The sequence below is a fragment of the Phaethon lepturus genome, unplaced genomic scaffold, assembly GCF_000687285.1.
Source record: "Phaethon lepturus isolate BGI_N335 unplaced genomic scaffold, ASM68728v1 scaffold9579, whole genome shotgun sequence".
NCBI classification, from domain to species: domain Eukaryota; kingdom Metazoa; phylum Chordata; class Aves; order Phaethontiformes; family Phaethontidae; genus Phaethon; species Phaethon lepturus.
In genome coordinates this window covers 12,265-74,186 of record NW_010565520.1, presented here as the reverse complement: position 1 = coordinate 74,186, position 61,922 = coordinate 12,265, and the positions used below count along the sequence as shown (strand labels likewise).

General features: G+C 44.8%; 2 protein-coding genes across 2 annotated transcripts; one reads left to right on the top strand and one right to left on the bottom strand.

Moving 5' to 3' along the window:
* Positions 1-3,925: 3,925 nt before the first annotated feature.
* On the top strand, positions 3,926-31,660 carry TXLNB (taxilin beta). Its single transcript, XM_010295209.1, has 9 exons — positions 3,926-4,301; positions 6,304-6,395; positions 10,161-10,331; positions 16,789-16,983; positions 18,635-18,754; positions 23,446-23,520; positions 28,593-28,685; positions 29,768-29,863; positions 30,848-31,660. Exons 1-9 carry the CDS (start codon positions 3,926-3,928, stop codon positions 31,658-31,660), a joined length of 2,031 nt encoding a protein of 676 aa, XP_010293511.1.
* A 21,022-nt stretch (positions 31,661-52,682) lies between these two features.
* Positions 52,683-59,933, bottom strand: HECA (headcase homolog (Drosophila); the record flags this gene model as incomplete). The annotated part of the gene is made up of 3 exons (XM_010295210.1): positions 52,683-52,847; positions 55,610-55,764; positions 58,893-59,933. Coding segments are annotated over 3 exons (1,361 nt in total), but the record flags the coding sequence as incomplete, so codon positions are not given.
* Positions 59,934-61,922: the final 1,989 nt, after the last annotated feature.

Sequence of the window (61,922 nt, the reverse complement as noted above, 5' to 3'; positions counted from 1 at the left end):
CAAAGCGCGGCGAAGGCAAATCGTGCCGTAAATGTGAAATGCTGAGGGGCAGGGTGGGAGGCAGACAAACTCACCTCGTTACCAAACTGAGCTTAGCAGCAGAGCTTTGCCTCTGAGGGCAGCTGTGGCCGTGCTGAGTGCTGGGCCCGGTTTCGTGCCCCCGGGGCCAAGCGCAGACTGCTGCTGCCCCGAGCACCAGCCTCGGGGTGGGACGGCGGCCATGGCCACAAATCCTCTGACAAGTCCTCTGGGGCAGCTGTCCGTCACCTCCTACCTGAGACTGGAGGTCACCTGTGCCCCGAGGAGCTCCGTTGCTCTCCTGGGTTACCCCGAGTATTTAACGGCGGAAAGCGGAGGGTGGAGAAGAGGGTCCCACCGTGGGGAGGCAGCAGCGCCCGCTGGCTCTCAGGGGTGTTTCCCACTGGAGGAGGGGAGGCTCAGAGTGACTATCTGTAGGCAGCAACCACAAGTGTCTGGGATCAAGCTTCCATCCAAAAACTCCAGGGCCATGGAAGATACTGGTATCTGGGTTTGTGGAACAGGGCCAGGATTTGGGAGTGCAGGAGGGAAATTGAAAGAGTGAACAAGATGCGATGCTCAGACTCAGTCAGATATATGGTCAGTCCTCCCCCTCACCGTAAAACAGGATAAGGCCGTGTTGGAAATTCAGGCGCCTGAAGGCAACAGTGACACTGGCAGGAGTCTCAAAAGTCAGGAGGTGGGTCGTCTAAAATTGGGCAAGCCTAAAATTCCTTGAGGAACCAGGGAATTTATCTTCTGGGCTCAGTCACCTAATTTTCAGGCTTTACTGTCTCTAAGATAGGGTATAATGTAAACACTGTTGGTCTTGCTGAGATTGGCACCGAAAGTCTTTTACAGCCTGATAAGGAAGAATTCCTGACGTATATCAAGGTTAAACGGGCTGGAGCACGAGGAGGACCGGGGCCAACTGCAGTAAAACCTCCCAGCATCAAAGGCTGTAAGTGGGCTGCTCCCAGCAGATGAGAGCTGCCCCGTCTCCCTAAATATAAACTCTGTGACGCTGGGGAAGCTGTTACACAAAACAAGGCGCAGAAGTCTTAACAAACGTTGTGTTCGTGCTGAAAGTAGTTTAGCCTGAAGGAGAATGGAATAAATCATTAAGATATTTACTTGTCTGTGTAAATGTGATTCCCAGTATGATCCATCAGGTGGGCACCCTTGGGTTAAAGGTTCATTGCTGGGTATTTCTGCGGGTCCTGCCTGCTCAGGCTGGTGGCCTGAACCTCAGCAGAATTGCCATGGTTTCAGAGACTGGTTATTACTAATCCCTTTCTAGCCAGGCATGTACGTTAGGGAAGGTTTCCTGTGAGGCCAGCTTTTAAACATCTTGTGTCCTTGATTCTAAACATCCAGTTTCTCTTGCATTCAACCCGAGTGTTTCCCTTATTACGGAGAAATGCCGTGCATAAATCGATTGCCGCTGTTGATTTAGAGCCTACTGCCTTTGCAGGCGTGCTTAGTAATTCACATCGGAGGGAACCGTTAGCTGGACGGTGCTGCTCCACGAGCGATGCAGCTGGGAGATGGGAGGCAGCCAAGGGAGAGAGTCGGGGTGCAGCGAGGACCATGTCGACTTGTGCCTTTTTACAAAGAGAGGTAGATAAGCAGAAGAGAAATTCGTATTTGGAAACGGAGCGTTTAGTGATCCTGTTCTTCTGTGATGAACGTATAACAAAAATGGCTAGTTTAAATGGGCGATGTACTTTGTGAGACTTCTGTCTAGACAAGAGCTGATGATCCTGGGTTTTGTGGCTGATGGATCACCAATTGCCAATTAGCTCAAATTAATGAGTACGATTGTAAACACTAGTCTGAACATGTCAGAAAAAAACACATATTTTGTAGATCTTCTAGCTTAACATTTACAATAATCTTACTGACCTTGAATTAATTGACAGTCAATTAACTCCAGTTAAAACAAGACCACAAACTGTAGTCTAACATTCATGCTGTCTAATTATTTACCTAAACTGCACGCGTAGATTCTACTCTTTCAATGTAAGCTAAACCCAATACGAAATCGAATCAGACAGACATAATTTTACAATCATTTTGCAGTGATATAACGACCACACCACCAGCAGGAAGGAAAGAATGGGATGCATTGGTCTGTCTCACAGGGTCCGTGGGTCCAGGTCCAACTGCCTTCCCAAGCGGTTCCTGCTGGGGAGTTGTACCTGTGGGAGGACTGCAGGGGCATGGATTTATCACTAACAGTTTTCAAGCACACCCTGAGCCCCACTCAAAGCTTTCAATTATAGGCTTACAATTAATTGCTTGAGAGATGATAAACCGCAATATTTTACTATCTTATCTGTAAGCTTGGTCAAAGAGCTAGACAATCAAATCTTGAAAAATGTTGCCTTAGTGATGGATATCACTGCACTTCCAAACATCAGTTTGACTGGGGAGAGCTTAATAACAAACACCGAGTAATGTATGACAGTAAATTACATTTCTCTTATCATATACTGCCTTCAGCCAAGTTAGTTTATTATTTTGAAAACTGTAGAAATTCAGGCACTACAGAAGATACACGTTACAGCCAACAGAACAGGGTACAAAATGCTTCCCAGTTAGCTCCATGTTTTCAAAGCAAGTTGTCTTTTAAAAATTAAGAAAGCAACCACCTCAGACACTGGAACAGAACTGAGAAAACAATCTTCTTCCTCTCTTTATTCCCCACGGGCTCCATTGTAAATCATATCATTAAAGGGAGGAACAAAAATCAGCCTGAAAACAGAAAGAGAAAGAACTCATGGCTATGAAGGGTACAGGGTCTGCAGTCAAGCAGAAGCTGGGGCTAGTTGCAGTGCGAGACCCAGCTGCGCGCCCCGCACATCGTGAGGGCAACGCAGCAGCGGCAGCGGCTCTGCCGGCGCTCTGGGGAGGAAGGAGCCTTCTCTACACTGAGTTTAGCAGCCACACGCAGTCAAAGATGATGTTTCTGCTGGCCCACACCTTGCAGGAGCTGGGGAGCACGTGCCCGGGACACCCTCGCTGGCACGGTCGTCGCCAGGTCCTGGGTAAGCCGGAGCAGCCTCCGGAGGAACACGGACACGTGGGAGGCTCTGGATCCGCCTGGCTGAGCGTAGTTGCTCAAAGGCATGGTAAAACAAAAGCTTCCCTTTGCAAATTGGGAACAAATTATGTGAAATTCGCCCCAGAAAACACCACGGACTATCAACCCATGTTACGCCTGGTCGGTTTTACTTCACTGTGATTTATTCTCTATTTGTACTTTGTCAAACAAGCTGTCAGCAGCATGCAGCAAGTACAAGAGTTTATCTTATTCTTTGCTGTTATTGTGACAGTACCAACCCAGGCCACTCATAGATCAAACACCATGCTGGGCTCTCCAAGAGCACAGTGCAATTTTCGGTGCACCGGTTTCATTTAAAATATTCCTTTTTCATGATTATTGACTTGAGATGTGCCAACAGGGGAGAAATAGGAAATTAAATTGATGCAGCTCTGAAGTGAAGGTGCCCATATTGGTAGCCAGCGTCACAGGTAAACAGATCAAGACAAGTAAACATGTTGCAAATAGTATGTTCAGGGAGGGAAATGGTATAAATGACTCGGGCATCATTTTGTGTGTTATTGCTGGCAACAGGAATAAAAGGGTTTTAAGTATTAGGTTTGGGCAGGCTTTTCCTCTTGGAAAGTATACAATTTGCTTTTCTCCCTGCAGGCAAATCGCCTTGGTTGTTTGTTTAAGTGCGACGTATTTATCAAGCCAGAGCTGACTGATGAGCTACCATCCCAAATTCCACACAAAATCATTGACGCGCTGGCTGAGCCTCGCGGGCGGTTAGAAGACCAGTTTTGTGTGCTGTTAAATTAACCCTCCATTTGTCTGCCGTCAGGTCCTGCACCAAGCATGGAGAATGACCAGTCTCCCACCTCACCCGGGCAGGACACCCAGGGGCAGAGCGGGGAGAAACCAGCCCCCACGGAGCAGCCGGGTGCCCGGCCCGAAGTAGCCGTGTGTGACATCTCGGAGGAGCTGAGCCGGCAGCTGGAGGACATTATTAAAACCTACGGGTCTGCCGCGAGCCTGATGGAGAAGGAAGGTGCCGCCACGGGAAGCGACAGGCCGGAAAAGGGAGAGCCAGGCAGCGTGGAGGATGCGGAGTACGAAGATGCGAGTGAGGAGAGCGAGAAAGAGAAGCTGGCTCCGGGGGACGCTGCCAGAGCGAGGGAGCCCAGCGGCAGCAAGGAGCAAAAGCTGGAGAAGAAAATCCTGAAAGGACTAGGCAAGTACTTATGTACTTACGCAGCCCTTCTGCGAACAGAAGTAAAACCTCCCCGGTCCTTGCTTTCCTCATGTTAAGCCTCTGCCATGGATGATAGGGACCTCCAGTTACCACTGAAAATTACGGTGACTGCTACAACTTTTCTCTAACATAATTATTTTCAGCAGTTACCCAACAGATACATGTAGCCTGTATCAGATATTAGTCCTTATAAAAAGACAAAAGCTTAGGATTATATCACACAATACTGATATACTATTGGGCCACCCAAACTAGTTAGCCAAATCTGTGAGGCTGACAACACACTGCAGAAAGTTGCTCCTTAGATGAAGGAAAATCCAGCCTCTCGTTTCTGCCTCAGTAAAATTTTTCTTCCTCGGGTATGACTTCTCAGTGGCCGTAACGGTGCTAACAGTGGTACGTGGCATGGGAATCTGCAGAACAAACCCCACTGTCATGCCCAGGTTGGTTTTCATCTAGCAGACCTGGGGACTCACCATGGACTATATGAAATAGGTCAATACGCTTATTTTCTCTGAGCACAGTGCTTATAGAGCACCCTGGCCACGGCAGGGCTCCGCTAGCTGAGCTAGAAAGAAGTCTCAGATAATTTTTGTAAAGTATGTCCTTTCTGCTGGGCAGCCACTAGAGAGCAATGTAGTTACATCCCAGTCTAGCAAACATGTCATTTATTTCCCTCCCTACACTTAACTCCTGCCAGTCTTCAAGCCTCTCTTTTGCATGAGAACCCAAACCCAGTCGTAGACTAAGCCTATAGAAAAACCACTGCAGGACGTTCTCACAGACAAGGGACTAAGCATTGGAGAGAGCAGGGAATTTTTTCCCTAAATCCCTTGAATGTTGAGGAGAAAGAAAGTCCTCAGTTTCTGTTGCCTTGGCTTTGGTGCAGTTATTGGTACCTCCCCAAGATCAGTACAAACACTACCAAAGCACAGTTCTCCAGCTGCACTTGCAAAATTTTTCACTCCAGGATTTTATTTTAGCTCTCTTCAACTTATTTATACTTAAACTTATTTATACTGGAGCTGTAGAGGGAATTTAGTGTGAAATAGTGGATTTTCCCCACAGGCAGTACTCCTGGACTGCACTAGACTCAAAGTAGAAAAAAAGTCCAGCCTCAGGCAGAAAGAAAATTTGCTCTTACAGCCTCGGGAAACAGGAGCGTTTGGAAAAGTACAGCCAAGCCCCGAGCACCACAGCCAAGCCCCGAGCACCACAGCCGTCCTTACCTCCAGGGTCACCAGGGACATTTTGTATTTGATGAACAAGCTGTGTTCAAGCTCCAGCTCATACTCTGGGCTGAAATGAATACCAAGATGTATCAGAAGAGAAGCAATACACAAATGGCTATGCAGTGATTTAGCTATGCATGCCCAGAGAGTTATTAGACTGTCTCTGGTATCCATAGTCTCTTCAGCGAGTCAGGGGAACTGATTTACACCACTATCATGCAGCCCAGACCTGGCGGGCAGCACCCGCCGCTCTCTGATTGTTTCCATCCGCAGCACAGTCTCCGTACCTAGCTTAATCTTCCCTACGTCTTGCACGGGTTGAGCAGCACAGGAGCTGAGTACACCAGCTTTGATCAGTTTTCACCTGCAAAGGGATCTGGTTTCTGAGCCTTCGGGGTCCAGGCTGTTTCCATCCTATTTCAGTCAAATGTGCCATATATGTGACCCAGTCATGTTACAAAAACATTAAATGGAAGTCAGGTTATACAGGACAAAGACATTTCATAGCCAGTGCTTTTGCTAGAGGACAGCACATTACTGAGGGCTGAAGTGGAAGAATATTCAAGGATGTTTGTTCTTGTGGGGAGAAAAAACCAACAGGAATTCATAGCAAAAATTATTCTTTTCCTTCCAAAATGCCTCATTTCTCCCTCAGTTTTCACAGATTCATGTATCAAACAACCAGTTTCATAACAGTACATCAGCTACAAACCACCTCTACCATCAAATCTCTGCTTCTTTCTTTTAAGGGAAGGAAGCCACCCTACTGATGCAAAGCTTGAACAAGCTGAATACTCCAGAGGAGAAGCTGGACCTGTTATTTAAGAAGTATGCTGAGCTGGTTAGTACATTGTTGGTTCTCTTCTATGCAAACTGTCCGTACGGGAAGGTATGAAAACCATGTGCCATGCAGCATGGTCAAACCTCCTGTAGTTGTAGTGTCTGTCCTGTTAAGTGAATCCCAAAGTAATTGTCAGGATTAAGTAATCAATTACGGGTCAGAAGGAAGAAAAAAGTAAAAAGTGGGGAAAACAAGCTGGACGTTGGGTTAAAAAGTTGATGAGGTGGAATATTTGTACTTAAAGGTGAATATACCCCACAGACCCACACTGGAGACTAGTGACTAGACTCCTACCTTTGCCTTCTGCCAGGAGTCTTGCATACCTTTGTATGCAGGTGTTGCTTTAAATTATATATCGGTGATTTAACCAAAATGAAGATAATACAAGGCTTAGTATAAAAAGTTAGGAAGCAGAAAATCAGAAAACAGGAAACTGAAGCCGATCGAGAGAGAAACCACAACATAGTGAAATGAAGAGTCAAAGCCCCTGCCACCATAATGTCACCCCTGTAATAATGCCAGCTGTCTGACTCTGTTTTTTCCTCACTTAGGATGGGTTATTGTCAGAGCAAGTATTTTCTTCTAAGTGGTTAAAGGGCTCTATGGCCATAAGCTGTGGAAATCTTACAAATGAAAAGGCTGCAGCATTTTACAGTTTGTGGAGTACTGAAAAAGGTGCCAAGCAGAACATTGACTTTATAATTGGTTTTATGCACAGATGTGTCCGTCCATGTCTCATCATAATGTGAAGTTCAGCTTTCCTTTTTTTTCATGTAAAATCCTATGATTTCATAAACCGGGCTCAGGCAGTTTATGGTTTAGCCCATGCTTAAAGGGACTTCATGCCCACAGATTAACTGAAACAGGTCTTCTTGTTCCTCTATAATGTACTTTCCACTGCATTCAAGCATTGCTGGAGCACTGTATACAACAGGGGCCATATTGCTAGTAACCCATCCAGGAGAAAGGCGCTAAAACAAAAATACCGAGCATTCGTTTTCGACATCCTGTGCAATGTCACTAAAATAACTCATTTAATAAATACAACTAAAAGCTTGTTGGAGCAAACCTTACACAGCTGAGGTGTGTAGTGTGATTAAGAGCTTGTCAGCAGTCAGCTGTAGCAGCTACCACTCCCTCTCCTCCCTCTTGTCCATCCCCATCACACACTTCAGGCCACTTGTTGCTTTTGCTGAGTTTGCTTTGCAGCCCGTTCAGCCCCCCGGTCCGACGAGCCATGGGGTGACACAAGCGCTCCTTGCAGCGTAGCGCAGGGGACGGTGCAGCTGGACGCCGGCAGTGGCTTCGGCTGCGTTGGACCCTACGCGGCAGCAGCGCTCGCCCGCGGCCGCCCAGCTGGCTGCTGTTGAACTGGTAGCGCGTGCCCTGGCACAGCCTGCGGGTACAGCAGGGGATGGAAGGCATCGGGGAAGAGCACGGGCTGGTGTGGAGGAAGCCATGCCTGCGGGGATGGGGGAGGAAGACGTCTGGGCACAAGCCGTGCCACGCTACTCGCCGTCAGAGAACGTTTTACTCACTAATACTGGTGTAGGCAGAGTGGCTGGGGTTAGTAAGGCAGACCGTGCCCATATTTTAGCTTTTGCCCACAAGCGGCTGTTGCAGAATTGCTTGTGACCGGTTTATTTTCAGAGGTCTTGAGGGTCACGCAAGTGCTGGGTGCAAGAACTATATGCTAATAAATAAATATGAGTATTGTCATTGTCTGCAGTGGGGTCAAGATAAAACTTTTTTCCTAAACTGAGAATTTATCTCTCTAGGTCAGCCTTCAAAAATCATAATTCCTTCTATTTGTAGTTCATATTAGCTAATATTTCATTAATTATTCTTAGAAGTTTGGCATTGGGAGCCCTTTTGTCATTCTTATTTACCAATGAGTTCCCTTCCTCAGCGCAAAAGTAACACCATGTCTTAGACATTCCCAAGAACTTTGAAATACAAGTTTCTAGTGCAAGCCCTTTTTACTGAAAAAAAAAAGAAAAAAGAAAAAAAATGCTTGGAAGACTTCTCATATCACGATTAAGACTTATTTTCTTCTAAGCCCCCTATCTCAAGCACAGCTTGAGTGAATCATCTAAAATTTGGATAAATCATTATCTGCTCAGCACAGGCTGTGCATGCAAAATGTGAAGCAAAAAGAACATTTTTTTATGTTTTTTAAAAAGGAAGGGGCCAAAATCAAGCTTGTAAAAGAAAACAAATCTGAGCCTTAATTACTGAGAGGTTATTTTTTCCCCACAATCCTAGAAAAATTACTTCAGCCAGTGCAGCTTGATTAGAGGCAAAAGCCCCTATTCTGATCTACTGGGGTAAAAAACATACAATACAGATGCAGAAAGTTGAGCATAAACTGTAAATATACTTCAAGCTGGTGCCTGCATTGTTTTGTGATATGCCTAGCTGTGGTGATTTGATTGATAATACACAGAGCTCTGTACTGTAAGCACAAATTACAGAACATCTGCAGAAAACAGATCCTTGGGCAGAGAAAGTGTAAAATATGATGCCTGTTGACTGTCTTGTTTGAGCTGCACATCATTCACCTGCACTTAGAAACTTTCCCAGTCATACTGGGGTTAATAGTTAATACTAGTGGTACCGTACTATTAGATAATGTAATCTTAGTAGCAACTATTACTATTAAGGTTTGCACATTGCAGCTCATGTGCTGCTGTTTTTCAATGGGAAAACATCAGAACTTCAGAAAGGTCTGGCAATGTATGCACGCCGTAATACAGCGAGGGGGGCTGCTGGGCCTTGGAACAGGAGGAGAAATCTTTAAAAGCTTCAGAGGTGAAATGCTGCTTTGATGTATCTGTTACGGTGTTAACTTGCACTGCAGGAAGTTTTTTCCAAACAGCCAGTAACAGGCACGTGTCAGAAGAAATACCCGGTCTGTGTGGGGACGGCTATTAGCAATGCTGTTGCTGCCCCTCATCCCCCCTCCAAATATACCCTCCTCCCTCCCAGCCCTCTAGGGAAGGCAGGAGCCACGCACCCACAGGAACAGCAGCTTCCCATGAGCGTCAGGGACTGTCCATATCTTCTTCAGTAATTAGATAGATCCAAAGAGCCCGAAAGAGGTTTGCAGTGGGTTCTGCAAACCACCCCCGTTGATGACGGGACCTCCAGAAAGACAACTGACGGATGGTCCCATGTGTGCCCGTGGGCGAGAGGAGCTTGACAAGAGGAGGTGCCCACACGTCGTTTTGGGGAACTCCTCCCTGAAGACCATCCTCCTCCATCAGCAGTAAAGCCTTCACACAGACGGCATCCCTGGTCTCCAGCGCCTCTTCTGCTGTTGTTTTTTACAGCAGGTTCCTGTGTGTATCTGGGAAGCCGCTTCTTTTTTAGGAAGCCACAAAACAGAATGAGCAACTGTTGCGTTATCTCATGATCTGGAGAAATCTCACCGCATAAAGCACTACCGGCTGCTCCAGTTCCTCACGTTGAAACAAAAATAAAACCTCACATATTGCCTTCAAAGAAATTCAGACCAAAGAAGGAAGGGCTGAAATGGTGTGATGAGAGTATTAAAAATTATGTTCACTCACCCACAGTACAGCACACTCGGGACCGTTGCAGCAAGCAGGCTTGGGACTCTCTCCAGGTGGCTTGCTCCTCTTCCACCAGCAATGATAAATATAAAATGCTTGCTAAGAGTTTAAGAAAGTGTGAAGCAAAAGAGTTCATTTCCTTTTCTTTCCTTTCCTCTTCATTTTGTTTCAACCCCCATTCCCCACCCAGCTTGAAGAACATCGCACTGAGCAGAAAAAGCTCAAGTACCTGCAGAAGAGGCAGGCCCAGATCACCAAGGAGAAGGACCAGTTGCAGAGTGAGCACAGCCGAGCCATCCTTGCCCGCAGCAAGCTCGAGAGCCTGTGCCGGGAGCTCCAGAGGCACAACAAAAACCTCAAGGTGAGTGGTGGCATTATCAAGGTACCTGGCAGTTTGGGGGAAGAAGACGCTGGTGCCTTCCCATCTTGCCCTAGCACCAAATCAAAGGCACGTTTGCATCTGCATGTGCAATATATCATTATATATATGCTCTAGCCTTGAGGCCCGTTTACACCAAGACCCTTTTACTCCTTGTTTGGAAAAATCCGAGCACTTTTGGACTTTGAGTTTGCGCACGTTATCTGTAAGCCCTCCTTGCGTTATCAGGGAGCTCAGCGCAGAGAAACCCAGTGGTGCGAACAGACCAGGTCCTGAGGCTGCAGGTGCGAATGTACCTGCATGGACAGAATCGTAGGAACACCAGCTTTGTTCCAGGGGACTCGCAGAAGGTGGCCAGATGTTTTCATTTCAGCGCCAATTTGAGCGCTTGGCCATTTTCATGTGATCTGTGAGGGTTAGTCAATCACGACATTTGCCTCAAGACGTCAAGCTGCAAGATAGGAAAGATGCCGACACTGTGGAAGTTGTTCGGCTTGCAAGCATCAGTTCAAAAAGGAAATTTGCAGGAGCGTTGAAAGGCTGGGATCCATATGCCATGTCTGCCTATTGCTTGGTGCATCATGCCATTTAAATGTGAAATTTATAATATGATTGTGCTTCTTGAAAAATTTTAGGTTCAAGAAGCACATTTCTGTTGTGATCTTCCTTTTTTTCTGAGTACATGTTAGTAATGGTGGTGTTATTATTATACAAAAAGCTTCTGCTTTGATCTATTAAAAATCCTTCTTTATGGGGATATAGTTCTGTATAGAATTACACATATGAATTCTCAGCAGCAAGAATTTCACTTGATATAACCTCTATTAACTGTAACGGATTTTTGTTCATTTCCACCAGCTCAGGAGCGGGCCTTCAGGGTCTAGCTCTGACTTTCATTGTACGTTGGTAAGAATATAGTTGGGAGGGGGAATGGCCATGTGTACACTCAGACTGTGCAGTAGTAGAAGGACAAAAGCAGTTTAAGAGATAGTTAGGAAAACTAGAAGCAAATCTCTGTGTGTTCAGTTGTAGTAGCAGAAAACTGGTAGTGCCAATGAAATTTGTGCCTGTCATTTGTACAAGACCTGAGCTACACCTTGATATTGATCCACACTGATTTACCAGACCGTCTTCGGGCAAAATCTTTCAACAGAATTACAAGCCAATTTTAAAGTGATTTAAGAGTACAGTGTACAGTGGTTTACATAGACTTAACTGAGATTGCTAAAACAAACAAATCATATCAGGAGAACAAATCAGCAGAAACTAGGGTATAGAGAAAAACTAATTATATTTGGAAACCATATTTGGAACAGGTTTTGTCGAATTCCTCTTATGATTTCCCAGCTATCATAAGCTTATTAAACTCACTACTAGAGCACGATTTTTCCTTTCTCTTTGCATATAAATAGTTCATTACACATTCTACATTTAGGAAAGTCTCTTTCCACTTGTTGGACTGTTTTACTTTGGGACTAAGTCCCCTAAATAAACCTATCCATTTCAGACTCAGTTCTGATTTTTATCCTGTACCTATGCCAGGTGAGCCAGGAAAGGTACCTGAGCTGATCTTGTAGTAGAAACAAGTGTTCACATTTTGGCCACACCTTTCCAAAAATTTGGAGACCTTTCAAGAAACCCAGAATACTAGCTTTCCTCTGGTTCCTGTGCTTTCAGTGTAAAAACAACAAGGTTAAATAAGCCAGTAAGACAAAATATACTTGCAGAATGAATGAGGATTAAATTACTAAACAAAGGCATTCAATATTTTTACACAGTTTTGTCTCTCTAAGAATTTTAACGTAATTCTTGGAATATTTGCCTTTAAGCTTTAGCTCCTGGACATCTGTGAATCTCCAGAATGTCATCTGTTTATTTAAATGAATGTGATTTTCTTTCGCTTATGACTCTGCTGAGAGAGCCCAAAACAGGAGAATCCATCAAATGTTATTTCTAAAATCTCCTGCTTAAGTAATTTTTATTTTGGTTTTGGCAGGACAGAGAAGCTGATTCATAATTTTTTAGCACTTGGGATTAGCACTTCTGATTATGTTCCAGAGCATGGAAAATAAAAACGGTAGAAGATTGTGTCATTTCAATGGCACAGGAGAAAACTGGCCTGTCCAGATCACGAACCTCCTCTGACTTGCCATGTGGTACATTATATGCACATCACGTCATGCAAATGTCATCTTCACTCATCTGGTGTGTGGAATTCCCATTAACTGGAGATCGGTGCAGCCAAGTGGTGATGAATATGTAATGCGGAGCTGCGCTCAAAATCCACAGTACAGATCAGAGAAGAAAAGTCTCTGGTTAGTATTGGATACTGGCCTCAAAACCCGACTTACTGTCCAGCTATCCAGATTATTTCCTTGCAGTTACACTTCACAGCAGAAAACAGATGTTTAATTATCCCTTCAAGAAAAGCAGAATAAATGTTCATGACATAGCAGGATGCGTTCCCACTGCAATAGAGAGTAGCTCTGCTAAGACCAACAGCAACTCATTTCTCCACATTGTTCATGTTCTGCCAGTTATCTGGCAATCTGGCAAATCAGTTTTCCCCTGTGGCTACTCCTCATCTTGTAGTGACATGAGCATCTCAGGTCCCTTGTCCTCCCTGCTGCCGGGCATTAAGCAGCGACTTTCATGCAAATGTCACAACAGTCAACAGCTTTGGTTACGGGCTCAGCTGCAAACTGCAGATCTGAGGCTCAGACCATACTGCCTGGGAATGAAGAGAACGGTTCATCCTCACTCATATCATCTCGGATGATATGACTTCAGCAGACCTCATTCTTCTCGAGTTGCCCCAGAGGGGCATGAGGACCAGAGACAATCCTGCCCTTCTATTTGCAAATTATCCCACATTCTGGTGGTAAATCCCAAACTGCAAAATATCCTTGCCTTAATTTTACAAGGTTTTTATTCAATGCATTCTTACATTTTTAGCAGTAAAACTAAAGAGTGATAGTAGTACTGGAGTAGGACACAAGAATGTACCTTTGATAGGGTGGGTATGGAGCACAAAGATTAAGAAAGGGCAGAGGAAAAGGAACAATAGTTTATGGCTGGACTTTGTCTTCCACAACTGGAAATCTAAAAAGAATTTACAATGCTTAATTTTTCTCACTAAAACTGAGCACTTAATTTAAAGCTATTAAAAGAATAAGCACAGAGTGAAGCAACTGACAAGGCCAACCGTGGTTTGTGTGTTATGAATTCACCATGATGATGCTGAGAAGTCACCACCCCAAGCACCCTCTGCTCTGCTCCCTACAACTCAGGAGCTCTGGACTCCCCACAGCTACTTCAGCTGCAACAGCAGCAACACAAAACAGAAGTCAATGTCAAGCCTCCAATCTGGGAGAAAACTTAAGGATCTTACTTCGCACTATGGGGGCTTGAAATGGGAAGGACTAAGGGACCTGTTAGAAAAAAGTGCATTCTCTCAGGTTAAGGGGACAGGTATAACAAAGACTTGGGGCTGTAGCTTTGTGCTAATAAAACATGGGTGATGCCGATGATTTGAGGTTTGCCAGGCTGCCCCTGCCCAGGTAGGGTGGGTGAAGGGGAGCCGACACTGCAGCCCCCGAGCAGAGCTGGCAGGGACCGGTGGCACCGTGAGCACCGAGCCCCCTCCCGGGCTCCAGTGCAGGTGCAGCCTCAGCCGTAGGCTTTTCCAGCTAGTAAAGGCTCAGGTTTAAAGCAGACAACTCCAAAGACCCATCACTATCCCCACGGTATTGTCAGGAGCACCTAGAGATTGAAACCGTAATACCGTAGGGCCCGGGCGCCAGCCTACCCTCAGCGGGGCGCTGGCAGCACTGCAGCCGGCTCCGCGGCACGGCACCGGGGCACAGCGGGGTTTTGCTCCTCGGCACAGGGAAGGGGCAATGCCTGCGGGTCCCTGCACAGAGCCGTAGCCGAACGGCCGCCCTCCTGCTCACACAGCTCCTCGCACGATACCGAGGATTTAACAAATCACTGCCATTTTATGAGGCACTCTGAGGGGCTCTCTGGGACGCACCCCAGCGCCCCAGGCAAATAGCCTCCTCAAATATCTTTTTCTCCGAAGCACAAGAGGTCAAGAGAAATACCATGCCCTGCAACTAAATCCTTCCTGGCTCAGTGTCTTTAACCATGAATCTTTGTATCATCTGTGCTCTGTATAATTATTCTACCTCAGCAGAGAGGATGAGCAGGAAATAAGATCCTCTGAGTAACATATGCATGATTTGGTTGGGGTTTTTTTTTTTCACATTTGCATGATTGCTACTCTCAGGATGTCTCACCTTGTAACAGAACTGCGTGGTGTGACTTACACACAATTCACCAATTTTTTGTTTTATATTCAGCTAGTTTTATTACTCCAGAGAGCTTTAAATCACAGCAGTGATGTGCTGTAACACCATTTGGTCCACTGAAACAATAAAGTATTTTTGAGGAGGGACGTTCTGAAGCCGTAGAAATAGGACTCCAGACAGGCAAGTTCAATTTCTCACTCTTGACTTCTTGAAGTGAAAGCACCTCGTCACTCTTCTCCCTGCTCACGGCTGCACCTATACAATGGAGAACAAAAAGGCATGAGCAGTTTTTTAACTAGTATAGTAGAGGTAAAACGGAGTTCTGGCTTGATCAAAACTATCTAGGAATTCAAGTTAAATTTGCCAAAGTTTCAAACAAAAATAAAAAGGACGACATTGTAAACATCCCCTTTCAAAAGAAAAGGAAATGTTTCATTTTGGGAATGCTAAAGCAGTTGATTTAAAACAACTTCTGAGTAGCATTTTTAACTCTACTTTGGAACAGCATTTCTTTTCAAAATTGTCCTGAAAAGAGTTAAACAGAAAGTAACTACAAACAGAACACAGCTCAATTTCTGGTCAAGCAAAATGCTTCAGGCTAATCCAAAATCACTCTCACCAATTTAAAAAAAAAATAGTTAGAGAGCTTCTCTTTAGTCTTGCTGCAAATTTTTCACGTGTCCAATTTCCAACCCAGGTGCTGAACCAGGACCCCCTGAAGTCATTCGTCCAGCTCGGTCTGAAATTCTTTCTTCCTCGTCAGAACGAGAGTCTTTCTGGGCTCACACACTGTTTTACTCTGTTTGTGGGTACACACACGTGTTCTTGTGTAAACTGCCGAGCACAGCAGGCCTTCGTGGTGATTTCCGTGCTCTACGGCGTTATTAGCACCAATGGCTCCAATACTTTCCTCCCGTCATCCAAGGCATTGTCATCTTTGTCACTCCCCAGTCAGCGAAAGGACAAACATCTCCCACCTTGAACAGCAGTTGTCCAAGATCAGGCTTCTGTTGTTCATGCTAAGTAGAAATTGGATCATTTGGTCCTCATCTTACTTTAAGAGTAAGGCCTGAATCAACACCTTTTATGTCACATTTATGATAAAATTATGCCTCATTAGAGTCAGCTAAGGCTTTATTCAAGGATATTTATAGAAAATAGCCATATGCAGTGTTAGCAGAGATTTTTATGTAAATGATCATGCCGGTTGAAACCTTATTAGAGTATGCCATTTCCATGCTGTGGAGTGGGTTCTTAACGTCTTTCTGGCATAATTTGTAACTACAACAGATATGGTCCAAGCCACTGTACATCAGGATTACATTTCCCAGAAGGGCAGACTGCCCTGGAAGGAAATGAGTAAGGAATAAAAATAGTCCGTATTTCTGGATCCAAAGCAATGAATCCAGATTCTTTCTGCATTATCTTTTACATAAATAAATCCAAACCAGAATTTCAATAACTGGTAAAAAAAAAATTCCATCAATCTTTCTCCAGGCAAAATTGTGATTCTCTGCTTTGATTCCATAAGAAACAGCCCACAAGCTTTCCTTGATTCCTCTACCTAATAAATTAGTGCAAATGTTGGTGTCAGTCAAAAAGTTAGGGAAGGAATTGGGAGGGATTCTATGGAAAGTAATGGATTTCTCTTAAAAATAAAAATCCCAGAGACCATAAATTTGATATGAGGATTCCTAGTTAAAAAGAGGCATTTTAAAGGGTGATTTTTTAATTCAATCAAAACGAATTTCCATAAAAGAGCTTTTGACTACTTTCACTGAATATCTTCTTCCAAAGCAAAAGCTGCGCTGCAGTATCATGAATCAAGACATGCATGTATGTCCCCTTTTCCAGGCTTGCTTTGATCTGAAACTCTGCTCTACATCTATCTTTATAAATGCAAATTCTTAGTTCCCTAATTTTTTCAAGGCCACTGTGTAATTTGCTCTGTAAATTTAGAATCATGCCTAATGCTGGAGCAGATGAAAGCAAGAAAATCGCCAAAGAGGAATGCAAACACGTATAATCCTTCCAAGGGGAGCCTTATGCTGCTCCGAAACGGTACCTTTCTGGAACCGCTTATCACGCGTCTTACCTACACGGCTGCGTTCTCTCCCATTTGGCAACAGGAGGAAACCATTCAGCGGGCACGGGAGGAAGATGAGAAGAGGAAAGAAATAACTAATCATTTCCAGGGCACGCTGAGTGAAATCCAGGCTCAGATCGAGCAGCAAAGCGAAAGGAACATGAAGCTCTGCCAGGAGAACACGGAGCTGGCAGAGAAGCTGAAAAGCATCATTGACCAGTACGAGCTGCGGGAAGAGGTGAGAGCAACGCCCCGGTGCCAGCGGGGGAAGCGGAACCCATCGGCCCGCCTGTCCTCCCCGCTGGTTCTCGTTCGGGTGTCTCATGGAGGTACCGAGGGCAGCCCCCACCGCAGGCTCTGCGTGGCGAACTCCACGGGCAAGGGGTTGCGGGGGCCAGCACCCCACCGGCAGCACCACCGGCAGCCTGGCCTCTGCGGGGAGAGGGGCCGAGGCGCCTGCACAGCAAGGTGTGCCAGCTGCCTGCTAAGCTGCCCCCCGGCCCCCTCACAGCTCCCCCAAATCCCCGGGGAGCCCCCCCAGCACCCCTTTCCTTCTTCCCCCCAAACAGTCCCCACTGAGCACCTCCCAGCTCCCATCTTTTGTGGACAGCCTGCTCTGCTGGTGATGCCAAAGACGCTTTTGTTCCCCCCAGACACAGGTTGCTGAGAAGGGCTCTGGAGTAAATGCTTTGACCCTTCCCAGAAGCGGAAAATGAAGACAACAGATAAAGGAGGCCCTTTGCATTGGAATAGATTCTTCTTTGCAGGCACAATGCTCACCATAAGATCTAGCAGTCGATAGACAGATGGGAAATTATTCTTCCAGTAAACATTAGAGTTGGTCAGAAAATTTTGACACAAAAACCTCCCTCCAGGAGGTTTCCCAAAATACCTTTTTTTTTTTACTTGGATGACAAATACTAACAAATATCACAATGGGTCTTTTTATTGTTTCTAAATACATTTACTGTGAGTCTCAGTGCAACCAGACAACATTATCATACTGAATAAAAGATAAATAATCTGTCCTTACAATCTGGAATGCCCGATTCAATACATGCATTTCCAGATCTGTTGCATCATGTGTGAAGTCTCATGCTGAATGAAGGAAATGTACATTCCTGTCTTGTGGTTTCTATGAGAAGACAATGTAAAGCGGAGGCATGCGCTCAGAATATTTGCTCCTGTGAATTTTATCTAAATGAAGTGAGAGTGAAGAGGGCTCTCAGCAACATTTACCTCCTGAAGGTCACCATGGAGCCAGATGTTTTCCAGGCCAGAGGAGGCCTCTGGTTCATCTGGTCTGATCTCCTCCCCATCCCTACTCGTGCACTTTCACCCAGGCCCTCCAAGCCCACGTTACGCATGTGAGGCCAGAGCAAAGGGGATGTACGGAGCTTGTAATTAGAGAGAGGAGGGCATGAGCTGTGCACATGCTCCCAAGGACTGCAGTGTACCTTTACGCATTTATCCACACAGTGGCTTGGATCTGCTGGCCACTCCAGCTCCAAAAAAAGTGTGTCCCTGCATATTTATTATTGATGAGCAAGTATTTGCTCTGCAGTTATATTGAATTATACTGATGACTTCATATGTAGACCATAGAACCAGCAAAGATACTAAGGTGCTTTTTAAAAAACTTTTTTTTGCTATAATAAATCAAAACAGATAATGTAAGCAGATAATGTAATCCCTTCCCATGCAAATTCTGGCACAGTTTCTTCTTATCAGCACTGTAGGTTTTTAGTAATTGCAATAGGTTGGGAGTCCTTCTGTTTTGCAATATTTTTGTCTTATGGGTGTTCCACTAGATAGCTGTACATGCATGAGTGTGAAGGTCTGTGTACACAATCAAACCTGTGCATTCAGCAGAATTTATTTTCTTACAGCACCTTGATAAAATATTTAAGCACAGAGAACTTCAACAGAAACTGGTGGATGCCAAGTTGGAGCAGTCCCAGGAAATGATGAAGGAAGCCGAGGAGCGACATCAGAAAGAAAAGGAATACGTACCTATCCTTCTAATCTGTCTGTCTTTTACCTAAGTTTAGGCAAATCTGAGCCCTGCATGCTATTTCACTAATATATTGGTTCTTCAGTCCGAGGTGGGATACAGTAGCAGAGGCATTCGTATTGCTGCCGTCAGTGCTCGATGTACAGGAACAGCCCCTGAAAGGCTGCTTTCACCGGCATTTACAGCTTTTGAGCCAAACTGCAGAGCGGTAGGCTAGAGCAGACCGCTCCAGCTAGCTCACTGTTACTACACAGTCGATTCATCATGACGTTGGGTCAGGTGAGGCCATTAGTTTCCAAACAGCTCTGATATTTGATACTTCATCTCCTCACATGATAAATGAGCACATTTGAACTATCAACCAAGAGAGGAGAAGAAGAACGTGGGGTTAAAGTGAGATGGCTGGAGGCCGGTAACCCCCCAGGCTGAGAGCCTCCCCAGATGTCCGCCCGACCTGGCGGAGGGGACACCTCGAGCGGGGGACAGCAAAGAGCAGGAGAGATGTCCCCCGCAGGCACAGCTGGCGTGGGAGGAGGGCAGTCCTCCCTGGTCTCACACATTTTGCAACTCAGTCAGATCAAAATTAATTTTCTCAGCCTGCCTGGTATTTTCACAGCACTCCTAACATCTACAAAGGATGGGAGTTTGACACTAACATCTAGTCCCTCTTCTCAGCAGAGGCAGCAGCTGAGACGGCTCAAGGTGAGCGACAGGCTCTCATGGGCTGGAAGAAAGCTTTGGTTTTCACCAGTCCTCCAGCTAACTCAGGAGCAGCATGAGAAAGCTCTTAAGAGAGGATATTTACCCCCCTCCCCATAGCTAGAAACAGGTACATTAGCACAGGCGTGGCCAAAGGATCATAAAATATGGATGAATATGAGGGGCTCTAAGCCCTGTGAGTGGAGCACAAGGGAAACACAGCAAACACCTCTTACCAGAAATTGCCCATAAGAGCATTTGTCCTCCTTCCCTGTACCAGTCTTGCGGCGGGGACACCCACGGCTGCTCAGCTTTACTCCCAGCTCAAGCCTGAGGGGGAAGAGGAGCCGGGGCTTCTCCACGTGCACATCTGCATGTCACTGCATGGCAATCTGTGGTCCAGCTGAGTTACTCCCTTTCACTGCAAGGCCTGTGCAAAGCCAAAAGCCAAAATTTCATTCATGACAGTTGATTCTTGGCAGATTCAAACCCCAGGAAACATTTCCAAGAAATCCCTTACAATGACAAAGCAAATTTGGGCTTACTTTACTGCAGTCACTGTGAGATTTGCTACTGAGTAGCAGATTTCAGATACTGGGGGTTTTTCAGATTTTCAGATACTGGATTTTTCAGATACACCAAAGAGAAGAAAAAGATGTGAAAGATAGGGCATTGGCTCTATGGAAAATTGACCTATGCAAATATATATCAGTGACCTTTCCTGCTGTGTCTTACAGAACGTGAGTTTTGGGGCTGCCTGTTGCCTGTGACTGGCCCTGTTTCTAGCCAAACCTTCTTTGCATATTTTATCCAGAACTGATACGCACAGTTTTATTATTTTCATTTCTTTTAAAGCAGTGAAAGTCATCCCCATCTACGTTCGGGAGTGGGAGATTTTCTTTGTGTCTTTGCTGTATGTATGACTAGCACCTATGAAATAACATGTTCGAAAGCAAGCCACAAAGCCTTTAGGTAGTGGGTGTATAATGATATGCACCATGTAAAAGAACATTTTTCACACCGTCCAAGCTAATGCTTAAAAACCCTGCCTTTGAGGTAGGCTGGTGATGCATGGCTAACATTACCTCAGAGCAAGGTAGATTTAACTGAGGAGCTTAAGTGACCGGCTAAAAGCCAGGCAACAAGTCAAGGCACAATTAGTGCGTCGTGATACACCACAGGTAGCCCAGCACCCAGCGAGCTGGCCTACACTTGTCTCCCACCTCAGTCGTATTGCTGAGTGCTTAGTCCCAGCGGGAGTAATGTGTGTGCATGTATGTATGAAATCAAGGTGGCTCTGATGGAGTCCTCTCCTTTAGCTGTATCTTTCTCCAGCTCAGTAATGTGCAAAGTCAGAGCCTTACTGCATTTCAGCATCCTGTCATTCCAGGGAAAGGCTTTCAGAACTACATGCCAGTTCTCTCCATATTATTTTTTTACATCCCTGTGGATGAATTTTGCTGCAGGATTTTGAAAATGTCATTAAAATAATTTGTTTTAATATTCTTTTATCTATTTGATTACTCTTTGAAGACTCACTTTGATGTCTTCCTATGCAGTTGTTGCATGTAGGAATCTTTGCCCCTGACCAAAATTTCTTTACCTCAGACAAGGAGAGATGTCCCCTGCTGCAGCCTCTGTACACCACATCTCAATAGGCTGGTCATCTCGCTGCTTGCACAATTCACTCTACACATGCAACTGAGAATGTGGTTCCCTATGTAAGGAGCAACGGTTCATCCTGTGTGGCCTTCCCAAAGGGTCAACTTTATCTAAGGATGCAATTTAACTATCATCCCATAACTGGTCAGCGCTACTTGGACTTCTTCCCCATACCATACATTTTTACCACTTGTAATACCAACTTTGAAGTGCAATTAATTGCAGTTTAAAGCCTCTGTGGCTTTCAAGTATATGACTGGAAGGTATTGATCAGATTTCTACATAATTGGAATTTGCAGAGTCTGGCAGCAAAAAGAGAAGCTAAATTTTTATTAAGCCAGTTCCTAGATCCATGTCATTAAATGGGAATGTATCTTCTTGGGGACTGGCTTTTTTAGTCCTGAGTGTGATGTGACCGTCTGGGCCTCCAGCAGCTATCACAGCTCTAATAATATAGTATAACATCATCACACTTCACTGAAGTGCTGCTTTGTAAACACCACATGCAATATTTATTCATTTCTTTATACTTCAGCCTCCTTGTTAACACTTCATAGCCTATTAATAAAAGTATCAGTTCTCCTGATTCATTTTCTCCCAGCTTGGTGTTTGCAGATGACCTCAGGCTGCATAAGAGTGTGTGCTAATTTGAGCAAGCCTCTCTGTGGCTTGCTTCCATTACAGAAGAGTTTATTAACTCCTGGATTTTTACCAGCTGCAGAAGCTATGTGGGTCAGTAGGAGAGAAGAAGGTTTTCATTAACAGGCAAAAGAAGCAACTTTCCTTTGCCTTCTCTGTCCATCCCTTGTGCTGTGGCAGAAGACATGCCGCGGGAGGTGGGCCATTTTCGTTATCCCAGGCACACTGGATACAAAGGTAACCCTAGCTGAGATTTAAGCAATACGGACAAAAGCCCAGTTCTTGGAATTAATGACTGGCCTAGAGACTGGGTAGCTAAAGGTTTTCAAAGCACTTTTCATTAAATCATTCAAACAAGACACCCTATAATTCCTTAAAAAACAAAACAAAACAAAACAAAACAAAAAACCACATTAAAAAAACAAAAACAAAAACCCAAAGAAGTAGATATCAAAGAAACGTGAAACTTAAAAATCCAGGTTTCATCCTTTAAAAAAAAACATTATTATTGTGTGTGTAAAACATACCCTCTTCCAAGAAAACAAATGCATGAACTTACGTTCATTTAACCTAGGCCTACACATACCATCTCTTTTTACTGGCTATGACACAATCTATTTGGAATTTTAGTCAATAAAATCTAAATTCAAGTATTTTACTTATCTTCATTGAACCAAACATCACATTAAATTCTGAAAATAAATGTTGAGAGGCAGGTATAAAACAGAATGTGATATTTCTTCATACAATGCATACTTGAGCTGTAAAACATTCTGATTTAGGAAATTGTAAAAATTCAATGGGACCAAATCAAAAAGCCAAACTGATGGAAAAAATATTTTTCTAGAGCTAATATATATATATGTATATGTATCTACATGGACACCAAGTGTAATTCAGATAGGCTTTGTGCCACAAACAGCTAGAGACAGGGAGGGAATTCATTATGTCATTCAGTCAGCGTTTGTAGGGTACATCCTCAGCTCTTTTGCCACATGGTATTCAAGTAGTTTACATGTGTTATTTCCAACAAAATAGTTAGAATATAAGTTTTTACTAGCAATCAAATACATTTTCTGCATGTGGTTATACTCACCTTTCACGTTCAATATGAGAGTAGGATCTATAGACTTACATAGTACTTTTATTTTCAATATATTTTCAGAGCCCAACTGTGCTATTTTAAACAGTACAATTTAATCCAACAGAAGAAAGTCCTGTGGTAAACTAACTTGTTTATATCTTTTTTCTCAAACTATCATTATCATTCTTTTTTTACAATACGTTTGGCCTAACCAGTAGGCTCACTGGAGCTCTCTCACTGGAGAGCAGGAATCTGGCCGGAGCTGTGCTGAAATGAAAGTGCCAGAAAGTATCATAACCACGTTCTAAAAGTCTGGTGAAGATATGGTTAAATACCACACTTTTTAGAGCCCACTGTACTGCACACTTCATTCCAAGTAGGTTATAAACTCCTGTTCAAATATGCCTTTGCCACCCAAATGCCCTGTCCCTGGCTAACACTAAATACTCTGTCTTGCCTAACTCCTCTAATTGCATTCATCTGAAAGTTAGACCACTCCTTATCAAGGTAGCCGTGGCAAAAGCATAGGTAGCTAGAGGATGAGGATTTCCAACTGATAAACTAGGGACCTAACGATTTTCTCTCTGTTGCCCAAAACACAGCTCCTGAACCAAGCTGCAGAATGGAAGCTCCAGGCCAAAATGTTAAAGGAGCAAGAGACTGTCCTGCAGGCACAGGTGACGTAGGAGAGGTGATTGCATGGTGTGCCTTTGTTTCCCAGTTTTTAACCCATGAGGCACGTTCCAGGTAAAGTATCCAAACTACTTTCTATATATTCCTTCTAGCCTCATTCTACACCCCATAGACTATTGCAAAGGAAACAGGCTATTTTCAAGCCAACTGTAAGGTAATGCCCGTACTGCAGATCATAGTGTGGCATGTAGTTCATTTAGCCTCAGAGAAGAGAAGGCTCTGGGGAGACCTTATCATGTGTTGCCTTTCAATACTTACAGGGAAAGATGGAGACAGCCTTTTTACCAGGGCCTGTAGTTACAGGAGCAGGGGTAATGGTTTTACACTAAAAGAGGGTAGATTCAGATTAGATATAAGGAAGAAACTTTTTACTATGAGGATGGTGAGACACTGGAACAAGTTGCCCAGAGAAGTTGTGGATGCTCTATCACTGGAAATATTCAAGGCCATGTTGAACAGGCCTTTGAGCAGCCTGATCTAATGGAAGATGTCCCTGCCCAAGGCAGGGGGATTGTACTAGATGATCTTTAAAGGTCCCTTCTGACACAAACCATTCTGTGATTCTACGATTTATGAGTGTTTACAGTACTCAGCCACACAGCAATGTATGTGCCTTGGCTTGATTATTCACCATAGCTAACCTTCAGGCAGGTTTCTAATCCAGCGAAGCACTGAAGTACATAGATGTTGTGAGACATGTTTTACCAAACTGGACCTGATGTGCTCAGGTGCTTTTCTGGACTGGGGTGAGAAGGCAGAGCTTTCATTCACTTCAGCAGGAATTCTGCCTGCTAAAGGCTTATACAAAGGGTCCTCTAGGATTTCAGTATTCAGTTAGAATTTGAAACTTTCAATAAAATAAAATTAGTTGCCAAAATTACACTAAGAGTCAGGTTGGAGTGAAAGGCAGATACTACACTTTGAGAGAAATGCAGTAAGCGACCTTGAATACGAGTGGGAAGACTACGTGACATGCTGGACGTCCACATCAAAAAGAGACAGCATCTGTAGATTTTCCTAGACTTACAGAAACAGTCATGCAGATTTATCTTCTTAGACCTGTCTGTGGGAAAGGTCCCCGCCCAGCAGAGCTTGCAGGGGGGATATCAGTCCTGCAGCCCCTCGGCAGCTGCCCAGCTCCTCACCCATCAGCAGGCCCCCTCCTTGCTCACAGTTTACAGTACTGGTAAGTTGTTCCAGCTCTGCCCTTGTAGATGGACTAATTCCTACCTGTTGAGCATTCAAGAGAGGCTAGTGTTAAACTGATAACCTGGAAACACGCTGTTCTTCACGTGTTTTTCCAAAGGCTAAGATAAGCAGGTAGCACATCGAAGAATATCCCATAAAGTGCTGCTGACACCAGTTTGACAGGTTCTGCAACCAAATCCCAAAGGCTTCCAGCTGAGTCCATCCCAACTGTAAACCTGCTCCCAATTCTCTCAGAGTGATTTTAATTAAACTTTTATGTTCAACCAGAAAGAGTCTTGTAGTCAGGCAGGCCTCTGTAGCCAGTTTAATGAAACCGAAGGTATTGATAAAAGGTAGAATATATTAAGCATACATTTGAAACGGTAAAATTGTTTGTAGAAAAATCCAGTCAAACAAGTCCGCAAAAGCATTGATAACACATGTGCCCTTTGCAGACTTCCTTAGACAAAAATTGATTCACTTGCTGAAATGAAACATGCAGTTAGGTGTTCTGCTCAAGTGTGAGAGCTGTCACTTACACAGCAGCCTGGAATTACTGGGAGGAGGATGATGATGATGATTATTATTATTTCCAGTATGGTAGCACTGAAGGGACTCCCTCATGGACCAGATGCCATCATGCAAGGTGCTGTGCAAGCACAGAAGAGAAAGAGCATAAAGAGCTCCTTGATGCAAACAGCACAAAGCAGATATTAACAGAGGAACAGCTGCATGGAAATGATGAGAAGGCATTGGTCAATGAGATGAGGAGAAGCCATAATATAGCCCTCGCCGCCCGCTATAGCGGGTGAGGTACCACTCCATTTTAGAGGAGGTGATGAACACACAGTGCTTCCTTGAGCTGTAAGGAACCAGGGGACATCAGCTTTGTGCCAGCCTGTCTCTGGGCTGAGGCAGCCTGAGACAGCCAAACCTGGGATCCGGCACCAGCTCAGGGAACACAGCCAAACCACAGTGGTGCTTCCCATGCTGCATGCCCTCCCCAGGCATGTTGCTCAGGCTGGCTTTTTTAGCTTCATGCTTTGAGCTGAGGCCTTTAATTTTTCTGTAGCCGGCGCAGTGCAGGCTATGGCAACGAGAAGAGCGTAACAGAGGCAAAGGGGCGTCCTCGCTGCAGCCCCCTCACGGCAGGCCATGCTGAGCTGCCCCGAAGCCTTTTGCACTTCCAAGCCCCCACCTGGCAGCAGGGCTGCCTCCGCTCCCCCTGCCCACGCCGTTAGGGGAGCGGGACGGGTGGTGGGCAGCAGCGAGGGGGTCCTCGTCTCCCCAGCCGAGGAGCACGAGTGCCTGCTCCTGGCGAGAGACAGCGCTCACAGGCTGTTCCCAGCCGCTATGAAAACATTCATCTATTATTCAGATTTAAATTGCAGAAGCTATTCCTGGTGCTACGGTACTGCCTAGGGCCCCAGCCGAGATCAGAGCTTGCCCTGTTCAAACATGAAAGGTTTTTAATCTTATTAAACAATAGGCAAAAGTTGGAAGGGAAAAGCAGAGACGGAGAATCTTAGGTGAGTTTTTTTAAGACAATGGCTCTGGGCTAGGAGCCCCAGTTTGCTGGTTGCCACCCCTGCTCCCTCACCTGGCTTTGGGGTGTGCAGGCATTTCTCCTTAGAGCCACGATGTATATTCCAAATGTCTCACTTGGTATCAGCATCCCACTCAGGCTGCTGAAACAAATCCCTCCGCGTTTCTGTTTGTGCGTAAGTCACAGCCTAGGATAAATACACACGTGCAAGCTTCAGGCCAGCTAGCTCCGATACTGGCACCACAGAGCTCTGCGGGGATTAACCTCCCATGCCTTCACCCAGCTCGGCGGGGAAGGGCTGCATCCAGCGCCGCACTCATGGCCACCGGGACACTAACTACCTAGCTTAACCCGAGCTCGGGCACATCCACCCTACACGGCAATTGTGGCCACGGCATTTTCTAAGGATCATCATAACAACTAACCGGAATGACTATGAATCAGAATATAACCATATTAAACCCACCTCACTATTAGCAACATTTTCTAAATCTTCTTTTCCTCAGTAACTGAAGAGCAGTGTCGGGGAGGGTGCATATCAGCTGGCACCTCATGAAATAGCTCCCAGCTAACCATCCCGTCAGCTCCCCGCCGGCGCGGGGAGGGCAGCCAGCCCCCAGCCAGAGGGATGAATAGCTCAGGCTGCTCTTGCACCTCCCGATGCCCTGCGTCCCCCCCTCCTCAGCCACGGCGTGTTACGCCGATCGCACTTTTTCTAATGAGAGCTGTCAGCTGGACAGATGAAATGTCTGACCACCAAAACACTGCTGGGGATGCTCTGGTGCCAGAAGGAAGTGGCTGAGTTGGAGCTGGTCTTCTTGCCCAAAGAGCAGATAACGGTGCTTTATCTATGTAGCCTCCTCCTTTGAAAGTGCTTCTCCCACTCAGAAAAACAGAAAAAGTAGAAACCAAGAGACTCTTACAGAAACACTCAGATCTTTAGAACAATTTTCTTCAAAGATGTCCACATATAAAAATATGTCCTACTGACAAAGTACAGCCACAGATGAATTTTCATGTGGCTACCAGGTACAAACTGATAGCAAAATATGGAGCCCTAATCTTAAATGTGGGCACATTGCAACAGATCTTTCTTCTGCTCTGCTTCATGATGTGAAGTGAAGCTGGCAGAAAAGGCTGGCAGGGGATTATTTCCTCTGCCTTTGCTGACCTTGCCCGCAGCTGCAGTCCACACGCAGGCTACAAAACAGAGCTGACAAGGTGCCCTCTCAGCTTGCTGAAGGAATCCAGTGCAGGATCACGGCGGTGTGAAGCGAAGGGTGGGCTTTGCTCAGTGGTGGGGCTACCCCGCACACCAGATAAAACAGGAAGGGAGCAGCGATGCTGCTCTTCAGTGGCGGAGTCCGGTGAAGCAGATTGCGTGCAGCCCCCGGCCACAGCCTGAGCCACCGAGCAGGGATTGGAAAGAAGGAAGAGAGAAAACGGTGGCTGCAGTGTGATGTGGGATGCCTCTCCCCAGATCACTGGGATGTCAGAAGCAGCGTAGCCAGGGCAGCACCCAGCTGCCAGCCTGTTGGGTGATCAAGAAGGCAGGTAAGCAGCTGGACAGCCAGGCTGTGCCGAGCTCCTCTGCTAAAGCCTGCCAGAGCTTACACCCTCAGGTTGAAGTTGGAGTTTGGCAACGTCTGCATGGCGAAGCAAGGCTTAGAGCTCAGGCACAGCTCTGACCACGCTGGCTTTCACCTTCAGTTAATCCCACTGCCTGGTCCTGCACAGCATCAGTGGTGGGATCAGCTAAGGTTAGTCCCTGCCCATGGAGATGGCCCAGGGATCGCATTATCCTTTTCCATTGTAGTTCATCCCAGGAGTCCTTTCCTGTAGGTGTCAGCCACAATGGTATACAGAAAAGAAGTATACAGGGCTTGTGAGGAAAGGCTGGAAATCTTTGTAGGCTTTAACAGGTCCTCTTGAAGTCTCCACGGAGTTACCTAGGGAAATGTTTTCAGAAGTCTCCACTTCTAGGGAATTCTTTTGCTTCTGGGCACCCTGTGTAGAGACATCATAGCTGCAACATTCAGGAGAATACGGCACCCATAATTCCCAGGTCTTTGTAAAATGACTGGCCTGGATCTTTCTATTCTTTCTCAGGTTTCCTTTCTGCAACAGAGGAATCATAATAGTTTGCAACCTTAAAAAGATGCAGAGAGTTTCAGTTCCCTGATATTTGTGCTTCATGATCTCCAAACAGAGCTCATTTCCATGTCCAAACACAACACTTGTTTTATTATCTTCTACCAAAGAAGAAGTTCACCATCCTGGAGACTGAAATTACTGTGGTTATTTTTTTCCCTGTTAATGCAGATCACTCTCTACTCTGAAAGGTTTGAAGAATTTCAGAAAACATTGACCAAAAGCAATGAAGTGTTTGCCACGTTCAAACAAGAGATGGAGAAAGTAAGTAGCGGTTCTGTACTTGAGACTCTCCTTTTAGATTTTGGTATTTCTCACTGCAATAATTTTATCTGGGATGGGGACATTTCTGCACATTTTGGAGAACAATCTCCTCAACATCCAAATAAGATCTGGGGCACACTCATCCACAACTGACAGCAGCTTAGACTTCAGCACTGCAAGCTGAACATTTCACTCTCCCTTTCAGCTAAAACTGAAATTGTCTTGAAGAACAAACTTTTTTTTACCTAAAACCTAATTTGGTGGTTGGGTACAGACCCCTTGGAGATCTGTCCGGAGCTGCATTTGTCAGCCCATGTCTCCATGAATGCCCAGAGCCTTCTGGGTCACTGACACTGGTATGGAAAGGTTGACACAGGCTACAGGTCTTCCCACTGGAGTGTGTGGACAGAGCTGAAGCCCACCGACACCTTCCCACCATTAAGCCCAAGTGACTGTTTACTTGCAGTTGGTGTATTTATTTCCTGTAATGAATGGGAATCAAAAAACAAACACACCCACTTTCATAATAAACAATGGTCTGCTCTGCCAGAAGGGCCCCAAATCCTGGTGCTCTGATCCAGGCAATATCTAACGATTTTCACAGAGTTCAGCCTGCAGAAAACCAAAGGGAAAGATGATGCTATATAGCTAGCAGTGTGTGTTGGAGGTAGTATAGAGCTGACTAATCCAGAGGGTTCTTGCTTGATGGTGCTGGCTCAGAAGATACAAGCGCTTCTTTAACCTCCCAGCAATACAACACTGTGGTCTTTGTACAGAGAGAAACAGAATAATGTCACCTTTTCCTTGCCTTTTGTTTTTTGTGACAGCTTGTACTCTGGGAGTTGGCTATACTTTTAGACGCATCACCAACTTTAGGACTACAGACTGGAGGCTGAAAGCTATATGGCCGCTACTTAAAACTAAATCCACCCCCTAACATAAATTATTACTTAGCACAGCCACTACACCTGCTGGTAGTACTGTTACGAGTACAGCCAAAGACCTAAACAAAAGGGCTGCTCTAATTTAATCTGCAGCATGGAATTCCTGTTGTGATTCAGCTTTTTGTCCCATTTCTATAGATGACAAAGAAAATGAAGAAGTTGGAAAAGGATACTGCTACATGGAAATCCAGGTTTGAGAACTGTAACAGAGCGTTGCTGGACATGATTGAAGAGGTGAGTGGTCTTTTTCTTCTCAGGATCCACCTCTTCCCACACATAATGCCTTTAACTAGGAGATGAGATGACCTGAAACCACCAAAATGCAATGAAACAATTGTTCTTGAATCTAAGGGTCTTTTTTCAAGCTACCGTGATAATTATATGACTTTTAAAAAAAAAGAGACAAAAATCCTGACTGCTAGGGCTTTTAGATTGTGCAGAGACATTCATTACGTCCACGAGAAACTGAATTATGTAACTGTGAATTTTAAGTGCTCTAAAAATGTGTGATTGTTAATAGTTCACTTCATGCTACTTTCTTTCTGCATAAGAGCATCCACCCAGGGAATTAATGTGCTCTAGCTAATGAACTTTAAATTCATGCCTTTTGTTAACTTCCTGTGTAGGCAAACTCTAAGAGCCAAAAGCAAGTACTTGTGGTTCTCCATAGTTTTAAACATGCTGTCACAGGGGCACTGCAGAGGAAATTCATAAGCATGTTGGAACTGCCTGAAGTTTCACCCCAAACGTACACTGAACTTGTGTAGAAGTAATAAAGTTTTCCAATTTAGGCTGCTCTGACAGAATCTAGAAGCAAAATAACCAAAAAATATAATACAGTTTGCTTTCCCCCAAAATTCACACCCATGCCCACCAGAGGTCCAGGTAGGCTTTTGGACGCTTACCTGTACGGACATCCACTAAGTTTTTACAGCTCCACAGACCATCAACAGGTATTCCTGCAAATATTTTTGAGTGAAATTGATCTGAACCTCTATGGAGAATGCTAATACACTACAGTAACAGGGGTGAATTTCCTCTTGCAGCTACAGTACAAAAGACCACAGTTATTGTAGGGCAGTTGGTGAAAGCCAGCCACCTGGCAGAGTCCTGTGAGGGCTGCCTAGATCTCAAATTGCTTCCTAATTGCCAGTTCCACCAATGAATTGCATGCACCCAAACTCAGTCCGCACCTTTGTCTGATGTCTTTGACCACAGAAAGCCATGAGGTCCAAGGAATATGAGTGCTTCGTGCTGAAAATCCAGAGGCTAGAGAACCTTTGCCGGGCTCTTCAGGAAGAGAGGAATGAATTGTACAAAAAAATAAAGCAAGCGCAGTTCCCTGAAGAGGTGAATGGAAATGGCATCTTAGAAGAAGACGACGACGCTGATACGAGCCCTTCCTCCTCCGAGCAGGCGAGCATTGAGCTGCGCGCTACCGACGAGAGCATGCTGAAGGAGCTGGCTGAAGCTTTCAGGGTGTCCCACAAGGCAGGTGAGTCCCTCCCAAGCAGCAGCAGCGATCCAGAGACCTGCGGCACTCAAACGTGTAATGCTGCCCTGGTGCCGGAGCTCCCCTCTCCTCTCACCCCACGGTCAGAGGACAGGAATCGCCGTGAGCAGCCCAGCATGAGCACACCAACGCCCACCGAACACATGCCAGCACCCACTGGGAGCCCGCCAGCGCCCACTGAAAACATAGCAACACCCGCCAAGAATGTGCCAAAGCCCACCAAAAGCATGCCCGCGTTCCCAGAAAGGGTGCCAATGCCCACAGAAAGTGCACCGATACCTCCTGAGAGCGTGCCAGCACCCACTGCGAATACACCAAAAGCCATTCAAAGCATGCCAGCAACCCCCGACACCGTGCCAACACCCACACAAAACATGCCCACTCCCCTTGGGAATACGTCAGTACCCACGAAAAGTGCACCAGAAGCTGCAGAATGTGTGGATGACCCAGCGGAGAGGTCTGACCAAGGTCAGTCTGCAGAGCAAACAGGGGACACAGACATGGAAGCAGTGGATTGAAGACACTAGTGTGTCCGGGCTTGTCTTCTACAAACCACAGCTCTACTTTGTCCTCTAAATTGATGCCTTTTTTTTTTTCAAGAAAGAAAAAGTGGGTGCTAAAACACACTCACATACCTATAGGCAAATGTAATGCACTTCTCTTTCCTACCACTGTCCAGTAATAATGGGTCTGCAAATTTTGCTGTCCTTCATCTGCTTGAAGCATAATATTTTCTTAATGACAGGAAAATACAACGAAATTACAGGATCTTTTTCCCCAGGCATAATGAGTCATCTCATTCTGCAAAATAATTCTAAAGTGTTGAAGTTTCATGTTTCAAAAATCATTGCATACATACATTTAAAGATAATTAATTGTGTCTGTTTGTTATGACGTTGCATAAAAGATGGCCTACTCGGACACTAAGTGATTTTAATAAATGAGGTGAAAGGAATCTGTAATTATAAAGTAAAATAGTGAGACCATCAATGCGGTCACCCATATCCAAGGAGAGGTGCAATAACAAAAGGTGAAATTTTGTACAAGTAAACTACCACTCAGCACTGATCACCCACAAGCTCTTAGCCTCACCTTGAATTGGTCTTTTCTGCTTAGTGCTCTAAAAAAGGTTTTGTTTTTAACAGAACTACAGGGGAGGGGAGAAGATCTTTTCTAGATTTCTCTTAAAATCACTGAAAACAACAGCAATTTCCAAATTGATGGCAATTCCCAGGGTAGAGGTCCCAATCCTCTTTCTGCATCCAATAGAAACCTGCTAGTTTGTTGTACTATTTGGGATCCCGAGCCCAACAGAGGGGCTCATGGCTGTTTCCAGCTCACAAATGAGGTCAGAAGTTCAGAAGTTGGTTGCAGTTGTTGGCTTCTAGTCCAGGAGCAGAAAGCAAAGTGGAGCTACACTAGAAGATACCAAGATGTATTCCAGAAGACACACCTGAGATCATGCTTCCCGATCGTCCCATCTCTTCCAGTCACAGCCACGTGAACCTCTTCACCACAGCTTCCTCCTGGTCCTGCTGCATGTGCTGGTGCTCCCAGGAGAAGGGCGAGCACACTTGCCTGTCACCCTGTTTGTTGGAGTGGAGCACAAGTAAACAGCCCAGAAGCAAAGAGAGACTAGGAAAGCAGGAATCCCTCTCACAGACACCTTTGGGGACTGGCTACATTCTCATCCCCTCCCTTGCCTAACCGGCTCTACCCGTCTGCTTGCCAACACGCCACTGATTAATAATGGAGCCACCTTGTCAGAAACTGGTTGATTCTGGCACCAAGAACAAAGACAAAGAAGGAAGGGGGCAAGAGAGGGTACTTACCCAGACAGATGTACGGTCTCAAGCAAGGAAAGTAAGAAAGCTTTTTGAAAGAAGGTTAAAAAAATCCTGCTGGCACATTTCTTGTTTCTCATGCCCTTCCTCCGAATTCAGTCTAGGCCTTTTGGAGTCTGAGCTGGGTAGCTTAAGAATTTGAAAAAGGCCATTAAGCAAGATGTCCAGAGACTGGAAAGGGAAATGCTACAATCAAACAAACCCATGTTTATAGGCAAATCCCAAGAAGCCCCTGAAGACAGTGCGACTCATTCAAGCCAAAGTTGAAATACAGGTGAACCAAGAGAAAAGATGTCATCTTTGGCAGACCACAGGAGACTGGTGACTCTGTGGTCACAGAGTCCTTCCAGCATGTCCCCCTCCAGCAGGGTTTGACTCTTTGCTTGCTGTCAACATGGTCCATGCCCTGTTTGCATATGTCTGTGTCTGCACTGCTTGGCCCAGCCTTCTCGAGAGCTAACCGTTGGAGTATACAGAGCGTGATTTGCAAAAGCTTGTTTTGATATGGCCTTACGAGTAGCTATTATGGCTACAGTTTTCACATGTGGATGCTTTACGTTATGCACCAAGACCGATGGGATTTATTTCATGTCTTTAATCATCTGACAGTAGATCATTCAAGTTGTCTTAGTTACCCTAAGCTCCTTTTATAAGCAGTGGAGAAGAATAGGCATCTTTTGAAGACAAGTCATCTCATGGTACGACTGGCATTCAAGATGGAAGAAATTACTTTCTCTCTGAAGATGCCGTTTCTCTTCACTCATTCTACAGCCAGCCCAAGACAACCAGCTTAAATTTAAAATGTCTATTATTAGGATCATCAAATATTCAAAGCCCTAAGTGAATGGCCATCTCTGAAAACCAAGCCGCTTATATGCCTGTGAAAATGTTAACCTATAACAAATCCTTAACCTAAGATAAAATTTATACTCACCTGATTTACTTTTTTTAGTTTCCATTGACTTAAGTCTGTAGAAATCTAGTTTCCATTAGAATTACAAGTTTTGTTTGTTAGGGTGACTTTTAAAATTAATGCAATTTATATACCGATTAATGCTTTTTTTCCTTTCTTGGTCTTGTTTAACTCTGTTGCCATTTTAGTAATTACCTGCATGAAACCAACTTATTTTTCTTCAAGTAGGCCCTTAGAATGCCTTTAATTGTTGTTGTTTTCTTATACATGCAAATATTCAATTACATAATAATAATAATGATCAACATGGCCTTGCAACTTTGACTTGGTTCCATTTTGCATAATCATTATGGTCACATCTTTAATTATATAATTGTTGCCTCATACCTTCCAACTTCAGCAAGCAGGGACACAAGGCTCCTACAGATAAAAACTTCCTACATAGTCATGATTGACTCTTACAGCATCATCCCTCATGAATAATTACACAACCTTCTGGGAAAATCACTCCCACTCTATTCCACCTTCCTCATTTTCACCCTTTTAATTCTTAGTTCTAAAACTGCACTCACATACTTGCAATTCCTGCTACTCTGGGAGCTTCTACCCACGTACCTGTTGCTTCTCTTCTTCCATACCATCTACCCAACTGCATTTTATCCAGTGGTTTCCTTGTTCTCAGTGCATACATACAACACTGAAAGCACAGGAGAGTGACCCTCCCAGCTTTTAGTTCCAGGATTTGGCCTCACAAGTTTGCAAGAGATGGGAAAAAAAATTGTAGGGAATGGATGGAGCATTTATAGTCACACTGTGGGATGGTTTGTGTGTAATCTCATGGCCTATAGAGCTGTGGGAGGCTGAAGTACCCTCAGTAGAGGCAGAAAATCTATAAAATTTAGCCATGCACCTGTTCATCATCCATTGCGTCAGATGGGCAGTTTAAACCACCATCACAGATTTCTGGGTGTTAACCTACTTTCTCTCATTCTTCTTCAAAATTAATTGCTGGCCTCCTCTTGCTCTTTTCTCGTACTGGTACCCAATGCAAAAGCTGCCTCTGCAGGGTAGCAGTGTCCTCGCCCAAAGTCTTTGGGATTGCAGCCTGCACATCAGCTCTGCTGCACGTCCCTCGGGTACCTCCGCACTCAAGACACAGAAACGCAGCACACTCCTGTGATCATTCGGAGGCAGCACGTAGCAGTGGGGCATGCATCTTCCCTGCTGCTCATCCACAGCATCATTCTGCTACTGATATCGCCAGTGTCATCAGTCCTGGTGTGTGCTGTGGTTGCCTCCTTTGGTCTCACTTTTATTTCACACTGGGCACAGATTTAGGGGAGGAAATGTGGTGGTAGTACCTATGTCACCCTTACTAAAACCACCCATTGCTGCACTGCTTCCGAACCAGCAACAGCCTTTATTTGCAAAAGTTGTGAGGAAACAAGAAAAATATTTTCCCTTTCTGTGTGTCTGACCTTCGTCACCTCAAAAATTTGAACATGTAAAACACAACATTTTTCAATAACCCAGAGTTTATCCAAATGTGAGGGGATTTTCATGATGACAGCTAAAATTGCATCCATGATGCTAACACGACCTTCTCACCTAATTTCTGATCCCTGTGGCAGACCACAGTAATGATAAATCCTGTTGATGAGAGATTAGTACAAAAGAGCTGATCTGTTTCAGCTTATCTTTTCCCAGAATAATGAACAGAAGTAGACACAGGCACAGAATATAAAATCCAGATGACAGAACTGCCTCAATAGTGCAAGTGACCCAAAACAGGGACGTACGATAAAATAGAGGGAAATTTTCATTATAGGCTTCACTATTAACGCCATCTTTAAATTCACTTCGTCAATCAGGTTGAAGTCAACCACACATGCATCCATCTCCAGATTCACACCGCCCTTCTCTCTTTGCAGTGAACATCATTGTGCTCATCAGTATTGAACTTAGACATTTCTTTTTACTTTATAAAGAAATTGCAACAGGACTCATTCCTCTCCTGGGTCCACACACTACCCCTGCGTTGCTGTTCATACTAAATTCCAACCGTGACCTTGCTTAGCCAAGGGGCACGCATAAGGCACGGAGATAACCCTGCCCGCGAGTCAGCCTGGGGGCTGAGGCACCGCAACGCAGCGTCTGCCAGCTGGACAAGGGAGTCAGGAGGACAGGGAAGGGCAGACATGGAAAATGAGTGTTTGCTGCACTGGTGGCCACCCCTTCCCCTGAATTTTTTGCACTAACATGGTGCAATATTTTTTTCTCTGCTTAGAAAAGACTTCTCCCATCCCTTTCAAAGCTGCAGGAGATGATGGTTGTGGCTGTGGCAGGTCAGTGCTGGGCCAGCGCTCAAACCCCGGGGAAACCCAGAAACGTCAAGATCCACAGTCGCCACTGACTCACAGCTTCACACGACTGACAGCGCAGGTCGCCCTGCAGCCCTGGCCACTCATCACACTTGACCCAACACGACGAGTCAAGCGGTAGTTGCTCTTGGGCCATGGATGGCTGAACAAACCACGGGCCAGCTCCCCCCTCGCAGGCCCGGCAAGGAGCAGCAGAGGATCTTCTACTTTGGCCCTGGCCATGGGAGAGGGGTGGCAAAGAAAGATGCCAGGGTGTATGCCATATGTGAGCAATTTTCTACATTAGCAAAGTAGCTTCCACAGTCCCTCTTATATTTGGAGATGGTCTGAAAGAAAGGGCGTATGAAGAGCCAAAAGAGGTAACGGCTCAGAAACAAGCCCAGAATCGTGTATTTTACAATGTCTACATCATATGGGTATGGACAAGGGCCTAAAGGGAATGCTCTCTTTGCCCTTACTCAAGGGAGACACATAATATAAGCATGCCCAGACAGAGCAACCAAAGTTGGGCATCCAGGCTAAGGCAGTCCTGGATTTACCCTGAGGATGCAACAAAGGCACGCACATGCACCCATTCCTGTCGCCTGACGAGGCATGTGCTCTGTGTCCCGTAAGAGTGTCCCGTAAGAGGGAACAGCCACAGCTGCATGCGGCCCTGACGGGAAGACTGGGAAAAGCTTTACATTTCCCTGTGTTTGGATCCTGGCTTTTTTTTTGCTTCATGCATCTCTGATTAGAGGTTACTTTCTCTGTTTATCCCATGGAAAATACTTTTATGCTTAAAAGAAAAAAAGGGAGAGGCTTAAGTACCAGTCTGTCTCTGACAACGTTAGTAGCATTCAGCTTTGAGGTGCAGATGAAACACTTGCAATCCAGCCTGAGAGAAAGGCAGCCTTAGCAAAACATTCTATATTTAGCACAAAAGTGTTTCTAAAGGTGGGTAAAATGTCATGCCTTGTGGCCAAGAGCCATGAGACAAAGAATAGATGAAGAAAATATCTCATGTTCGCTGATCAAAAAACCAAGTTCTGTAATAGTAGAATATTCCTTTTCGGGGGGGGGTGGGGAAGGACGCTGTCTTATTTGCATGAATCATTTTATACACTGATTATAAAAATACACCACAGACTGTGCCTTCAGAGGATCACAAAATGCTTTTCAAGCTACAAGTGCCAAGGAGTTACTTCACTTTGGGCTGAAGGCTTTCACTAGGTATAAACCTTCAGAGCAGAATCCAACCACTGAATGTCTGGTAATAGAAAGAAACCTTTTCAATGACCAGTTTGTTCCCTAATTGCCTATTTTTTGTACCTTGCCCTGATAATTCTGGCACTGCCATCAGCAGAAAATAAAGGTCTAGCTCTTTGCAGGTGTAAATCAAAGTAGCTCCTTTGGAGCCAGCTGAGCTCCACGCATTGATGTCCAATGAGAATCCCATCCAAGAGGGTGAATTACTGGGCCATTAGCAAGTCCTCTGTTCCTATGAAGTGAACATTTTACCCAGCCGATACTTCAGGGGCCCTGAGAGAGACAGAATGGATTTACTCAATCAGAATTTGGCCAACACATTGCATGTAATGAAGCTATTTTTAGGAAAAGTGCCAAAAAAGCAATCTTTACTGACCACAAGTGGCCACGGTCTCCGGTTTGCAGCGCATCCAAGCACCAAGTGCTGCAGTGCTCCAGCTCACATCCTCTCCTCAGAAAGGATGAAAAGCAAAGCACCATTTCTTCAACCACTTCACCCACATCCTGCAGCTCTTTCTCACACTTCTCCTACCCAATGACGGGTCTAAACCTGTTCTGCTTGCTGCAGCTTGCTGCACAGACTTCGTTAAAAATAGAACAAAATATGATTAGATTCAGGTTTCATTTCACACAAGATCTAGGTCAGGGCTGACAACACTGTTTGAGCTGTGGCAACAGCTCTCTGTCTCCACAATGGGGGAGGTCCTGCTCCTCTCACCGGCTTACGGCTCTGCAGACCCTCCTCTGTGCCGGCCGCGGCGCTTGCCAGACCCTGATGACCTGATCTAATTCACGAGCCCAACAGAAAAGTAATCCAACTAAGGAAAAAAGGATTATTTTCCAGCATGTTAGCGTGCTGATGGATAAAGTGGGAACAGTCCTTCTGGCAGCAGCAAGCTACCAGGTCAGCTCTGGTGTACCGAAATCCTGCTCGCTTGCTACTTGATCACAGAGGTACCTGAAGTGTGATCTTCCTATTGCCACAGCCAGAGACGGGGCACAGATTAGGTGGACGACCGCTGTGAGCAGCAGGGTAATTTTTATGCTTTTAAAGATCAGCTACCACCAAAAGGAGTCCTCCTCCTCGCACCTTGTGCTGGGTGTCACAGCCTCATCTCCTGTTTGGGTGCTGGCACACCTCTGACCCAGCTGTGGGCTGGTTTGGGGTTTAACCTGGCAGAAAACCAACCTTGCAAGGGAGAAAAAAATATTTTTCTGCTGGTGTAGCTCCCCAAACTGGCTTACTACAGGGTTGGGGTGCTAGTGCTTCACTAGCACTTCACTAGGTTGGGGAAGCTAGTGCTTCGCTCAGGGCAGAAGCTGAGGGGAGCCGAGAGCTTTTGAGCATCCATGTGCCCCCTCCGCGCGCCAGTAACAGTCAGGCCACGAAGAGCTCCTCTGGCAGACCACTCTCGTATCACATCACTTCCAGTTTGCAAAGCTGGGCAGTTTTTTGGGTTTTTTTTTTTTTGCATTACCTCAAATGGCAGGCTGTGGCAGCGTCTGCTTTTGCAGCCGAGAGGGAAAAGGTGCGCTACATGGCACCGCAGACCGCTAAAAGAAAGGGTTACTGTCTAGGCACCGGGGGCCTGGAGAGCCTCTGGGGTCCCATCAGGACATGCGAGCACAGCAAGGCGTGCTGTGCACACGGGGCCGGGCACCTTACCAAAATAACAGGGCTGAGAGAGCCGGCTTGTGTGACTCAGGGCCACGGGCCATGGCAGACCTCACCCGGACAGCGAAGCTTTCAAGGTCCCTCCTAGCTTTATTGTTTCATGGTCTGCCAGGTGTCAGCAACGTTGAAGTTGGGCACCGTGATGCTCAGCCCTCTTTTCCATCCATCCCTTTGGAGGGTGTTACAAACAACAACAACAACAAAAGCAATAGCTTTTTAAAAATCAGCATTTGCTGAGATCTGTCGGTTTTCTGGAATCTCTGTTTTCTCAGTTTAGGTGGCCGCGGTGCCCCACGGCTGACACCAGCAAGCTTCAGCCTACACACTGCCAGCTAGTTCAGCTTCTGAAAAACGAAGCCGCAAGCTGAACACGTCCAGTGCCACAGCAATCGTACACAGAAAAAACCTCAAGCAAGTCCCACGGGAGAGTCAAGTCATGCTAGTCATCATGTTCCTCAGCTATCTCTTCCTGGATCTTTCCATCAGTTTCCACACAATTAAAAATAAAATGCCGGCTCTAGCAGGAGCACGACTTACAGCTTCTTTCCCCGTCCCCTCATTCGAGGCATCGCTCCCACCCACGCACTGCACCCACCGCCCTCGCCGGTGTGCTGCTGCACGGCTGCACCTGAACTGGGTCACTCAAACAATCCAAATTAAAAATATCTCCCCACCACCACTACCAAGAAGAGCTAATTTTAACTCAGATCATTGCAGTGATCCAGTTGGGGTTTTTTGTGACAGTATCTCATAAAAATATGACCTGAATTCTGGTCACAATAACTGCTAATTGAACTTCACCCACCCTCTGCTCATGAAGGAATCCACACAGCAAAGAGAAAAATACACACAGCTGCATGATGAGAACCCTTTAATTTTATTTGGATGTTAACTCTGGAGCATAATGTTGTTCTCAGAGTTAATGGTAGCCTTTCCATTGACTATTTTAGCAGACATCTCCTGGACTGAACAGAGAATTTGAACAGTTGTATTTTAAATCTCAGTCTGACCCTCTACACAAAAGACGGGGAAGACACAATACCCAACACACGACGATAATGACCAGCTCCAGCGTTTGGAACTGTGTGTTACATCTTCTGTTCACAAAGAATATGAAAGCTCTCCCGCTTCCATACGGACACCCTGGGTTCTCACATATGAGAACAGCTGATGTGCTGATCAGCAGCAAGGTGATTGCTCACACTTCAAGGATCATTTCTGTGCTCCCAGCCATTCTGGTAGATGCTAACTGGCAAATGCCCTCAGCTATATGAATGTACTGCGTTTCTTTCTTTCTTCGCTTATTGTACTAAAAAATTTTATTAAATCAATGTCTGTAGACCACAGCATCTCAGAACACAAAAGACTCATCTTTCTGTTACACCGGAGGCTGAATGTAACATAAAGAAAATGAGGCATTTGTTTTGAAGAAATTAAAAAAACCCTGTGTGGTCCATGTCATTTTTATTACAAGCAGCCTTTTTTTATGGGTTGGTAATGCAGTGTCACCTCCTGAAGTTCAGAGTCACATCTAACTACATCAACTTAAGTCAGTTTTGGTTTTAAGTTCGTGCTTCTAGACCGTTGCTAGACTGACGGACCACTGCACAAAACCACACTTTCAACTGGTGCTATTCTGTACAGCTAGAAAGTCAGTTCAGAAAAGCCTTGATGACAGAAATAGCAGCTTGACATAGGGTCGCGAAGAGATGGACCTGCCACCACGAGATATGTCTTAGCAGCAGTTCTCTTCATCTACCAAGGTCAACCCACTCCACCTATCTTTTTCTGCATCGTAAAATACACCCACAACACTTTAAAATGTAGATTAAAATAACTGCAGTTTACAAGCATGGTCCACACCAGCTATGTTTAGCTGGCTCCCCAGAAAGGAGATTGAACTTCTCCTTCTATACAAGATCACATTTACCTTGTGTGTGCAGAACAGTGGCTGCCAGTAACCCCGCCGGGCCTTCCACATCTTCAGTTTATGACGTCTGCCATTACCTATTTCTGTATCTCTATTACACACATGCCAATAGAGATTCTTCATGGAACACAGCTTCATCCACAGTTACCAGTGAATTAACACACACCATACTAACAACTTAGTTATATATTAAGGTAACATATCATAGGATGTAGCATGTTCCATTACAGCTATAAAGCACATAGACCTGCAGAGCTGTAGTCAGACATTTTAGTGGTGTAAGCTTTGTAACACCACAGCTGCAGGGACACACTGCAACATCTCTGCTCCGCTTGGTGCTCTTCTACCCCAGGGAGGAGCTGGGATCCTCACTGTGCCCTGGAGAACCCCATCAGCGCTGGTAGATGGTAGAGGGAGGCAGACAATGTGGACGCCAGGTTATGCGCTTGAAACCCCTGCAATCTTTGCATTATAATCCCTGCTCTTGCAACCCTGTGTCTCAGAGAAACAAATGATCTTTCTGCCTCAGCTTCCTGCATGTAAAATTGGGGTAGTGAACTTGGTTGAGAGTTACTTTTGAGTGCAGACTTGTGTATAAACATTTAATTCTCAGTAAGATTAATTGCTTTCATTTAATTTAAAATGTCATTAAAAATTATAACAACAGAATATTTTATGTCGGTAGAGACCTCTAGAGATCACCTCCCCTTCCTAAGGGAAGCAAGACCAATTTTGAAGTTACATCAGGTTGCTCAGGCCTTGTCAGTTTTCCAAGGACAGAGATTGCACATCTCTGGGTACTTGTGCCCATGTTTGATTACCTTCACAGTGAAATATTTTTCCTTCTATCTCACCTTCCTTGGTGCAGCCTGTGCCTTTGGTCTCTCACCTTGCCACTGTGCACCATTGTCTTCTCCATAGCCTCCCATCATTACTTGAAGACAACAGTTCATTCCCCCAAGCCTTCTCCAGGCTGAACCAAACCCAGCTCCCTCAGTGTTTCTTCTGCTGAGATGACACGGGACACCCTTATGTCATGACAAAAGAACCCACGTACATGCTTAACTGAAGAAGTGAGCTTTCCTCTTCCGCTCTCTCTCTAGCCGTTGCTGTCTGAGCAACGCAGCCACCACCACCCCCCATTCACCTCTCCAGTCTTACCAGTACCTCACCATGAACTCCAGCACAGCTTAACTTCTCACCAATTTTGCCAGCATATGAGCTCATGTGATCATTTCCTAATCCTGCCTGGTGAAAATGCATCAGGTAGCTTTAGATTTAGTTAGGAAAATGCTTGAGCAAACCAGATGATCTTGACCTGTCTTTGCTCAGGGGATGACTACGTGGGCAGCTGTGCCAGCAGTACAGAGAGCAACTGTTGGCAAATGGGTGGGTTTGTCCAGGTCCGCTGTGAAGGCAAAATCTTCACCCCCCTGCACTTGCAGCTCCAGCAGGATGTGTGACACAGCATCAGTCATTTGGGCTCTACCTCCCATAAGCTCAGGTTCCTACGCTTGATAAAGTTCTCCTGAGGCTTTGGCAAATCTTTCCAAGTCCTCAGCAGAGTAGTAATTGTGAACCATAACATGTACACAGGTGTATGAACTTTCCGCATGTTCTGTTCCTACTTGCCAGGCAAAACGTTACAAGGATTAATAAGAAGAAAAATGCAGCACCACGAGAACTCGGTTAAAACACACCCATCTGTGTTACATTCAACCACAGAAAACAAAACAAGCATGTCTTTTCTAATCCTTAAAGGTTAAGAAGCTTAAGTCAGTCTTGTAAAGACATTTTGTCTTGTCATACCAGCCTGCTACTGAGAAGCTGCTCTAAGAAATATACCCTACAGGTCATCTCCCAGGCGTACTCCAACCAGCAAAGTCTCAACAATAAACGTGCAATGACTACTTTGAAGTCTGTTGGATATGTTATTTTTGTTTTAAAACCTTCTGCTGAAACAATTTAGCTAAGAGTCACAGTCACAGCTGATGATTAACTAAACTACTAAGACTTGTGAGGGGTCTACTCCTCGGTTTCAAAAGCCAGGGGCAAGGTTAAGACACTATGATGAATTTCACATGGTTTGTGCCCTTGCACTGCTGACTCCAGGAGTCAAAAGCCTGCCTGAATTACCTTCCGCGGTGCTGGTGCAGTGTGTACCCACGGCAGCCAGAGGCAGCGGCGGTGCTCTGCAGGAAAGTCAGGCTTCTTCTGGGGTCCTCGCTGCCACACTACAGATTTTCAGAAGTGCAGTACAGACATTTCTGGGTCCTGTTCATGCCTGTCCATTTTCAAACTGATGCAGTTAAACCAGCGCAAGTTCTTGCATGCATATTTATCGTGCCCTGACCTCTGTCAAAACAATCCGAAGAAAATGGAAGTTCAGAGTTACACAGGTTTTTTTCTGGAGATTATACACACCCACTTTAAAATTTGGCCCATTGTCTCTGGCTCAGCTCCCAAAACGGCGTTGCTATGAATCGGCAGCTAAGCACAGCGGGGAGCAAGGATTCAGCAATATCTGGCCCGGAAAGTCCAGCTGCTTTAGGTGTCGGTGCGTGTTTGCTCAGCGGCGGCGGCTGAGCGGCGAGGGGACGACAGGGCAGCCACGCTCTCAGCCCAGGAGCAGAATGGGGCTGAGCTCTCCCGTGCTCCTTTCCTGCCAGCGCATTTCCATCTGAGAAGGTCAGACATGGACCGTGCCAAGATCCACACAAACAACAAACCTCCGGCGAGGCTGTGACGACACCACCATCCCCGCGGAGGAGAGTGCCGGCATGCAGACACGATCCTCAGCTAAAGCCAAGTGCAAGCCAGAGACTCCCCTCTCAAGGGAGGGTTGTGCCCAGCGCTACGGCTACTAACTCCTGCTGGCTCTAGCGATGGGAACGACGAGAGAGAGAGAGACCAAAGTAAGCCCTTTGCACTTGACAACCGTTTCTCCCAAGCCAAATTTTATTTTGCAGGTGAACTAAACTAGTCACCAAACACCTCGATCGAAGCTCTCCCCGTCTTCACCAAAACTCCGATTCCACCTTTCCCCTAGTCTGTTGTCAGGACACTCCTCCCTCCATCCGCGCTCTGCCGTACGCTCTCCAGAGGGGAAGCGAAATGTTAATTCTCCCATCGTCTCCTTCATGCTTTCAGCCAAATGTCCTCACCTCACTGTATGAGTCAGATTCCCAATTCTTTTCTTCCCATGAAAGGGATTTAGAGGGTAATTCCTCATTAATAAGCATATTATAATTCTTATTAAGAATTCCTTGTTAATGAGAGATCTGCCAAACACATGACTAAACTAATTTATACAGTGCTTACTCTCAGCAATACCTGTACTCTGAATTTCCGATGTCCAGCAATAACAAACCGAAGCAGTAGTACAAATCCTCTCCTGGCATAAACAGGCACACCACCACTTCCACAGGCTTCAGGAGACAAGAGGGCAGCTACGTTGCCAAAATCCTGGCTTGGCCTCCTGGCTACTCCTTTCTCATTTCTTTCAGCCACAGACGGGCAGCTCCTGAACGCAACTTCGATTAGGATCTTCCCAAAGAGCAGAAAGACGGCCGAGCGATCCCGCTTCACGGGCCGCGCAGCTGCTCCACCTCCACGGGCACGACGCCCTGTGCTACGCGGTCCCACCACGGCAGTAGCAGTACGTCCCCGCCGATCTTCTTCCAGCACAGGAGTAACGGAACAAGGAGCCTCGCGGCTTCTCGCCCCAGGAACTACAGCAAGCCCACGATGCTTGACGGTCCCCCGGGCAACACATCTTACGCCATCGACATGCAGCAGCGGGGGCAGTTAAGGGGCTTCCCTTCCCCTTCCCCTTCCCCGTTCCCTTTCCTTTCTTCAACTTTAACGTCATAGTCCTCAGGAGCAAGTCACAAGCTCGTTACAGGTGAGGGAGGCAGAACACAGAAGTGCAATAGTTCGGCTCAGCCATAGCCATGCTGGCCCTCTCTGGGGGCCTCTCCGCGTCGCACCTCGTACCTGCAAGCGCTGAGGTGCAGCGCCAGCTGGGTGGGTCTGGAAGGAGCCGGGTCCACGCTCCCCCGGCTGCGAGCATCCCTTCAGCCCCAGCACGGGTGGGAGGGAAGAGGTGAAGAAGGGGAACAAGGACTCTTCCAGCCAGAGCCACAAGAAGTTAAACTCAACAAAGTACAATTTTTAAGCGAGGACTGCTTACAAAAACACGAGGAAGAACTGCCATAAACCTTTTGACAGGAAACGCCCCTTACTTTGCACTCGACTTGTACTGCAACCAGCCGGGCTGCCGCAGCGCCTTCAGCACTGAATTACAGCTTCGGCGGCGTTTCGCTACCGACGAGGGGGTTCCGTGTCCCCCCCAGGCCTACGCCAAGGCCTGCAGCCTGCTCCCTGGCGGCCGTCAGCCCGGCCAGCCGATCCAGCGCTGACTGCACCGCGTGGAAAGGTTGCCCGATGACGGGGAAAGACTCCCACGCAGTTCAATATATTCTTTGGCAGAAAATTGAGATTAAAAAGCAGGCTAAACTCAATTACTATTTGTGTAAGTAGAGTATCCTGGTTACAGAACTTGTAACCATAGCAATCATTTAAACAAAGCTTTAAAGAAAATACTCCCTCGTTATTAGAAAGTTGATCCCTTGATTCTGACTCAGTCTCTTGACCTTCCTCTTGTCTCAGAGGTGCTGTCTGCAAGCCTCCAGGTCTTACAGAAGACACGGGAAAGGAAGAGCTCGGCTCAGAGACGCTGAGTATCCTCAGCAACTATTTGTGCCTTGTGCCAATAGAATGATGCTTCCTAAACATACAGATACGAAAGGACCAGTTTGCCACGTGGGGACCGGGAGGTTTGCGAACGTTATACGAGTAATCGGCTAGCAGGGATGTTGCTTAGAACAAGTCTCAGGCAATTAAACTGAGCCTACAATTAATGACATTCCAAACAAGTTATTACTTTGATTGGAGCCAAACATTTAAAAGCTCAGGCACTGAAAAAAAGAAGAAAATAAGAAAGAAAGAAAAAAAAAAAAAAAGGCGTCACTACATCAGTATTTGGCAATTTATATTATTGTTTAAGTCCCTTTGATATTATGACCAGAATATCTTCTATGTCCAAAGGCTCCATTCCACAGTTATGACTCTTACTAATACAAGAGTCATGCAGGCACCACACAAAGGCAGCATTGATTTGTTATTCTGTAACGCTATCTGGATAACCAGGGAGATTTTTATTTTGAAAAGATCTTGCCGGAGCTTTTTATTTTTTTTCAGCTGCTTGTTAAATGAGTATGTAGCCAAGAAAATGGGACACAGAAGCAGCAAGATGGATGTGATCTGCACACGTGTTTTTCTCACAAGAAAACAAGTACCGTGCATGTTTAACAAAAGGGAGTAGCTTCAGGGTTACTTTATATAATGAAGCCAGATGTAAACTCTCGAATATACAGCACTCCAGGCAGGTACATTACAAAAAGGAAACCTTTTTCGTCATGTGAAGGAAGAGCACATTTCTTCTTGGAACATGGCTTGAGAGCTGCTCTTGGATGCCACCACGGCTGGTTCAGCCCTGCAAGCTGTGCTCACGTGAGGTTAACCGTGGGTTAAGCAGCTATACCAGCCACTGCAGTTTCTCTGCACGTCCCATTGATGTTGGTTGGACATCACTGAATGAAAAGCAAATGTGCAGGAAACCCAGTGACTAATACGTGTATTAGAGGCCAAAAAAACCACTCATATACCAAGGCAATGACAAAGCGCAGCAGCTACAGCCTTAACAGGAAAGCAGGTTTTGTTTTACATGGCCAGGTTTTACTAGAATCAGAATGAACAGAATTTGTTTCACAGAATACTGTCAGAATAGAAATCAAATACGAATATAGCTCTGTGAAACCTGGACATGTATTTTTAGGCGCACACACCCACATGCATATGCAGCCTGAATAGTTCATTCCCCTCCTCTGATACAATCAGGGATGCCTCCAGCAGGAACATGAGCCCAGGCATGCTCCTAACCCAATTTGCCTGTGCCACCCCTATTTTAACTACATACTATATCACACAACAGCCTGAAAAGCTTTTTTTTCAGTGACTTTTTCTTCCTTCCACATTCTCACAATGCTACTCAGTTTCTTTTAGCAACACAGTAATTACCGCAGCAGAACAAACCTTAAGTTCTGCCATTTAGTGCTCAGTACCATACGCCTCCCAAAAAAGTGGTAAAGACTGCAGTAATTAAGCAAGGGGAAAGATTCTTCCCGAATTATTTGTTCTCATTTAGTTCTGCCCCATAGGCTTAAGGCTTAAACCATGACCTACAATCCCTTCAGCAAGAAACCAGTATGGAATCGCTGCGTTCACTTGCCATTACTTGATGGTAGCTTATTTACATTTCCACCTTATAACCAGATCTTCCTATTTTAAGGGACAGCTATACAGAGTGCTTTCCACAATTAACACAACAAACAGGTTTTCAGCTTGAAGGTTATTCCAGCCAGCCACGGTATCTGCTTCCAAAATTAAACCTGAACAGCTACGGCTGGCTGTTTAAAGAGTGCTTCCAATCTCCAAATCACAGCTCGTCTCTCTTGGACCGTGGCCCTCCTCCCCGCCACGGCAGTATTTGCTTTACCTTTTGTAAGTCCGGATTGCCATGATTAGCTACATCCTTCCTGAACTTCTCTGTGGTAATACACAAAGGCTGCAAAATCATGCTGTAAGCATATGGAGCAAGGTTTGCTAAAATGCATGATCAGATGGTTAGTCACACTGCTGAAAATCTTACGCGGGAAGCAAGGATTTGAGGCTCCCTCCCCTGCAACGGGGTTCCGGAGACGAAGCATTCAGTCCTAACATGAGAAACCCTTTTGCCCCGTGCTACCATATTGCATCCTCCCTGCTGAAGCCCTTCTGATATTTCTCAGGCACCAAAGGGCATATTTCCATGAACAGACTCAACCAGAAGGGAAGGATTCGGCGCTCCGTCCTCTGTTCCTCCCCGCTGGCGACGGCCGGCGCAGCACCCAGGCGCTCCCCAGACGGCTCCTGCGGGAGGAGCATTATCCAAAGCCGACAAAGTGAACAGGACTTCTCTTTCTCAAGGGGACACATCACACCCCGCACCCCCTTTTCGTATAGCAGTCTTCAAAATGACAACATCAAAGCTTCGTTTTAATTGGCACTGAAAACCCGTTTTCATTGTGCCCCTCAATACTTAAGGTGACCAGAGTAAGTCTCTCTACAAAGAGCAGGTGTAAGAAACCAGTCAAGAGAAGAAGGGGGAAAGAAGAATCCACACCGTTTGCTGTCTGGTATTTATTACTTTTTAATACAGAGAAGTCACAACAAAATATTCTCTAACAACACACGCAAATGATATCATAACCAATTACTTTAATTTCATCAACATTCATTTGCTATGTACATATTCTTCCATCTGCAAAAGTGCAATCCACGAATGTCTCAACAAGAAACCTTTATGGACAAGTATATTTTTGAGGGGTTTTCTCACCAGTGGCCTTAAAACAACATGTTTGTCCTCGGTTACCTGGTACAGCAAAATAAAGAGTATGGGGCGGGGCGGGGGGAAGAAAAAAGAAAGAAATTGGGTTAGATGCTTCCCTTAGAGGAATATTCCCTATTTTCCCAACTAAATTCATTATGAATACACTGCTCACTACTGGAGATGTTAATGCAAACAGACTCTAGGATAGTCTACAGGCTGGCTATAGAACACTGTAGTTTTAATGACTCCGCAGCATTAGACAGAACAAGCTGATCACCTTGGTAGATGTCAAATTACACATCAGTTGTAAAAGATGTCCGTTGTGTTAGTTACGGTTATCAAAATTTACTTTTAAACATCCTACTGATGGATGAATTCATTGTTACACATCCAGAATATTAAGTCTATCTAAATGCAGGCCTCTCCTATGGAAAACAGAGTTTACTACTGGAAAGAAAAGCATTTGCACATGCAACTCCTATTACCACCACAAGGAGTATCGTGCACTTAAGAAGAGTAGAATGAATCTCCAAATCCAGAGGACTGTATTCTTGTTTACAAAACGTATTTCAGGCACAATTTAATCTGACCACAGGCCAGATTTAAAAGAACCCACAGCATCAGAAAAATAAAAGGTAATGAAGAGCAAACGTTAGCCAAACAAGCAAAGCAAGCAGCTCCCTAGCTAGGGAAATAATTTCCCCTTTGACACATTTAAAAGCTCATGACTACTTTCAGTGCTCGTCAAGATGGACAGCAAGCCAACCGCGGTCTAGTTTAACCTCTGAAGTAGCCTTTAGGTCCCAAAGAAGTTACCTCTACCTTTGTACTTATGCAAAGCCCAGCTGAAACTCTCATGGCCAAAGGGTGGGCCTGACTGCTTGACTGGGATCTGATGGGCGTTACAAAAAGTAACACGTTTTGCAGTAACCCAAGACCACTTTTCAGTACCAGCAAGAAGCAGGGAAAGCATTCCCTACCAGTTAGGGACAATTTACTTCGGAGGGAAAGTTCAGAGGAATCTTTCTGTAGCTCAGCTGGTTCCCATCAAGGATTGTTTTTACACTGCTACATCTGCTGCTACCCTCCAGCTGGGAGATGTGTTTTGCAAGAAAATAGGCATTTCCTCAAGCAGTAGGTAAGACTCACTTAACAGCAGAATTAAAAGGAAAAGCTGATGGAGAACGAAATTGTTTTCTTGGATAGATTTGTACGTAACTCCTTGTCACTGTTAAGACTTTAATTATGCTCTCCCCTTCCCATTTTCTCAGTCTGCTGCATTCTTGGTTTTGACTTGAAGATACTGTACAACCTTTCACGTGCCTGTGTTTTTAAAGCTGGCCAAATTCCCTTTTTCCATTCCTACTCATTCTCGATTGTCATACATACATGTCTGGAGAGGCATTTAAGTACTTAAAGAACAGAATTATAGATGAAGCTACTCGAACGAAAGCAAATGAACAAGTATTTAGAAGGACTCCAGATCCCAATTCTCCTCTACCACGTGCACTGTACAGTGACATCTCCCCTCGCCGAACGCATGAAAAAGGTGTACACCGCACCATGTAGCCTATGTGGGAATCCTAGACTCATGGCACGAGTGACTAGCATTCAAGGCCAAACACTACAGTTACAGCTGTATCCTTTCATTTTTCACATTACAGGAGCTTAATCTTTGCTGTGTGATTTCAGGCCACTGGAACAGTCTAGCCGTTGTCTATCTGCTCTGGTTCTGCCAGGCAATGCAACTCCAAACTTTGTTAGCCACCCTAACTCCATCAGGTTGCACCATCAAAGCTGAAGGGCCCATCCTCCCTGAGGAGTTAATTCAAATTACAACTGGGTTGTTCTCTGTCTACACTGCACAGCTAACCAGGTTTTATCTGCCAGACACCTTCTTCCAGCCCAGGTATGCCTGGACCAGCTCCTGCTCCAATGGGCAATGGTTACAGTCCCACTGCAATTGGGCTCGGTGTTACGTGGTTTGTGATAGCCACACCAGGACAGTGTTAGAAGTCCCCCAAAGTCCCTCCCACAATTCTCCTTAAGAAGGATGCAGGTTTTCCCAAAACTATCACAAATGGGGAACAACTGTACAAAACCCCAAGAACGTGCTCCAGACCCAAAACTACGCACAGGGGTGAGGACAGAAGGAGGGGAGCACCAGTGATGAAGGCTACCACAACCTGCTAACATCGTTGTTCAGACCAGCAGCAGATCACCAGTGTAACTATATGAGACAGACAGTCCAGATGTGAAAACCATTAACGTGAGCTGGCTGGCTTCTAAGGACATTACCACTTAAATTAGCAGTAAGTGATCTGTGCCAACATAAGCCCTCCGTGCAGCTTGAGCATTACTAGAAGAGTGCCTAGTGCTAAAAGGAGCTAATTCTGCAGTGAAAACAGCCAGGAAATAAAACTGTGAAGTTGGCATTTTTAGGCACCAAGAAACATGGATATTCAGTTTGAGTTTTATGTGCACATTAATTTCTTAACTTAGCAGAAAGCATAATTCTCAGTCCAGCATAAGAAACACTTTTTTGGCTTCTGGCTTTTTTGTTTTCTTTCCCAGTGTGGCAGATTATCAGGGCCATTTTCAAGATCATGATTTCAACAGATACACTCTTTAAAAGGATTCTAATTTGGGAAAACCAAACAACTTCAGAAGAAACAAAAAATAATCCCACCTCATAAACAGAAACAAATCCCACACCCCTCGAGTGGACAAACACTCCATAAATACACTATGGAGAAAATAAAAAAAAAAAAACCAACAAATCCAAAACTCCCCTAAATCTCAATTGGCTTGAGAAACCAAGCAAAAGATTAATGACCTACTTTAAAAATTTTATTTAAGGAAGGGGGAAATGGGAATCAAGGAACAACAACTGCAGGGTCTACAGGGCCAAGCCCTCTGATACAAATTCACTGCCTAATGCATAGTCTATTATGTATAGCACAGAGGCATGTAGAAAGTAAATAAGCTACATCTGCTTTCCTAAAAAGTCTCCGAGTTTTTAGATCCTGGACTTAATGCAGTTTTGAAAGACAAAGGTGCAGCAGTTAATTGTTTCAAAAAGCAATGCCATGTTTCGTACTCAGTACCTCTCCGCTCTTACAGGTCTGACAGCCCAGATCCCACTTCATGGTCCCCCTTCCACACCAGTCACACCAGTCTGCAGTAGGCAGCAAAGCCTCAGCCCCAGCAGACACACACAAACACATCCCCATTCAGCTCAGCCTGTTCCTTCCCTAAAATGCCTGTGAAGAAACACCCTTAAACAAAGCATTTTAAGATCTCCAGCTTGTTTTGGTATGAGCAGGTGACCCGGCTGGGCACCTGACAGCCCCGGTGGAAGCAGCACTATTGCCGTACGGTCCATCAGTGAGGGCAACGCACGTCAAACACACACGGCAGGAAGACGCTATGCCAAAACAAAAATAATTCATTTCAAGATTGCATTTTCTGGCATACATTTACATTCACTTGTCACAATACCTTAGTTTACCCCGTCCCGGGAAATCCGAAAGAAAGTCTGCTGAGGCGACCGGCAGCACGGGGCCAGCTCCTGCGCCCGTGGGAATCAACGTGAAAGGCTGAAGGAATTCAGCAGTAACAGGACGGTTTCTTTCCAAGATTTCCCATTTCCACCAAGCTGGAGGGACAACGACCCTGCACAATTACCCACTTTCCAACCGGACATATTCCTCTGTCCTGTATGTCTCCCAACGCCCTTCCTATAAACTGTATTACAATTATACAAAAAAAATAAAATCAAATCATTTTTAGCTGAACTTTACCCCACACTCGGGATATAGGGATTTATCCACCAGCCATTAAATTGGCTTGCCTCCAACCTTCACAGAAATCTTGTCAGGAGGATTCTGATTTTTAACAACATATATATATACACATATTAATATGTACACAGACAAAGAAACTGCTCTTTCAGTTAGAAAAGAAATTAAATTTCATCACAGAATGAATCCTATAAAAAGATATGTAATAAAGTTGAAATACCCATAAAATAGCTATTACTAAAGCAAAGCTTTCGTCAATAAGCCTCCAAAACTTTAAATGAAGAAAATGGCTTCACGAAGTGGTAGTCTAGATTTCCACAGTGAGGACACTGCTGGACGTTGCTGTATTCAGAGAAATACTGCATGCCAATCCGTACATCTATTACTGGCTTCCCACAGTGCTTACAGTTCAGTCGAGCCTGTAAAAAACAAAGAAACAAACAAAAAAACCCTTTTGAAATAACCAAATTCAGCTCCGCTTCTCACCTCTGGAAAAGAGAGCATCGCAGGCAGCCCCCTCCCCGGCAGCAGAGGGGTGAAGTCGGGAGACCAGCCGTCCTGGGGTCTGCCAGGAAGGATGCTCCTCGCCCGGGCTGGTACCTCGCAGGCATACAGAGTGTCTTTCACACACCACCGAATTCTGGAGCGTAAGCTGCCTCCCACTCTGACAGGAGGCACATCGTGTGCATGTGTGTAATCTGTAATTCTTTGAAAACTCTAATTCTCATTACGAAGTTTATGCACACACACACGATTGTTTTGTGTTGATTAATCTCTGAACCAATTCCTCAATCCCCAGCGCAAGAAGTGCTGTCTCAATAAATCATTAATGAAGCCCCAAAGTGAAGAGAGAAGTTTTACATTTGCACCATGCAATTCAACCGTTCAGGCTGACGTTTGAACGTGATCTGTCTATGAAATATATCAGCATTTTAATCTTTTGGCTTAACAAATGTATAGGTCAATCTACTTTATCAGCATGGCATGGTATTGTATCACTTTAGGTATCTAGTTAAACATTTATAATACGTATCAGGTTATACAAACTAAACATCAGTTCAAGCACACAAGCTATTCCACAAAATCCAACTCAGAAAGGACCAACACTACCAAGGTGGATATGAGAAATAATTAAAGGTCAAGGGTGAGGACAGACAGAGCTATCGATGTTCAGCAGTAACAAAAACCCTAAATCATCAGAAGAAATCTAGCTGAGAAACCCAGCCCACTTGATGTAAAGAAAGCAACAGGCGGTGTGAAAGCTCAGCAGGCTGTTTGAAATACTCAAGAGAAGCAGAAGAGATTTGAGATCGTAAAGGAATTTAAAGAGTAAAGGTGGCAAATAAGCAGCGAGGGCCTAAGTCCAATACGCTACTGAAAGCTTCAGCTCTTCACTAAAAAGACAAAAAAACTATTTTCTATGGCAATCTTGATTTAAGGAATTTTCCTGGGATGAGAGGAGGAAGAAATTATTAAAGTACTATTACTGTTGAGACAAGACTCAAGATGAAACAAACCATCAGCTCCACAGCCATCTGCTCTGCTTGAAAAGCAGAAATTCTAAGAAATACAATCACTAGTGGGGCATGGATTTGTAGGATTTTCTTACCCCTCGTTAAGGTTGTGTTGTTCTCCCCCTTGCTACTGTCCAGCACATCAGCTAGCTGCTACTAACCTGGCTGCAGTTCATCATCGAACATGCACATCTGTGATGTATAATTAAATATTTTGAAATAAGGTATGAAATTATTCAAAATAGAAATTATCAAGGCAATTTGGAGTTAAATTATATACAATATTTAAATGTCATTCCTCTGTATGCACAGAATCATCTGTAACAATCACGGTGAAACAATAATGCGTATTATCTGGCAATCACAGTCACTGCAGCTAATGATTTCACAGTTCTATCACTTACCATGTACTGTCACACTGTCCATTAATCATATAATTAAGGCTCTTGTATAATGAGACCTTAATTCTTGTCTTGTACATTCCACAGAAGCAATTCAGATTTAAATTCGCTGGCTTTTACAGAGCTAGCAAGTCAGCATCAGTGTTTTATCTTTAAAAGTTCCTATTTTAAAAAAAAAAGTTACAATCTGAAGAGGTACTAAATTTGGAGGGAGTATCTCTGTCTTTATTTATAATTGTTACCAATGTTATTTTATCCAGCAGCAGCAACATCACTTGTCTTTTAAGCAACACATTTTGGTAAATAAGTTAAATTTAAAAATTAAATGGCATTTTGCATATTGACAAAACTGTATTTTTAGATTGCTCTTAAGCACGCATGATACCAAGAAGCAATCGTACTTCGAACGAATGCATCTTTGTGAGGCTCCTGTTCTCACCCAGTACCACCACCCGCGTGTCCAAAGGCAGCAGCCCCCTCCTGAGCATCCCGAGTGGACCGCCGAGCCGTTCCCAGACAAACGGTGCCCGGTGCTTTTTCCATGCGCTACCCGCACAACAGAAGTGCTCTGCCCATCGCACGGGCAGCTCCCGCGGATGCCGACCACCCTGCTGCCTCAGACACACGTCTACTCTGGAGCAAGCCCGGGCCTTGGATCCTTCTCACCCAAGGTATAGATTAGGGAGCATTTAATGAAAACTAAGCTGCTGTGGTGGAGTATTTAATGAAAACTGTGGTGGAGTACCATCAGCAGAGTCAGTCACAGCAAAGATTAAGGAGAGCTGGGTAATCTCCAAGCACAAAGACTCTTTAGACCTTTCTGTTCCCTTGGCTTTTGTGCTACAATTATCTTACGATAAAACACAACGCAAGCAACTGAAAGAAACTCGAATACATGAAACATCTGCTAAAAATGTGCAATTGTTACTAAAATACTACTGGAATTACAGCTGATGCCAAACATACTTGCTAGCGATCATCCTAAGCATCAGATTTAATTGTGAATGCATTTAAAGGGGCTTTATTTAAAAACATCAGTATTAACCACTGACCATTGCGCTGGCTTTTGTCTATCTATAGGCCTTTGTGTCTCATAAGTTAAGACAAAGGGACAGGGACTCCGTCAGCTTTCTTGTCTTGCACTCATAGGGACAGGCTGGAAAAGAGGATGGAAGAAGGGAAGGGAGAAGGAAAACGCAAACCTTGGCTTTACTTATCATCAGTTGGAAATTCACCTTATGAGTCTTACTTACTTACGGTACTAACCTGACAACAGGGGGATGCTGCCAGAATATCGTAGGTATACATAGTTCCCAGCTGATGCCAGCTTCCATCCCATCGGGACTTGCACTTAATGCAGATAATTTTGTGAACCCCTTCTAAGCAGTCTACGCAAACAGCATAGAGGTGCATAAGCCTTCCTGTGAACAGGAAACACACTTCTTAAGGAAACTAGAACAGGAGATTAAACCAGACATTTCCTGCAATGTGTTATCTGCCCTTTAGTGATACAAATCACACCTTCTTAAAATCTCTCTTTTTTTTTTTTTTTAAAGGGTGAATGGTAAAGTAAAAAATTATTCTCTATGGGAAATACATAGGGCTTGACTGAAGCTATTTTCCATGGATGCAACACTCAGGAATTAGTCATCACCCTGCCCACCCTCCCTTCCTCCATTTGCTGGTAGACCTTCGCAAAATATTTTATAAAAGGAGTTGCTGAGTCTCTATGAACAGATGCCAGGTTAAGCTATATGATCATCTGCAGTGTTTCCAAAACAAGGATTGTGCCCTAGCTTCATCCCCACCTGACAGAAGAAGTGGAGAAATGCTGAAGTCGATTAGCAAGCTGGGTACAGAGTCATTTAACAACTTGCCAAAATCTTCCAGCGAAAAGGGAACTAAGGCCCTAATATTCCTCATGGAAAAAAGCAACAGCCAGAAGAGCAATTTTCTTTTATGTACTTTTTCCTGACCGTTCCTTAACAGTAAGTACATTTTAAAACATTATATAGTATACATACACAGACTTTAACAGGCCATTCAGAGCTACGGATCTAGCGAGCTCTACCATAACCTTTGGCTCTGGATGCACAATGACTTTCAAAGCCCGGGTTACACTGACTTCCATAAAAATCAAGAGGTTCAGACTTGAAAAAGAAATCTTTTCTCTACATAAACATGATGAAACTCACCAATGCAAAATCCAAGATGCAGACTTCATGGAAAACAAAAAGCCCTACACAAATTACAAAGATCTGGCATCTAGATTATGCCCGATTTGTAGTGACTGCATCAATCTGCAGTTTAATAGTTGGCTACCAGATGTGGGCTGACACAGAGTGACTAATTCTGTAATATACCATATTTTGCACTGCTATATAAGACAAAGCTAAGAAGTAGTGCAGTTACAGATCACCTACAAAATAGGACTGCAAATAATATGTGTTTATTTTGGATTGCAATTTGTGCTCTTTAGTATCAAACTACTAAACACAACACAACCTGTAATTTAATGAACACACACATACCTTGTACCTCTTCTAGATAAAAGAGAATAAAATATTAACAATTTATGATTAGTCCATACCCCACACTTTCAAAATTAATGGTTTGGTTTTTGATTTGTTTTGGTTTTTAAGCCAACTATTTTAGAAAATTGAGAAGAAAAGCCAGATTCTTCTTAAAATATATATGTACAAAATAAACCTGCTAGTATGAGCTGGGAAAAATTGAGTTATTCCACATTGGCGTATTCGGCTCTAGAAAATGTGATGCGATGAGACTAAAGTGCAAATATAACAAACTCTGTTCCTAAAGTGAACACTCGAGATTGGAGACGTTCAGATAATTCCACGCACAGAAGTTTTGTGTTGTGCAGGAAGATAAAAGAATTTTCCTCATTTGAAGTTCCATACTGTTCCCGCACATTAAAACACTGCATTCCTCCACCGCTTAATTTTCAGGATCCTTGTTACATAGGGAATGAGGCACCTGGTATCTTAAACATGCCTGAAATAAAAGAAGTGATTTTCTGTACTGAAGAGAAAATAACACCCTGGAACAGCACCTTGCAAGCTTAATTTCATTTCAACGTGTACTTCTGATAATAAACCACTTTACCCAGGACAAGGAGGTAAAAATTTTAACAATTGGTTATTCATGGCATCTTGTCTGAGCAAGTTTTTCAGACATATCATCCAATGGGTAAGGAGCAATTAATTAAAAATAATAATTATGCGGAGTTTCATTCTTAGTGGCAAAAGTTAACAAGTCACAAGCTTCACTATTACTAAACCAGCTATTAGTACTAATGAAATCACAAGCACATTGTGAATGCCTCCCCACAAAAGCAAATAAGCATTGTTATCTCACATATTCTGTTTATCTTGGAGATTTTTTTTAGCTTTTATGTTCACCTATCACTTTTTCTCCTTGAAGTACATTAGGCAAGACAAACAATAATGTTAGCATGAACACTACTTAGTGACTTAGTGCACAGTGATTTAAGGAAGGAAATAAAAAATAAAGTACAAAGTTTGTCGAGTAAAGGAATGTTACATAACACATATTATGACCATGCATGGGATATAACAAATTTTATTGACAGGAGAGAACCTTAAATGTTAAAATACCTCTCGTTAACGCCTTTCCAACGCCCTTTTCAACGTGTAATTCTATGTTTTTGAACGTCAAACTACAACTACTTTCTCTGACTTATTTTACCCGTGCTGGCTGCCAGCAGGCTGCTGGACAGGCGTGTTTTGCCACGTACCACCCTGATCACTTATTTTGGGGCTGCGGCTCATCCTAGCCCACACCCGTTTGTTCCTCTAGCAGAAGAAAAGCAACGTATGCCTTGGTCTGAACTCAGTTCGGAACTGGGACATGGTCAGGATGCAGTCCAAACAGGTGGGAGTCTGGAAATAAGTCTAAATCCCCCACTACACCATTACTGCTTCAAACCACCATGTTGAAAGCTTACTTTTACTACGTCCAACCTCTCCAGGCCAGTGTTAACATAGGACAAACTATGGCCTTTTCCATATAAACAAAAATAGTTTGCTATAAAACAAAACTGTTATTCTCTAGTCTGAAAGCAGGTGAGAGGCGTCTCATCTCACCTGTGGTACAAATATAACTTTCACCCATACTGCAGCACAGCACACTTAAAATTAAAAGGGTTGTTTAAAAGGCTGATGTGTATCTTGGAGTAAAGCTCACAACAGATAAATCAGCACGCACACGCTGCAGAAGAGAGCGGCTGGAAAACCTTCCCGTGGTCTACCTAGAAACCAGATGAGAAATGTCTTAGTTGTACACCCAAACACAAGGCACAGATCTTTCTACACGGCATTTGCTTTTTTGTAATTCCTTCTAAGTGTTTCAATCTGATCCGTGTGATTAATTTGGACACGACTTCAAGCCTTACAGAACTGCTTAGAAAATGCAGAATCGGGATGAAAATCTATAAGGGGGGGGGGACGGGGCACAGAAGGCAGTTCCATCATTTAATGAAACCTGGCATGACTGACAAGACAACCTGTACCTTGAAGGTGACAGGGAACATCATATTCAATCTCATCGTGTCTCGATGGGCTAAGGAACAGGGTCCCGTCCACCAGCGGAAACTGTTCAAACACTGGCAGCGCCCTGTGGCATAGCGCACAGTTTACAACGTTCCTGTGGCTGGCACTAAGAGCAGCAAGGATAAACTTCCGCAGGTCCTCCCCTTGGCCCACCTGGGCATCATCTTCCATCCGCACATGGAAAGTATTCAACTTATGCCTGGGGATGTGAGTAAGCAGCTCGGAGAGATCGAGCCTTCTCAGAAACTGCACAGGGGCGTCGAAGTGTCCTGATCTATGTGCTTGCAAACCAGCTGCCCCGTAATCAAAGTGCGCGTTCCTGAACATGCCCCCACCGGCCATGTTCTTCTTATGGGGCTCCAGGTGAATGGCGTTCTTCAAAAACTCTCCTAAGTATCGCGAGGAACGAGGGCCGCTGAAATGCGTCGGGGCAAGAATAGAGTAGCCCGTGGGCGGGGACTGGCCGGGAGAGACACAAGGCGAACGAACTGCGTAGCTGCCGCCCATGACACCCTTCTCCTGGGAGTTCTGCCTGTCCATCGAGTGCCTTCGCTGGAGGTCATGACTCAAGGCTTTCTGTGGCTTGTTGGCCGACCTGCCCTTTTTGGCCTCCTCTGCTGACTCTGCCATGGACCTTCCTGTGCTCTTCTCCAGCACTGATTTTTTCTTCTTATCATCCTGCATTCGCTTCACCTGGTACCAGTCAGTGTCCTTCTTTAAATGACCCTGCCCACAGCGACAGGAGCAAAAGCGAAAAGCCAGGTCATATCCCTTCTTTGTCCACATGTTCTGGCGACACTGCTTTTCGTTCCAGCTCCTGGCTCTGCCAATGCAATTGAACTGGACAAGAATGCTGCTTTCCCACTCATAGAAGCACTGAAGGTGCATCCAGGTGCTGTACGGGCAATGCTCGTTGTTGCATATAACCTTCTGGTAGTCATCCTTCTCCAGGTCCACCGGCCTGCCAAAGCTACAGATCAGTGGAGTAGCACAAGGGGCTTCTGTGGAAAATAAAACAGACACATTAATAACTTAATAGCCCACTAACTGAAATACTTCTTTAAATGCTGTGACAAATACGCACATGAGCTCTTATTCATGATCCGTGGTATCAAAGGGCCCCACAAGCACTAGCTCTGGGTCAGGGCAAAAAGCAGTCTTTGCCAAAAAACCTTAAGTATGTGAAAGGAGATATGGAAATGAAGGAATAAGGAAACAAAATGACATTACAGCTTGTTTAATATTCAAAGCCAAAGCACCTCAGAAGCATTAGACCTCCTCAAGGGTTTGCAGATACTGTTGCAAAGGCTTTAAGAAGTGAGGAGAAAGCATGTGGATGTTTCTGGAGGGTTTCTTTGAAGCCTGAGAGGCAACGTGGAGAGAACACACAGAGATGCTTGTTTGAAAAACAAGTAGGCAATATAGCCCGGCTTTGCGATCACAGGGAGAGGCGGGATTGATCTTTTCTTCGGGACTGAGCAAGAGACAACAGCTAGGGAGAGAAGGAGGAAGCAGAGGACTGTGAAAAGCAAGACCAACAGCTTATGTTCCTAATGCAGAAAGGAGGGCCGTCATTACATTGCTCAGGCAGACACAGACTATACCACCATCACTGACCCACTGGATAGTTAAATTTCACAAACCAAGTAGTTCTGCAACGCAGACAGGTTAAAAAAACAAATGCCATGTGGTCTTTTATCAGCAAAGTAGCAGCCCTGGCTATATCCTTGAGCAAAGAACAGTTTATTTCAATTCTCTTCCTGCAACAATGTCAGCGTCTACACAAAAATATTCCACAAAAAATGTTCATTTATGGACCAACGACATTTCCTCCTCCCTCATCAAAGTACCACAGACTACAAACTACTCCCATTTCTGGCTGCTCAGTTGCAGCTGGGAGGCACAGAAAGGACAGGAAATTTTCAGCTTGAGTTTCTACTGTATCTTAAGAGTTTCTAATTATGAAGTTTTTAGATGCTTAGTCAAGTATTACAAATATTTCTCCTCTGTATTTCTGACTTCCTACTTCCTCCACTTCACCAAAAAATACTGCTCCAACAAGGGCTGGCAGGCTGCCTTTTAACCTCTGTATTGCTGCATTCAAATACTAGCAGGCTTCTTCAGGGTCTTCCACGCTCAAGTGCAGTCTCACCCCATGTGAAACAGAGCAAAAGGCTCCCTGCAGTTCCCCAGTCTCAGCCAGAGCTCCAGGACTTGCAAGAGAGGTACACTGAGCCTCGTGGAGAACAGCTGCTGTGATCCAGGGTTCCTTTCCTTAGGACTTCAAATCTGATAAACAGGGGAAAAAACACCACTCGGGTGCACTGTCTTTAGTCCCATTCTTGTCACTGCTAGCACAAACAATGCAATATAATTTGCCATGGGATGATAGGTTTTACGCAGCTACGTTCACTTTTATTCAGGCTTTCAGTAATAGACACACTATCCGTCACCATCTGTCCCACAGCAGCAACACACAAACCAGACACTTTACAACATTTGCCATACTAGTGGTTTTTCCCTCTCCCAACAAGTTGTTTTTTAAAGGTTATAAACAAACAAACAAACAAACAAAATCTTCAAGGTTACCTTCACTAAATTCAAGATTATGGTAGCTCTTAAGACTTATTTACCCAGAAAAGAAGGGGACAAAGAGTACAAGAGAATTTTCCCAAGCCATTCCCTGGAAGATGCCACATCCTTCACCACATTTGCCTGCCTTCGTTTCTAATGTCAGAAGCGGCACAGTTGCAAGGAGATACCTTTCTGCAATACCATTCCTTCAGGGACTAGATTACAAACTGCAACCAAGACACACTCCCAAAAAAGATCTCTTAAAGCTAAAAAAAAAAAAAAAAAAAAAAAAGACGACTATTTCATTTCAAAATATGGACTTGTTCGGCCATTGAAGACAAATTACCAAATTGAAGACAACAGAGATAAGAGAGGCATTCCCTCAGGACTCTTTGCAAGTTCCTTCTATACATGTG

Coding starts and splice junctions, on each gene's coding strand:
- TXLNB (XM_010295209.1), top strand. CDS start 3,926: ATGGAGAATGACCAGTCTCCCACCTCACCCGGGCAGGACACCCAGGGG. Junction 10,332..16,788: donor GGCACAACAAAAACCTCAAG/GTGAGTGGTGGC, acceptor ATTTGGCAACAG/GAGGAAACCATTCAGCGGGC. Junction 16,984..18,634: donor AGTACGAGCTGCGGGAAGAG/GTGAGAGCAACG, acceptor ATTTTCTTACAG/CACCTTGATAAAATATTTAA.